Source organism: Cornus florida, unplaced genomic scaffold (genome assembly GCF_030987335.1).
Source record: "Cornus florida cultivar Cherokee Brave unplaced genomic scaffold, ASM3098733v1 CherokeeBrave_3.0.0_Hap2_Chr09, whole genome shotgun sequence".
Lineage (NCBI taxonomy): Eukaryota > Viridiplantae > Streptophyta > Magnoliopsida > Cornales > Cornaceae > Cornus > Cornus florida.
In genome coordinates, this window is record NW_026775579.1 from 12,823,076 (window position 1) to 12,895,164 (window position 72,089).

A 72,089-nucleotide genomic window follows, 5' to 3' on the forward strand; every position below is an offset into this window, starting at 1 on the left:
TCCACTCTCAGCCACCATGTAACCATGCATGCAACACACCATGCAATCACCATGCATGCCACCATCTTACTCTCGGCATCTCCAACACAAACCCACCACACCAACCCAAACCAAACCATCTCTGCCAATTTCTAGAGCACTCGAAGCCAAGCTTCGAGTGCTCGCCATTGCCCGAGCTCTCTCACCCAAGCCAACCGAGCTCACTGCCCCATTCTAGAGCACTCGAAGTCCAACTTCGAGTGCTCGAACCAAGCCCCCCCCCCCCCCTCTTTTAAAAACCAACTCACCCCAACCACAAACCAACCCCCACCCCACCACCTTCCCCCTCTCGGCTGCAAGCCACACCAAGCCCTCACTCTCCTTCCCCAACTCTTCCACCACCCTAGGACACAAACCCCACACCACCTTAACCCACCATCACCACCACCCCCCCACCTAGGATAGAGTCATTCTTGCTCTAGGATACACTCTCACTCAAGGTATGCCTCTGCTATCTTTTCTTTTCACTTTCTTAGTTAAGTTGTTGTGATCATATTGAGGAGTATGGGAAATACCTTTAAGGAGATTTTGTTGTGCTGTTGATGTTGCTCTATGCTAGAGCCTTGTTTGTGCACAAAATTTTTGGGTTTTGATCCTCCATCCCACTCTTCTTCACATTCTCTCTTTTATGGTGCACGCCAGGTGCTCGCTGAAATTCCTCAACCAAGTCCACCTCTCTAAATGTCTCATGCCGGTCCTTCTCGCCCTCCTCGACCCTCTTCGGGTGCCCGTGCTATCAATCGTGAGCGACCACGTGATCCTTGGGATCGCAAACACCTCAACTACGAACTCTCATTTCCGCTCACGGATGCCTTTGACATTCTACCCACTACTTCGTGGGCTGTCGCCGAATTGACTAACCGGCGTCTGCAACACATTTGCGCGCCCCTTGCCAGGGTTGCCTACCCCCGTGTTTTGGAACTTGCCGGGATTTTTTAAGAAGACGACGTTGAAACTTTGAACAAAAGTTTCTGAGGCAAGATTCTATCCTTACTCTTTCCTTTAGGCTTCATACTCTTTGCACTCTTAAATGATTTCAGGATTAATGAAGATTAAACCAAACTAAAATGATATCTGTTTTGCTATGAAACTGGTAGTGACAGTAGTGTTGTATGCTTGTTCAACCTAGACTAAGCATGTTTGTGGATGCATTGTGGTTCTGTGGTTCACGTTTTTCCTTACCACTGCTAGTATAAATTATTGGAAGGATGGGTCTAGATGATAGCTATCTTAACTTCTGTAATAACAACTGTTGGAACTTAAATACTAGGAGGATTTGAGTTTAACACTAGATCGGTTTTGTGGAACACTATAATTTGGGCATGTCTACATACATACTGTGAATATTGTTTTGATGCTTACATTATCACAGTTAGTATCAACTGTGGAGGTTAGGATTTTGTGATACATACCCTACATATCTGTATGTCATTTGTAAGGTGTTAAATGGAAGTTTTAATTAATTCTGTCTTTATATCAGACTAAAGGGAACAACTTAAATTGGGCATGTATATGTTGTTGTTGTGACCCTTTTTATCAATGCTTATTTTATCACTGCTAACATTGAATGTTGGATGTTGGAATTTAGTTGATATATACTTGATTTATTGGTATTATTGACTACTGGAGGATTGGAAATTAGGCACCGGTATGGGACGGTGGCATACTAAGGATGGGTTTGGTTTTTAAAACAATACCATTACCCACCTACTTGGAATAAGGATGGGATTAACTAAAAGTTAAGTCCCGTGGATTTGTATTGTCATGGCAACTACTTGTTGAGCGGCAATACCAGGGATTTTGGATGGATTTTATATATGTACTGTTATGGTGCCTCGGTATGAGCTTGAGCCTCAGGACCGATGGCTAGGGAACGTATATGCATCGGGATGTGTAGCTGGCTACGATGGTTGGAGGTGTACCCTGTTTAGGTATAGGTACATATGCCCACTTCGTGTGCGTTTTAGCATGTTACCTCTATTCAGGTTGAGACTGGCCTGTAGTCCAGTGAGAGTCCTTTAGTGTGACTATATATATATTTACGGACTATCGGCTATTGTTGAATTGTTTAGAATGTACATGCGTATCGGGCCTCTGTTTGGATTATAGTAGTATAGAACTTGCGCGTGGGCCTGACCCACTTCTATTTTTTCAGGTACACAACAGTTCCAGGCTTAGACGTGTTCATGCTGAGCAGAGGTCTCTATTCACTCTTCCGACGATGTAAGGCTCTCTCTATAGTTTTATTTCTGGACGTTTATTACAGTTGTTCTATCTTCCGTTTGGATGTTTAATAGGGGTCCACTAGAGATGGATTCCCAAGTTGTAAACTGATGGAGTTTTGGAGTTTGGGTTTGATGGATTTTAATAATTATAATATTTTGCGGATTCTATTTTTAGTTCCTTCCAGTTTTAATTTCATTTCTTAATTTATTTTGTATTCCGTGTTCATTATAAAATATTAATTGTTTGATATTCCCTCGGGTTTGGGCCTGGGCCTGATCAAGCCGTGTCTCAGATCCAAGGGGTATCACAATTAGGGTGATATCCCACCGACCCAAAGGATCAGGACGGCTTCCTTCAGGGTTACTGAATCATCTCCCCCTGCCCAGTTCTTCATTCCTGAAGGCGAGTCGGACAGAACCTCTGGTCCAATTCCTTCCGTTCTTCCATGGCGACCTTTGCTCAGCCGTGAAGATGGACCAACCATTGGCCCCACTGACTCAATATACAAGGACCCCCTCACCTCATTTGCTTTCTATAAGGGTTTCTGGACCCCCAAAGACCTTGAAATCCAGAACAAGCTATCCTTTGGTGAGATGTTCCAACGGTTCCTGACCGCTACTATGGAGGTGACTCTTCTTCTACTGAAATGTGTTCCTTTTCAGTTATGATTCCTTAGTAATTAGTCTGACCTGAATTTCTTTTTCTTCATGCAGACTCTGTTCGGGATGTTCACCTTTCAAAAAACAATTGAAACTCTGAACAAAAAACTTAAGTCTCTCTCTGTGGGCCTTAAAAGGTCTGTTGAAGCAGAGACTCTTCTTGAGGCTAGAGTTGCTGAGCTGGAGTCTAAGCTTAGGGACTCAGAGAAGGGAGTTGCTGACCTAAAGGCAGAGAGAGATGGTCTGGCAAACGAGAGGGATTCCCTCAGAGCTGAACGGGATTCCCTGAAGACCGAACGGGATTCTCTTCATGATGAGGTTGACATCTTAAAAACTGAGAAGAGTGTAGCTCTGACAGAAAGGGACTCTCTCAAAGCCGAAAAGGGAGACCTTCAGCGGTCATTCATTGCTGAATGCTTGGCGTTCGGCTTGAAGTGCCAGCTGCCACTAACTTGCTGAATGCCTGGCGCTCGGCTTGAACGCCTCTTGCCACTTGGCTTTTTTTTTTATTTTTATTTTTATTTTTGAGCAAGTGTTTGGCATTTGGCTTGAAGTGCCAGCTGCCACTAACTTGCTGAATGCCTGGCGCTCGGCTTGAACGCCTCTTGCCACTTGGCTTTTTTTTTTATTTTTATTTTTGAGTAAGTGTTTGGAATTCGGCTTGAAGTGCCAACTGCCACTAACTTGCTGAATGCCTGGCGCTCGGCTTGAACGCCTCTTGCCACTTGGCTTTTTTTTTTATTTTTAAACAAGTGTTTGGCGTTCGGCTTGAAGTGCCAGCTACCACTAACTTGCTGAATGCCTGGCGCTCGGCTTGAACGCCTCTTGCCACTTGGTTTTTTTTTTTTTTTTTTTTCAAAGCAAGTGTTTGGCATTCGGCTTGAAGTGCCAGCTGCCACTAACTTACTGAATGCCTGGCACTCGGCTTGAACGCCTCTTGCCACTTGGCTTCTTTTTATTTTTATTTTCGAGCAAGTGTTTGGCGTTCGGCTTGAAGTGCCAGCTACCACTAACTTGCTGAATGCCTGGCGCTCGACTTGAACGCCTCTTGCCACTTGGCTTTTTTTTTTATTTTTAAGCAAGTGCTTGGCATTTGGCTTGAAGTGCCAGCTGCCACTAACTTGCTGAACGGGAAGAGTGTAAATTTTTAACAAAGAAGAGACTTTTTATAAAGCATGGAAATTTCATACACTTGCAAGCATGCAATTTAGAATGTACAATATGCTTGAAATTAAACTCTGCTTTTACTGGTAGTACCTTTTCAGAGACGTAGCATTCCATGGCTTATTGACTACCCTTCCTATCATAGTTTCTAGGACGTATGCCCCCTTCACTATGACTTCTGCTATTCTGTACGGACCTTTACATGGGGAGAACATCTTTTTGACTATTCCCACCTTCCTTTTCAGAACCAGATCGCCAAGAGCGAAACCCCTGTGCCTCACCTTCTTGTTATGGCTATTCACAAGCGTCTGTTGATAAGAGGCAAGCCTCACTGCAGCCGCATCCCTTTTTTCTTCCAACAAATCAAGATTGAACCTCAGCATTCTATCATTCTGCTCTTGATCCCACGCCAAGCTACTTACAGTTGGAACCAAATGCTCGACTGGTATCACCGCCTCGGTACCATAGGCCATAGCGAATGGGCTCTCTCCAGTTGGCCGTCTTGAGGTTGTTCTGTAAGCCCACAAGACGTTCAGTAGCTCATCTAACCATTTGCCTTTTTCATTCTCCAGCTTTTTCTTAATACAAGCAAATATTGTCCTGTTTGTGATTTCGGCTTGACCATTAGCCTGGGGATGACTGACTGCTGCTAACTTCTGATTGATTCTATATTCCTCCAGCAGCTCTCTCACTTGCTTGCTATCGAGGTTGGTTCCATTGTCGATCACGATTGACCTTGGTACGCCAAAACGACAGATAATATTATTCCAGATGAAGCGTCTTACTTGAGTTTGGGTGACACTAGGGTACAGCTCTGCTTCTACCCATTTGGTGAAGTAATCAGTAGCTAGCAGAGCGTACTTATTCTGCGATCTTGCAGTCGGCAAAGGGCCAACCACGTCTATCCCCCACTGCGCGAAAGGCCATGGGGTGGCCATTACGTGTATGTCTTCAGGTGGTTGATGTATCAATGACCCGAACCTCTGGCATTTATCGCATCTTCTAGAGAATTCTTCTGCATCTCGTGCCATGTTTGGCCAGGAGTACCCTTATGTCATTGCTTTGTGTGCTAAAGATCTTCCTCCGGAGTGATTTCCGCATACTCCCTCGTGAATGGTTCGCATAATCTATCTAGCTTCTGCAGGGGTAGCACACTTCAAATATCGACCCGAGAAGGAGCGTCTATATAACTGATCGTGCACAATGGCATACTTTGCTGCGCTGGACCTAATTCTTCTTGCCTCGTCCTTACGCTCGGGGAGTGTACCATTACGTATGTAAGCCATGATTGGATCAATCCAGCTCGGCTCATATGGTATAACATTAACATGTTGAGTGCTCGGATTAGGCAGTTCTTTAAAAATGGAAGGTTGGATCAGTATGTCGACCGGGATGACCCTAGCTAAAGTATCTCCAAAACTGGATGCACTACAAGCCAAGAGGTCGGCATCTTCGTTATACTCTCTCGGCAATTGGATAAACCTGATCTGATCAAAGGTTTTTGCCTCACGCAGAACCGCAGTTCAGTATGCTTCCATGGTCTCATCCTTGGCCCCATAGTCCCCATTGACTTGTCGAATGACTAGTTGTGAATCATTATAAGCCATCAGATTCTTGATCTTCAATTCTTTAGCCAACTTCAGCCCAGCTATCAACGCTTAATATTCTGCCTCATTGTTGGTCGCGTTAAACTCCAGTCTTATCGCTTGGCTCAGCGTAGTTCCTTCTGGTGTTTGCAATTGAATTCCAATCCCGGCCCCCATTTGATTCGAGGAGTCGTCCACGAAAAGCTTCCACCAGGAATAATTATAATCCTCCACCGTATCTTCAGCATTACAGTCAAGTAGGAAATCCACCACCACTTGACCTTTGATTGCCGTCCTGGGCTCATACGCGATATCAAATGAACTCAATTCAATGGCCCACTTGGTCACTCTCCCCGACAGGTCTGGTTTGTGCAGGATCATTCTCAAAGGGAAAGTTGTTAAAACGACGATTGGATGAGATTCAAAATAATGTCTAAGCTTCCTTTTTGCGTTAACTAGCGACAAGATCATTCGTTCGGCCCTAGAGTACCTTCTCTCCGGTTCAGACATTGTCTTACTAACATAAAACACCGGAAACTGCTTGCCCTCTTTACAACGGATCAGAACGGCACTGGTTGCTATACTGGACACCCCGAGATATAGAAAGAGTTTCTTATTCGGTTCTAGAGCAGACAGAACCGGAGGATTACGCATGTACTCCTTCAGGCTGGTTAGCGCCTGCCGTTGCTCATCCCCCCAGGTTTGTCTTCCGTGCCCTCGAATTGTATCAAAGAAAGGTTTACAACGGTCCGAAAGCTTGGAAATAAATCGGCTCAGTGTGGCTATCCGGCCTATGAGTGCCTGCACCTCTTTAATTGTCTTTGGCTCTGCATTCCTGATCAAGGCTTCTGCCTGTGCTGGGCTGACCTCAATTCCTCTATGATTGACCACATGTCCCAAGAATTGACTGGAGCTTACACCGAATGAGCATTTGGCCGGATTAAGCTTCATCCCATACTGGCGCAACACATCGAACACATCTTGCAGGTGTGCTAAATGATCGCTCTTCTTCTTACTCTTAACCACCATATCATCAATATAAGCCTCGACAGTGCTGCCCATTTGGCCCTTAAAAATCTTGCTGATCAGCCTCTGATAAGTAGCTCCAGCGTTTTTTAATCCGAATGGCATGACTTTATAGCAATAAGTCCCTTGTTCAGTAATAAATGAAGTTTTCTCTTCATCAACTGGGTCCATAGGAATTTGATTATAACCGAAATAAGCATCCAGGAAAGTTAACCACTCATATCTTGTGGTGGCATCTACCATTTGATCAATCCTGGGCAATGGGAAACTATCCTTTGGGCAGGCTTTATTTAGGTTAATGAAGTCGATACACACTCTCTATTTCCCATTCTTCATCTGCACTACAACAACGTTAGAGAGCCAGGCCGGGTACTGAACTTCTCTGACGAATCTGACTTCAAGCAGCCGATCAACCTCCTCAGCTATAATCTGATTTCGTTCTGGAGCAAATCTTCTTTACTTCTACTTCACTAGCTTTGCATTCGGATCCACATTGAGGGAATGGCAGGATACAGCAGGATTTATCCCTGGCATATCTGAATGGCTCCATGCGAATACATCCGCATTCCAAATCAAGAAATTAGTCAACTCTAGTCTTTCTTCTTCAGTGAGTCTGGTTCCCACCCTTGTTGCTCGGTCTGGTTTCTCATGATCAATCGTCACTTCATGAAGGGGTTCTGTGGTCAGAACTGGTGGCTCCTCCACCCCATCCTTGTTGGGAGGAGGGTTCTGTAATTGCTATTTTGGACTGGCTGAACGGATGGGATTTTTTCCTTTTCCAGCAGATTTTAAAGTTACTGAATAACATTCTTTAGCCGCAACCTGGTCCCCGTGTATATCTATCACCTTGGTCCCATCCAGACCCAAACATCGCATCACTTGATGTAAGGTTGACGGAACGCCCTGAATTCTGTGAATCCATCCTCTGCCCATCAAGAGGTTGTATGATGGATGAATTTCCACTACCAAAAAACTTTCAGTCAAAACCCGCTCAGCGGCTTGTACTGTCAATTCCACTATTCCAATGGGTTCCACTCGCTTCCCATCAAATCCGAGCAACGGATTTCCTGTAGGTTTGAGTTTTTTGGGTTCGATCTCCAGTCGGTCGAACGTCACCCTGGGCATGACATTCGCACTACTTCCTGGATCAATCAGGACTCTCCGAACCAGGCATTCTGCAATCGTCAGACTGACGACTAGTGGATCTTCATGAGGAATCTGAACGCGTAGCAGGTCCGTTTTATCAAACTTTATCGATATGGACGCGTTCTGCTGGTGCAAAGCATGCACACTACCAATTCTTCTTTTCAGCTGGGCCTGGCGTAACCTCATTCTGAGTAACTCCTCTGACTCCGTCGTTTGTTCAGGCCGACCATGAATTGCGTTTATAATCCGGACGGGCTGAGAGTTGTGTTGGTTCGGCCCCTGGTTCCGCTTGATTTGTTCAGTTGGGCGTTTATGCTCTTGCGCCGGACCTTGAACATAGCTTACAAATTCCCCCTTTGCGATTAACATCTCTACCTGCCTCCTTAGGTTCCTGCATTCGTTAGTCTGATGCCCAAAATCACTATGGAAAGTACAATGTTTAGTCTGATCCCTCTGTTTAAGAGGTTGCCTGATTGGCAGAGGAGGACGGAACTTATCTTTGTTCTCCTGGTATAGCCTTGCTAAGGTAACTCTGAGTGGAGTGACTGATTCCTCCTCCCTAGGCCTTTTCTCCGCCTTCCATGAGTGGTGACGTTGCGGTTGAGCTTGTTTTTGCCGGATCTTGGTTTTGGACTTCTCCTCCGTCGAAATAATTGACGTCTTCCTTGAATTAGCTGCTTCTTCCTCCTCAAGGCGAACAAAACCGTCAGCTCTCTCGTTCAGCTCGTCCATTGTCCTTGGCGTATTAACCACCAAGCTGGTGTGGAACGGCGTCCCCCGGTTCATTGCGAGTTTAAATGCTTGGACTGCTGTTGACGGGTGACACTCCATTACCATGCTTTTAAACGAGGTTGAACCGGGTGAGAAAAGCTTGGAGCCACTCATCCTCATGCTACTTTATTGTGAAAAGGCTCGATACATCCTTAGCCGGATGCTTATTCCCGTAATACTGGCTTATGAACTTATCGCATAAGTCTTGGAAACTGGCGATTGAGCCTTGAGCCAGATTCTTGAACCAATTGAGAGCTGGTCCAGCCAAGCTTGTAGGGAAACACTTGCACATCAAAGGATCATTATTAGTATTCAAAGCCATTTTCAACTGAATATGGTATATGTGATCGACCGGATCGGTTTTTCTGTCAAAGAGAATGAAGAGCGACATGGAAAACTTCTTCGGATTCGGCGCGTTCATAATTTCATCAGTGAACGGCGATGCGACCGTCCTTGCTGAGGAACGCAATGCTTCATTTTCTCTTGAAAACCGTGACGAAAATCCTCGATCGGCAGATCTCCTTTCTGAGCTATGGTAATCAACTGTCGCTAATGAAGGTCGGTATGGCGGATCGAACGACCTATCCTCTGTAAATTCACTCCGCCATGGTGACGCAATCCTATGTTCATATGCCGGTGCTTCCTCCCTCATAATCCGTTTGTGATGCTGTTCCAGACGAACAGATCCTTCCCGATCCTCTACTTGGCCGATATTCGGAGGCAGATTACCGATTATACCTTCATTACGACGTAGACCACCACGATTGACGTCTTCTGGATCACCTTGACGATCAGCTTCGGACGGTAAAGCTCCCTCTCCTTCAGGAGGCGGCCTCGAAATTGCAGGAGCCTCACGATGCTCTATTCCAGCTCGTAGCTCTGCATTTTCTTTCCTCAAAGCATCGATCATGTTCATTAGCTCATCGAGCTTTGTCTGCTGGCCGTTCTCCAAAGAATTCGGGTTCGCCTCTCCGATCATCATTCCAGATCAGAGCAAAGTCATCAACTGCAGGCTTCTTGATCAAATCGGAGTTCTACTAACGCGCGCACACCAGATCTGAACTTACACTTGCCGAATTCAGTCCACTACTGGCCGGATTCAGTAATCACAACAGATCACAACCGCGCAGTTCGCCGGATCAAGCACGGATCTGATCTGCTTGGATCGGACGCCAATTTTCCGAAATCAACCGGAACCTGGACTCGTTAAGACAAATCGTATTATTACCAATGTTGATTCAGCTTTCGCAGATTAATCGTCTTCCTCGCAGAATGCGTTGAATCGATCCGATCTGGAATGATATCAATCAATCCTTCCCGTTCTTTCCCACAGACGGCGCTAATTGAAAGTACAAAGAATTTTTCCCTAATCGTAGAGAGAGAAACTTTACACTCCCAATGATTTTCCAACCCCTTTTCCCTCTCAATCCCCTCTATTTATAGACGGTTATAACCACCACTGAGCTGGACCTATCTTGTTCTCTTTTGGCTGGACTCGACTTCCCTCATTTTAACATGGGCTTCTGAAATGACTTTATGGACCTGGGCCTATACGGCGCGAACTTGCTCCATCCCGTTCGTCCACACCCGACCCATCCTATGCAATGTGGATCACACCAAACCTGGGTCATTTTGGTGTCCTCAGTCCCATTTTGATATCTAAGGCCTTTTTTTTCCTTTTTTTTTCTTTTTTTGACAAAAATTACCACTAAAGAATAATTAAATGGATTGATGATTCTATTCATCTTTTTATTAAGTTATGGTCATTTTAGAGCTATTATCTTTAATTTTAGTCACTTAACTCTAATAAATACTGAAACACTGAAATTATTTACACCTTTTATTGTTTTTATTTTTCTTAAAATAGAAGAGTAATAGAATTCTAATTTTAATCTTTTATTATAAATTGCAAATCTTTCCTTTTGAAAAACTACTATTTTAAATTTCTTTTTTAGTCAAATCTTTTCTATTCCCATTCATGTCGTCCACCACAGGTTATTATTATTTTTTTTTCCTTTGTCTATAAAAACTAAGAAAAATTTTAAAATAAATGGAGCATATTTTTTTTTTTTTTCCAAACTATGAAAAATTTAAAAATATAGAGCTTCTATCACATATGTAGACACTAAAATTTTATGAACTTTTGTTTTAACAAATTGACCCATCAAATATGGATCTCATGTTTAATTAAATTATTTAATTGGCCCAAACTAGGTCCACTTAAATTATTTAATTAGCCCAGCTTAGATGATTTAATAAAAAGATAATTATTCTTAATAAAATATATTTAGAATACTTATTTTTATGGATAATTATCATAATATAACGAGTCCGGCCAGTTATGATTATGTCCTTATCAGGAAATGACACATATCATTATCCTCTTAATCCAATAAGCCTATAAATAGAAGGAAGGAGGAAGGAAGAAGAAGGGGTACAGAAATTGAGAATTCTAGAAATTCATAATTCCATAGAGAAATAAAGAAATCCTGCCAATATTCATCCCCAACACCTAAACCCGGTGATCAACAACAAGCACATCAAATTGTACCATTCTTCATCAAAATTTCACGGTGATTCAAGATCAAGCTCGTGTAGCCCTTGAATACCAACAAAGGAGATCGAATAAGATGACTTTATTATTTGTAAAGAATATTTCAGAGGATTGTATTCCTTTTATTTATCATAAATCAATAAAAATTTATTTTTGTCACTTATTTTATTCTTTATTCTTTACTATGAAATTTGTGTGTGTAAAATTCTGGCATACCCGGTGGAACATCCTTTGCTTCTTATCTCTTTCTCCTTCCATCAAGTTTTTGCTCTATCAAATTCTATGACTCCCCCCTAAGGATCAGACAGACAAGAAAGCCCAAAAGAACATCACTATTGCAAAGGTCAACGTCAAAGCCACCATGAAAAGTGGCATGAAGGCCAAGAACGCATCAAGTGATGGAAGTACCATGGCAGGCCCTATGACACGTAGCAAGTCCCAGGTAATCGCATTATCCAAACATTGGCACAACTTAGTGAAAACCAATCCTACGAAGCTAGCAAACATGAAAACTCAACACATTAACACCCTTGTTGTCTATCCAGAAGGTCAAGAACCCTAGCGTTGTTATAGAGAAGGTCTCGCCACCAGATTCACCTCATTCCATCTCTGATGCTCACTCTAGTGTCGGTTCACCCCTAGAGTCACCATGTCAGACTTCGGAGCAATCGATCACTTCAAGGAACGTTGACTCTCAAGGCCTATCATACTCAGATGTGGCCGCTGCTATAATGACTAGAGCTGCCACGGTGGATGATCAACTAACAACAATGGCACGTGCAATTGACAACCTCACAAAGACTGTTGAAGAAAAGGACTTGCAAATCGTTACACTGATGAACATATTGGAAGTTCAGACCTTCGATGAATCACCACCACCGTCTAGGAATCCTACAACTTCTGCACCACCACTGTCCGGGAATCCTACATCTTCCACAGCAGCACCATCTGGGAATCCTAATTCTATGGCACAAGGTACTCGCATGTAAAACCCCAAACAGACGCCCATGACAGAAAAGGCGGCTGATCAAACCAAGCATGCTTTTTTATTATCTGTCGAACAATTACCAGATATGATAATGAATACAATTCGAGCCAATACGGAGGCATTTCACAGAGCACTCTCATGTAGTCAAAGCCCTATACAAAGAGAATCGACAGTGTGAGGATGCCTGTAGGATACTAACCTCCGAAAATTCAGCAATTTGACGGAAAAGACAACCCCAAGCAACACATTGCCCATTTTGTCGAGACTTACAACAACATTGGAACTAATGGGGACTTACTAGTTAAACAATTTGCTACTCCCTTAACGGAAACGGGTTTGAGTGATACATCGACCTGAAGTCAGAATCAATTGATAGTTGGGATCAAATGGAACGAGAATTCTTGAACAGGTTCTATAGCACTCGTCGTACTGTTAGTATGATAGAATTGACTAACATGAAACAATGGAAGGATGAGTTCGTAATCGACTACATTAATCGGTGGCGAGCACTCAATCTTGACTGTAATAGACGATGTCAGAAATTTATGATGTGGAGATATGTACGTAGGGAATGCATTGGGTCCTTCTTTACATTCTCTAAAGTATAAAACCTTGCCAAAAAAAAAACAAAGAAAAAAGAAAAAAACTTATTAGTAAATGAGGGAAAGGTATATATATCCTACAAGTTCTAGCTTGGAACAGAGGACAAAAGACGCAATAACCGCCGAATGGAGAGGGAGGCGACGAAGGGCGTTATCTTCAGTGCCGATCACGTGAACCTCCCTCAAGCCGGAGTCACCACGTGTCACTCCAAACTTCCACTGACATCAGATATCCACATCTCATTTTATACTCTCTCTCATAGTATTACTGTGTATATATATATATATACATAGTCACAGACCTGGTATGTCTATCCACTTGTTCTGCGGGCATCGTCAGCATCCCAAGGTTTGTTTCAGTCCTCGAACCGAGTGACTAATCCTTTCTATATTATATAAGTCAATCATCAGCAAGAACAAAACCCTAACCCTAGAATAATTGTGTACAAACAGGATTGATAGGAATTGAACAGAGGTTTCGAGATGGATCACGCAGCGGACGCTCACAGAACCGATTTGATGACCATCACTCGCTATGTGCTCAATGAGCAGTCCAAACATCCTGAGTCTCGCGGTGATTTCTCCATCTTGCTCAGTCACATTGTTCTTGGTTGCAAGTTCGTTTGCTCTGCTGTTAACAAGGTTCGTTTTTGTCCTCAAATCATTGAATTTTTTTTTTTTTTGAATTAATTGAAATTTTACATGGTGTTTCATTTGGTTAATAAAGAGATTTAGATATTCTCTAGGCAATTACTATACATAACTTAATTGGCATGGTGAAATGAATAAAATTAAAGCAGGCAAATAAATCAATTGTTATTATTTTTTTTTTTTTCCAGTTGTCTGCAAAATCAAATGTTTTAAAAATATGTTTGTTTGTAGAAGAAAATTAAGTACAAATTTGTCGAATTTGGGGATTAAATATGCTGCGTACTTTTCAAGATAGTGTGCAATGTGGGAAATGGAGAAAAAATAGAGAGAAGAAACCACAACGATGACCACATTATTTAGGTGGTTCCATGTTCAAAACTACATCAGAGGAAAAAGCAATAATATATAAATCCACTAATAACACTTGGACATTACACCATTCATGAATTTAATCATCTGTGATATTACACCTTTAAGTCTTTAGACTTTAACCATCTATGAGATGATATGATAAGAAACTACCAATATCTATCTTGGAACTTGCCATGAATCCACAATCCCTTGCTATGTTGCAACTCCTCTTTACTTCTATGATTGCGTGCTGAATCGATAATTAATTGAGCTGCTCAAAAACTAATGAGCTCTGGGTTTCTCTTTGAATTTTTGCTACATTAAGAGAGGAAGAAAGTGTTTGGGAGTAGGCTAGTCTCTCAGGACCTTTTTCTCACCTGAAGGGTTATATAGCTGCAGTTTTTATAAGAGCTTTTTCTGCTACTTTGCTACATCAATAGTAAAATATAATATTTTGGTTTCTTTCAATGTGAAACAACCAAATGTGATGATTTTGCTGTTGCTAACCCCAAATATCCCCACCTTGATATTAAAAATCACTAGTGTCACACCACTCTATCAGCTTCCTATTAGACCAGCATGAATCACCTATCTGAAAGCTTGTGAAGCTGATTCTCTTGTTGGAAGGCCCATTATTAGTGTTCAATTTCCAGTTGATAGAAGACCCAAAAATAAAGGAGGACAGCATTTTATGCAAAATTCTCCCAAAAAGTGCTAATAAATAATTAGGAGAAAAAAAATTTACGTGGTTTGGCACTAATTTTTATGTGCATGGGCAACTGGACAAGATGGAAGAAACTACAATAGCAGAGGTTATGAACCCACTTCCCTATGGGTTCATTTGGTTAGTGTGAAGTAGGTAGAAAGGAAAAGAAACGGAAAAGAAAATTAATTTTTGGGAGTTTGGTTATCTGGAAAGGGAAAATTTTTGGGAAAATAGGATTCCTGCATCGATAAATTTTTCCAAAATATTTCCCTGCATAAAACACAAGAAAGTTTACTTTCTCGCACAAACTGTCATTTTATTTCCAAATTTCCTATTATGCCCGGTTGTTTCCCCATTTTTTTTTTTCACATAACAAATGTAGTGTGCTTATTAAATTCAGACTTAGAAAATATTCCAACAACTATTAGATATTGGGACACATAATTTGATTATATCCAAGGTCGTTACCTAAAATTTTTGGAAATAAATTAAGGGTTGAATAGTAGAATATTAAATAATATAACTTTTAATTTTTATCAATATCTCAATAGAAATATGAGAAGAGATTAATTTGAGTCATCATATTATTTATATCACATAATAATTTCACATGGATGGAAATCAATATAATATTTATTTTTTACTATCTATACAGCTTTGAACTGAATAGAGTTTTATGCTGTGTGATTTTTGCAAAGAAAAATTTGCATAGAAGTGGTTCATATTCATAAAAAATATGAAAGGGGACTGACAAATTATGCATGAACCATAAAATTATTATACATGAATTATAAAATATGTTACTTTTGCATGACAATTTTTACCCTAGAGTTGCCATTTAATGTTTCTTCGAGGGGGCTTAAAAAAAGATATATTTAATAATTCAATAAAATATAAGTATGTTATCATAAATGAACTATATTCTACATATAAATATAAATAATTATTATTGAAAACACAAAATAAAAAAATCTGGCAACTAAAATGCAGTCCTCCTTAGTTTTTCTAATTTAAATATGAATATAAATAATAATAATAATAATTATTAATAATCCATTATTTTATGATAAAACATGAGTATGTTATGATAAATGAATTATATTCTACATATAAATATAAATAATTATTATTGAAAACAGAAAATAAAAAGAATCTGACAACTAAAATGCAGTCCTCCTTAGTTTGTCTAATTTAAATATGAATATAAATAATTCATTATTTTACTAAATAATTGCTAAAAATTAATATAAATAATTGGGTATAAAGATGATTCATCCAACACAAAATTAATTTATTTTTTAATATTTGAAATTATAAGGGTAGTTTTGGTAAGTAAATCATTTTCTTTTTCCTTTCATGTTATCCAAACTAATAAAATAATATTTTCTCACAACTTTCTTGAAAATTTTTCTTGCTAATCAAATGCATGCAGGAAACTTGATTTTCCTTTTTTTCACTTCACTTTCTTTCACTTTCACTTTTCATCATAAATTTCCGTCTAACCAAATGGACCGTATTAGAAAAGTCGTACTATTCACACTCTCACAATATCTTTATGAATGAGCGTGTAAACTTGGAAAAACACACAATTCACCTATCTCAATTCTTACAAATACCACATTCTCACAATATTCTTGAATCCAAGAACACTATGAAAGCCCCCAATCAAGATGTCATAATGAGAAGCTTCTTGCAGAGATTCTCACATGGTTTAGAGAAACTCCTATCTTGTTCTGAGAATACACACTCTTTGAATCAAGTGTTTTAGAGACTGCTCATTCTTGCATCCAAGTCCAATTAATTGGACCACAGCCATTTAGTAGAAGACCATTTCCCATTTATTCAGTCAACAAACCACATGTTGAAGGATGCTTCTTCATTAAGAAGGAAGTGAGTAGCCTACTTTAAATTGGGGGGAAAAAATTGATGTGTTTTTATTTATTTATTTATTTTTTATCGCAACTTCAACAAAAGGGTCATTGGAGATTGTTGGGTTGGGTGGGGGGCGGAGGGTGGAGTTGGGTGGGTGAGTGGTGGTGAAGAATACTTTAACGAAAGAACGAAAGGGTCTGAAGATCTGTTATGTCACTGCAATATCTGGATCGAAAAATCCTTCACTATTCATTGTTCAGTATTTCAATTCAATAAGTCTTTTTCTAAATTATTTGGGTTTCTTACCTTTCTGCTTTTTATAGAGGATAATACCATTGCTCTTTCTTTGGTTCTTATTTGCAAGTGTACTAGTGCAGGCGGGTCTTGCTAAACTCATTGGACTAGCTGGTGAAACCAATGTCCAGGCATGTTTTTTATCAGTCTCTGTATCACTATTTATTATAATATGCTCCATCAGTCTCTTTATCACTATTCATTATAATATGCTCCTTTACCATATTATATTCTACTACAGTTCTTTCATGGAATTTGTTTGATGTTTTTTGTCTGTTTTGATATTAGGGCGAAGAGCAAAAGAAGTTGGATGTGCTGTCAAATGAAGTTTTTATCAAGGCTTTGGTCAGCAGCGGCCGAACAGTAGGTTACTGTAGAATTTTTAATATATGTTAGTGGAAAAATTATGATTTTCTCTTAAACATGTGAATCTTCTGCTAGTGCATACTGGTCTCCGAAGAAGATGAAGAAGCAACATTTGTGGAGCCGTCTAAGCGCGGAAGGTATCTTCTGATGGTCTCTTTTGTTGAGCAATTCTTCATCCATACTCTGTTTTGTGCTGTTCATCAATATATTTGTGATGATTTGTTGTGATAGTACAGGTATTGTGTTGTTTTTGATCCGTTGGATGGATCTTCTAATATCGACTGTGGAGTTTCCATTGGAACTGTATGACTTCTCTTTCAAAATATGTTATTGCTATATGATTGTTGTGATGGGCACTTGGACCAATAGAGATTATTGTTAAAGATAACTTGATTTGCAGTGATCAATTGGATATCTTCTCTTTCATCTAGATTTTTGGGATCTATATGGTGAAAGATGATCACGAGCCAACTTTAGATGATGTGTTGCAACGTGGGAAGAATATGTTAGCAGCCGGCTATTGCATGTATGGAAGCTCCTGCACGGTAAAAGAATTATCTTCGTTGTGTATTTGATACTTTATTGTAGTTCAGTCACTCAATCCAGCAATTTCTTTTGTATTGACTTCGGCGGTTCCACACTCAAGTTGATGTGTATGTTTTAGACTGCTATACCTGTTAAAACGAAGCCTTTTGCTAATGGATCAGTTCATGAAAGTTTTTTTAGTCTGCATCCTGAAATTGCACGTTTGTGATGTTATATTCACTTGTGCATGTAATGTTTCTGCAGCTTGTGTTAAGCACCGGAAGTGGCGTTAATGGATTTACCCTAGATCCATCTCTTGGAGAGTTTATACTAACCCATCCAGATATTAAGGTAAATTCGATAGTTTACTTTTTAATGTATTGCATTGGCAAGCTGTCTATTATAGATGCTACGATGGTTGCTAAATTCGTTAATCATTCTGCTAAATTATTCCAAGAAATCTGGTTGTTACAGGTTTCAAAGAGCCAAATACCTTGATTTCCTGGAATAAAATATCCATTGTATCTTTTTTTTTTTTTTTTCCTAAATGAAGGATTTTATAAATAGAAACAATATAGTACATGGAAATAAAGTGAGGGCATAACCCCACAGTACAAAACTTCCCTAACAGGAGAAGAAGAAAACAAAGCTAAGAAAAGTAAAAAGATTACAAGATGTCCTGAAGGCATACCCCCATAACATCAAGAACCTCCCAAATAACACACTTAGCAATTTCCATAGCATCTCTACAATTTCCATTGTGCATTCTCTCATTTCTTTCCCTCCAAATAAAGTAGAGCACAGCAGTAAACAGAATTCGAGCCACTTCGTTCTTCTTCCCTTGAAATCTTTGATTAAACACTGTCACCATATCTTGTACCTCATGCATCCTTTGTAGATTCCATCCCATAATCTCAGAAATATTAATCCATATATTCCAGGTAAAATCACAGCTGCAAAACAAACGATCCATAGTCTCCACATTTCTAAAGCACATATAGCATCTAGAGACAATAGAAAAACCTTTCTTAGCAAAAAAGAATGAGTCATCATAGCTTCCTGTAAAACCAAAATTGAGTGTGTAGACCATCTAGGCCTCCCCCAACTCCAGCATAAATCATACCAAAAAACTTCAGGTCTGGATCTTCTACAAACCTCCCAAGCTGCTTTGAAGCAAAAATTGGACTGCCATGTTAATTAGTCTTCTCCCCCAAAAATCCTTTGATTATGAAACACTTGTCTCAGATCTTGTGAAGTATTACTCAGCTGCTCTTCATTCCATTGACCATCAACAATAAAATCACTCAAAAGACTCTGTCTATTCCTGCTAAGAGACCCCAGCAATCTGCAGTTAAACAAGTCCCCAAGACATTTTCCCTCACACCATGGATCCAGAAATACTTTAATCTTATGTCCATTTCCAATTCTATATCTACAATTCTGTTTTATAGTGTCTCTAATAGCCACCATACTCTTCCAGATTGAAGAAGAAGACACCTTAGGAGTAACATTCCAAAAAGAAGACTGTCTCAAATAATTTCTCTTATACCAAGCCACCCAAAGTCTGTCTTTTGACAGCAAGAAATCCCAGGTAAGACTGCATTTAGCAGCCTTATCAATATCCATCAATCTACGCAGCCCCAGCCCACCTTCCTGTTTTGGAGCAGCAAGCTTATTCCAACTCAAACCATGTATCTTCTTTCTATCTTCAACATGCCCCCAGATATAGTTTCTCATTCTCCTCTCAATCACATTAATAATCACAGCAGGAAGAGAGTAAACCGATGTCCAATACTGCACCAATGGAAGAATTACAGCTCGACACAATTCCACTCTACCAGCCATTGAGATATGAAGACCATTCCATCGAGTTGTAAGAGAAATAACCTTCTCAACCAATTTATTGCAGTCCCTACTTCGAACCATCTTATCAGAAATAGGAAGCCCAAGATAAGTAAAGGGAAGTTTACCAACCTTTCAACCAAGAGTTCTTATGATACCAGCCCTCCTCCTCACTGAATTAGTAAGAAAAACCTCAGATTTCTCCTTACTAACTGCAAGACCTGAAGAGTTTTCAAACTGAACCATTAAATTTTTCAAAGTAAGCACTGAAGCCATATTGGCTCTCACTACTATCAACAAATCATCAGCAAAAAACTGATGAGTAATAGGTAATCCAGTTTTAATAGCAGCGTCAGTGGGAACAACCTTAACACATTGAACCGCAGATTCCATTAACCCAGAAAAATACTCAGTAACAAGCGTAAAAAGAAGTAGAGATAATGGGCAGCCTTGTGTTAAACCCTTCTCAGGTTGAAAATATCCACAAGGAGATCCATTCACAATGATAGAGAACCACACTGAGGATAAGCATACCTTAATCCATTCGATCCATTGATTACCAAACCCATACAAATGCAACAGCTGCAATAAAAAACCCCATTGGACAGTATCATAAGCCTTCTTAAGATCAATCTTCCAAGCCAACACAGGTTTTACATTTTTTGCACCAAAGCCTCTCATCAATTCATGAGCCATAATGATATTATCCTGAATTTTCCTATCTTGAATAAAAGCTGTCTGTTCTCTTCCAACAATTTTCCCCAAAACCTTTGCCAATCTATTAGATAGGATTTTTGCAATGACCTTATAGAAGGTATTACACAAGGAGATAGGTCTGAAATCACCAACCTGAAAAGCATCCACTTTCTTCTTAATTAAAGTAATAAAAGTACTGTTGATACCTCTTCCCATCTCTGGATGATTGAAAAAATACAGAACTGCATCAATAAACTCCTCTCCAACAATGCCCCAGTACTGCTGAAAAAATCTTGAAGAAAATCCATCTGGACCAGGAGCTCTATCAGGACCCATCGCAAAGACACTGGCTTTAACTTCCTCCCTTGATACAACCTCCTCCAACCTCTCTATCTCCTCTGTTACAAGCCTGTGTCTAATATATTTTGCCTCTGGAGAGCATGTTGCAGGCTGATAATTAGCATAAGCAGACTTGAAGTAATCAACAAATTTCTTTTTAATCATATTAGTATCAGTAATAGCATCACCTTCTTCATGAATCATTGTTACATTACTACCTTCTCTATGCTGTTTAATTTTCTGGAAAAAATACTTGGAGCATCGATCTTGTTCTTTTACCCATCGAATTCTAGATTTCTGATTCAGCAATAAAGCCTCCTTTGATATAGCAGCCTCTAGATTCATCCTCCCTTCCTCTTCTTGCTTAATAATCTCCTCATAGAAAGGATCTTCATTCAGAATTAGTTGAGTATCAGCAAGAGTCTTCCTACAAGCAATGACCTGTTCATACACTGACCCAAACTTATCTTTATTCCACTGTTTTACAGCATGTTTAACCATTTTCAACTTATACAGCATCTTCTTAATTGGATCCCCACTAGCTATCATACTCCATACATCAGCAATAAGATCCTTTACTGCATTTTCCTTATTCCATACTGCCAGAAATCTAAATGGTTTAGGACCATCAGCAATCTTCACTGGAAAATTAATATACATACCCCAATGATCAGAGGTCATAGGAGGCGTCAAACCAATTTGAGAATTAGGATAAGCCTGCTCCCATTCTTCATTCATCAACCCTCTATCTAATCTTGCATAAATTCTTCTATTTAGAAATCTCTTATTACACCAGGTATATATCCCATTTGACACAGGAATATCAGTTAGACAAAGAGAATCAATGGTTTGATAAAATTCAGCAAAGACTCTAGGAGGATGATATCTACCACCCAATTTCTCAGAATTGTATCTCACTATATTCCAATCTCCCATTTATAAATTGCGTACTATCCACCAAATCCTTCCACAACACTGTTCTCTCCCTTGCTGTATTTTTGGCATAAACAAAAGTTACAAAGAATCTTTGATTAGTCCCTCTAACCTCAACAAGTAATAGCAGCATCTGAACTAGACTCAATCACAGTAACATCCAATCTATTTGGATCCCAACCACACCAAATACGACCCCTTGGATCAGCATTGTAATTATTCACCCAATTCCAATTCCAAGTCCTTCTGATTCTGTTCGTTAACCTCTGAAACTTATTACATTGAACTCTCGTTTCAACCAAACCACATAAATATAAAGAGGAACTACTCAACCAAGCTTTAACTTCTTCTTGCATAGCTTTCCTGTTGAGCCCTCTAACTTTCCATAAACCGATCATTAAACAGTTGGATTTGGTGGACAAACCCCACCTGCAACCATTGCTCTAGTGATTCTACCATTTGTATCCACCTCATATTCTTTTTCTTCTTTTTCTTCGGATTCTTTGATGATACACTCCCTTCAAGAGATTTCGGAGGCGACGTATTAGTTGATTTTTCCCCCCTTGTACCATCCAAATGGACTACCTGGACTTCATTGACAGACTCTTCTTGTACTGTCCCTTCACCACCAGCTTGAATAACGTCTTCCTTCAAATCAGCTGTACCCATCGCAGCCTTAGATAGTAATTCAGGCACCAAGTTCTCTGTAATCCCTACAACTTCCTTCTGAACAGCAGACTCATCTCTGTCACAAACTTCTTCGAGCACCTGGAATGCATTCGTAACGATGACCGGATTTTGAGATACTGGGATACAATTCTACCTCCAGATTTCCTCTGAACCGTGTAACCCTCTTCCAACTCCTCCTGGGGTTTCTCACTTATAATTAAACTTTGCTCCACATTCACCTCCTTACCTTTATCAGATCTCTTAACCACCCACTGTTCCTTTTGTTTTTTGGCTTTGGGTTTGTTCAATGGACACATATTCTCAGAGTGGTCCATTTTTTCGCACAACGTACAGACTTGAGGTTTCCATTCATACTCAATTTGAACCTTGAATTGCATTGCATGTAGTCGGGTTTGAATGATTTCAGGGAATGCACCATCCACCTCCATTTCTGCCAATACCCTTACATACAATCCTCTTTCACGACTGAGAGTAATAGCATCCATATATAGAGGCTTCGCAATATTTGAAACAACTTCGACACAGATATCCCACTTCGTGCATGCACCGGAAGATCATAAACCCTCATCCATATTGGTACCGTTGAAAGTGTATCCCGTTCTAGTTGAGTAGTCTTATGCCATTTTTTGATGATAATTGCACAACCTTGAAACGTATGAAATCTCGATGACACCTGAATCAAATCCTCCTCTGAAGGAAATCGTACCTGAAAGAAACCATCCTTCATGGACACCACCACAACATCTTTATTCCAATGCTTCAGCACAAAGGCTTTAAAATATGGGAAATATGGTTTGCTTCCCAAAACATAACACACAATAGAATTCTCCCAATATTTCAATTCCTCCGCTATATCTTCATCATCAATATCAATGACTTCTTTATTACGACTATCACTATAATATGTCAATGGTGTAAAGCTCTCTGATGAAGAATTCATCAGTAATGAACTCCATGAGGGCCGATTAGTGGAGGACTCAACCAAAGGTGGGACGCTACCCACAATAGAGGAGGGCTGACCCTCCTCCATGGCGTTTTCTTCCCCTACAACCCTAGGAAACCCTAGATCACGTATCGCCTATTACAGAGAGAAAAAGGGCAAAAAATAATTAAAAAATAATGTAACATGCAAGTTAAAATAATAATAAAAAAAATATCCGTTGTATCTGCCATCATCTATACCCATAGGTTCAAAACCTCAATATATTTGTATAGATATTTTTTTATATCACCTTTTTGTGATTGCCAATTATTGCAAATTTTCCAAAAGGTACCCTGAATTATTGATATATTGATAATCTTTGGAATCTAGACATTTCCATTTTATGAACATATAAAATCTTTCAGCACGTATTTTTTTAGTTGAATTGCATTTGCATTGATGTAACGTTGCCCTTACTATCTTTATTGCCCTTCATATTTTCCCACCAAAATCTGCACCTTGAGGTGAAGTATCTTTCCACTGGTTTTCCTTGGTTTCAAAGTGATTATGGGTGTCATAAGATGAGATACACTAAGCGTTTCATTTTGCATTTATTTTGTGTTGCATATATTGTGTTGTGACATATTTTGTTTTTGTATTCACTTTTTGAGTGGCCTGATTTAATTATTCTATACCCCTTTGCACAGATTCCAAAGAAAGGAAAGATCTATTCAGTCAATGAAGGAAATGCAAAGAACTGGGATGGTCCAACAGCAAAGTATGAATAAACTCAATATAATCTTTTGTTGTCTGTCAAGTATGTGGTCTTGACATTCTTAAAATTCTAGGTATGTGGAAAGATGCAAGTTCCCCAAAGATGGTTCATCACCAAAATCTCTAAGATATATTGGAAGGTACCTGAATTTTCAACTTATAATCTAATTGCCAGGTGCTTGAATTTTTTTGGTAGTAAGTAGTTGTGTTTGACCTCGAGCTGGCTTGCTTATCTGCCGCTATTGAATGACATCCCGAACATAGTATGAAATTAAGAGCAGAGGGGGACTTGAAAATTTAGGGCCTACTTGGTTCACTAGTCTAAAAATAGTTTTCATCTTAAGAGAACTGAAAAATAGAACATAGTTTGAAATTTTGTCTTGCTAACAGTTTTCTGATAAATGAGTTAAAAAACCTGTCATTTTAGATAGCTGTCTTTTGCCATCCTCTAAAAACTGTTTCCTGTCCGAGTTCTTCAAAACTTTTTTCCGTGAATGGGACTAAATGAGCCCTTTGTCCTCATATCTGCATGCTATTACTGAACATTACTGAACTGATGATTTTCATTATTTATTCCCTCGCTTAATTAATTTGATCTGTTTATGATGTATGTAATATTCTTGGAATTCGGACATCAAGGTGCCTAATTAATTTGTGATCTATTCAGTACCTCTATTATTTTTCTTGTTTCATCAACTTAAGGAGATGCCTGTCCCATCAAAACTAAATTGTATGAGAATTATTGGAAAAGTCTTTTCCGCTGACCGTGTTTTTCCCTTTCTTGTTATCATGTTAATGTTATATACCAAAAGTAAGAAGAGAAAGTGAGAAATGAGTTGCCTCCAGGTTCACAATAGAAAGTGAGAAATAAATATACATCTTGTGCATGTGATGCTGGTCAAAAGCTGTATGCAGTGGCTACAAAAAATTTGTACTCCATATCTTTCAAGGGGAAAAATTGAAATTCATGTCAAAGAGGCCAGATAAGGACTGGCATTGGGGTATAAAACTCCAAACTAAACCCGACTTTATAAACAGAATAGAAAATCAATAATATGGACTTGTTGTCATTGACAATATCAGGGGCGAACCGAAAACAATCCATATGCACATACTGACATACATGTGTAAAAATAAATAAATAATATTGTGATAACATTTAAATGTATGGTTATAAAAAGATAAGAAAACATATCTTTTGGGTTGTTGGTGTTGGAATCCTGATGCAAATTCGATCTTCTGAAGATGGGTTCTATATGGATTAACCGGGAAGACCTAGGATATCTCAACTAGTAAAACACTCATTGAAACCTTTAAGCTGGGATTGTGTGATGATGCAGTTTCGAGTATAAAACCAGCCATTGTGCAAATAATGTCAATAGTTAGGTCTGTACTAGGCCACCATTACCGACACTGTCGATTAATTAGCATAAACGTTACACTCGCCATAAGTATTGTATACATTTTATTAGGAGACTTTTTGGCTATTGTTACGCTCACCATAAGTTTGAAATAAAAAAATTTAGGAGACTTTTTGGCTATTGATTGAATATTGGATGCATTATAATTTTATACCTCTTTTTTTATTCTTCTGCTTGGTGTACAGCATGGTAGCTGATGTCCATCGCACATTACTTTATGGGGGTATCTTCTTGTATCCTGCTGATAAGAAAAACCCAAATGGAAAACTGCGGTATGTCTCTTGCAAATATACAAAAGATTCATAGAAACTCTTGAAGTTACACATTACAGAAAAAATTCATTTCTGACGTTTCTTTGTTATTCCTATGGGATAGAGTTCTCTATGAAGTTTTCCCAATGTCATTCTTGATGGAACAAGCTGGAGGTCAAGCATTTACCGGCAAGCAGCGGGTATTGACTTTTTGGCGAACTTTTTGGTTATTGAATAGACAGAGATTATTTGCTAGTCTTAATTGGCCGTGCCATTTCAGTTTCACAAACCTCTCTCTTTGCCTAATATTAGTGAAGCTAAACTGATTTTACCATCTAGCCCTGGTACAAATAAGGCTATCACAAGTTCTTCCTCTCCGGGATAGTAAAAACGGAAAAAAAAAAAAAAAAATGTCCCAAAATTCTTTGAGCTTTTTGGAGAATCCGACTCTTTATGGTAGTGAGTTTTTAATACGTTTTTATTGTATTGATAAGAATGAATTTCCAAATTTATCCTAATTAAAAGACAAAGGAGTACTCCGTAATTAATGCACCAGTTTAATCAAGTCAATGTCAAAAGGATAGTTTGGGTTTTAGGACATCCCAAAATAGAAAGATGACGAAGAATTTTGGGGCTGAGGGAGTATTGCACGAGTTTGAGGCACTTTTATGTGGCTTAAGTTGACAAATGTGTACACATGTTGTATATTATGAGTAATTAAATCAATCATCTTTGCAGGCACTTGACTTGGATCCGAAGAAGATACACGAAAGATCCCCAATATTTCTGGGCAGTTATGATGATGTCGAGGAGATCAAGGCGCTCTACGCTGCTGAAGAGAAGAGTGGGTGAACCTTATTTACGCCTTGGTGTTGTGCAGGTGCTATACCTAATTACTGACTATTTATTCACAAAGCAAAGCCTTCCTTTAAGGTTTACTTGTAATGACATGCACAATATATTGATAAAATTGCATGTTTGGTGAGTTCTCCACTTGAATTGTAGCCAAGTTTATAATACTTTGTGCATTATATTTCTATTATATTATATTATATTAATAAATAAATAATACAAATGATACGAAAGTTACTCTATTCTTTCATTTCTTAGGCTTCATTCGAATAAATTAGAGAAAAAAGAAATGAAATGATAACATTAGTTATGAGAGAAAACAAAAGAAAAAAAATGATACTAATAAATTTTATTCATGTTTGGATAAATTATGAAGGAAAAGAAATGAAATGAAATGAAATGAAATGAAATGAAAGTATTCTCACTTGGTAAAGGTGAAGGAGAGATTTTATTTATTTATTTATTTTTATTATTTTTTATTTTTTTAAAAAAAAAGAAAAAAGAAAAAAAGAAACCCAAACACATTTCACACTATCATTTCATTTCATTTCATATTTATCCAAATCATTCAATTTTTTATTGGCCCCACAATACACACACCATTTAAGTCAGGAGTGCGATTCGAAAGTGAGACTTCAAGAACATACTTCCCAGATCCCTGTCAATGCCGTTATGCTCCTGGAGGCTCCAAATCATTCAATTTAATGGGAGCCTTAATGTGCAAACATAATCTCTATTTTGTATTTGTGTTTTGTCATCCAATAATAATAATAATAATAATAATAATAATAATACTCCATTTGTCTCAAAATAAGTATCATACTTTCCTTTTTTGTTTGTCCCAAATATATTTCACATCTTTCCATATATGTCATTTGAGTTTTAAATTTCAAACTTGAATATTCAAAACTTAAAAAGGTAATTTAGTAACTTTTTAGGGAGATAATGCATGTGACACATGTTCCCTTACTCCCCAAAAGCAATACTTAAATTAGGACGGAGGGAGTGATAAAGTAAAAGGAAAAGGAAAAAAAATATTAAAATGGCACGTCATGTCGGCGGCTTACTGCTTTACTCCTTTTTTTTTTTCATAAATTCACAGCTTTACTATTGTTCCAAAATATACTATACTTTTTAGGATAAAGTGCACTAAACTCCCCTAAGTTTTCTTCTTTCCCAGGGAAACTCCCTGAACTTTAAGGAATGCACTAAGCAAAAATTCAAATTATGTCACTTGGCCGTCTATAATTAACGTTGAAAGGAGGCACGTGACTCATGTGCTTTGGTCAAAATTTAGAATACCATATATATTCTTATCACAGTTAAAGACCGTTATATTGACCATATTATTTATATGAGAAATGATACATTTGCCGACCTAATCCTCCGAGTTATCCTTCGAATCCTAGGTGGCCAGGCCAAGTCAGCAACAAAAAAACACTGTTTTCTCTCTCTCATTCCCTCTCCACGATTCCCCCTCTGTTTCTACCATCGCTGGCTTTCTCCACCAGTATAGGGAGATAGAGCATGAGAAAGAGATCAAATTCCAATCATCATCCAACCAAGAATCTCATCTTTGAGTTGCTTGGAGGCGCCGCCGGAAACTTCGCCGCATCAAATAACTGTTCCCGACGACGACACCGCACAACAAATCCGACCCAGTTTTGCCTGATCTGAAGCTTTAACCCAAGATCACAACGTCGGTCCCAAGTGATCACCTTTTCCTTTGTCGTTGACTTCACGGGCCAAGCCGTCGCCAGATCGGAGCTCCCTCTAGAAGAAGTCGATGGAGACGGATGATGGCCTGATCGAGTTCCTCCACCATCTGCTCATTGCCACCGCCACCGCCACCGCCGGCTATTCGCTGCCATCGCCGGGCTGAACCAGCTCGTCGCCCATTGCGAGCCCATCCTCACCACTGTCCAAGCTGTCCATCTGAGCCGTCGTAAGCTCGCCGCTCCACAGCCGAACCACCCCTCCTCGATCGTGGCGGCTTATCCCCAGAAACTGACCCACTCGCCGACGATCAGCCCCAAACTGGTTTTTCCGGCGAAGAGCTCTCACCGATCTCATGCACTCTTTGACTTGGTTCTTTCGAGTTCAAGACTGTCACAGCCAGACCATCTCCACCTCGGCGTGCACAAGCCGCAGTTGCCAAAGCCGGACGTGTCTCGCCGGCCGCCGAACCATTCTGCCGCTTGAGAGGGGAATCGTGGAGAGAGAAAGAGCTATGATTTTTTTGTGTCGCCGGCGAAGCATCCCGCCTGGCTTGAGATGAGAGCTTGAGGGGGAATCGTGGAGAGAGAAAGAGCTGCAATTTTTTTGGTCTGACGTGGCCTAGCCACCTAGGATTCGGAGGATAACTCGGAGGATTAAGTCGGCAAATGTATCATTTCTCTATATATATTCATCTTATATATACATTCGAACCAGAAAACTCTCAAATTAGAAACAAAGATGTAAGCACCAAATTCTAAGTAGGGCTCCTCAGTGATAAGATTAGGGCTAATTTATGCGTCTTAACGGAGTTGAAGGATTTATTTAGAAAAGGAAAGTTGAAATTTTGGGTGTGTTGTGATTTGCCTCTTCGGTATTTTTTATGCAAGGTTGTTATTGAGAGTTTACGAAGAATCTACTTACCCAGGAAAAAAGAAAGAAAGAAGTGGTTGTGTTTTTGATCGCATATATACATATATATACACAAATACATACCATATTCTTTTAACTTCCTTTTTCAAAATCAAACCTTTTGTTTCTTTCTCTACAAAACCCAATTGTAATCACACACATAAAAAGAATTAATACACAAAATATACATCATACATAATGACGGGTTTCCGATTATGTATTAATTCAGAATCTTCAATGCTGGGAAAGCTCTGGGCCAAATTCGAAGAAATAAAGTAGCAAGAAAAACAAGGAGAGGAGCAACCCCTCGTCGCCACCTCCACCGCGGTCTATAAGCAACAAGTCAATCCGAATTCCTACCCTAGTCCACTACAACACTACTCTATTCCGTGCCAAGGACGCCGAGTGTGAATTAAATATTTTATAAAAGGATTTCCGAAAGATTGTATTAGCAAACTACGGACGAAAATAGCTCTGATGAAGATGATGAAGTCGTGGGCTGAGGCAGTGGTTGTTGATGGCAAGATCTATGCTTGGCAGTGATTGAGGATGAGGAAGGTCTAATGGGTGAGGTTTTCGACCTGAGCAAAAATGCTTAAGGTTTCTTTTACACTTGATTATAATTGGGATGGGAGTTGTTTGGCGCCAGATATTGCTAGGACATGTTTGGCTCCAGAAATTGTTGTTGGGTTATTGTTTGGCGCCCTCTTGATATACCCGAAGGATAGGTGGCTAGGTGTCCATTCTTTATTGGTTCTAGAGATTACATTGCCACATTAGCATCTTAACAAGAAAAAACAACTAAAACGATGTCGTATAAGTAAGGGCTAAATGGTAATTTCATTTATTTGTTAATGGGTGGATGACGGTTCTTAGGGAATTTTACTTACTTTAAGGGGGTTTCTTACAATTGAGTCATACTTGAGGGGGTTTAGTGCACTTTACCCTACTTTTTATGGTGGTACATTGTTCAATGATATTGTCAGTCAACAATTTAAAAAGTTCCGTAAGATTATTTATAGAATATATTTATTGAATTATGCTTTTGTGGCTTGCGTAGTAGTTACATCTGCTATCATCCACAAGGTACTTAAGGCACAACTTACTGATCAGTTGTGCATTGATAGAGTTACAGAGTTAGCTTCTGGGGATGTTTCATTTTATTCTGTTGGGACAGATGGAGGCTTTAGGTACAAGGGACGTTTAATAGTACATTCTCTTGATGATTTGAGGAAGGATGTGAATACTGAGGTTTACAAATCTGAGTTCTCTATTCATCTAGGTGGAGATAAAATGTATCAAGACATGAAGCAACAATGGGTAGGTATGAAGAGGGATATAGCTATTTTTGTCTCCAAGTGTAGTTCTTGCCAGCTGGTTAAGATTGACCATCAGAGACCGCCGGGCTCCTTGCAGCCACTTCCTATACTGAAGTGGAAATGGGAGAGTATTTTCATGGACTTTGTCGAGGGATTGCCTAATTCGAATAGGAATCACAATTCCATTTGGGCCATTGTTGATAGATTGACCAAGTCCGCTCATTTCTTGCCTATTCGCACAGATTTCACATCAGAACAGTTGGCGAGGCTTTACATTGTAGAAAATTTGAAGCTATATGGCATACCTTTGTCTATCGTATCAGATAGAGATTCGAGCTTTGTATCAAAATTTTGGGAGAGTTTCTAGCAGGCTTTGGATACAGAGTTACATCTTAGCATTGCTTATCATCCTTAAATAGATGAATATACCGAAAGAGTCAACAAGATTATAGAGGATATGCTTAGAGCATGTGTCCTTGATTTTAAGGGTAATTGGGAGGATTACTTGCCACTTGCAGAGTTTTCTTATAACAATAGTTACCAGAAGACTATTGGTATGGCACATTTTGAGGCATTGTATGGTAGACCGTGTAGATCTCCTGTTTGTTGGTTGGAGGTTGGTGAGAGCAGATTTTTGGGTCCTGAGTTCATTAAGGATACCTCTGAGAAGATCGCTCTTATTTGAGATCGTATACGCACTGCTTAGAGTAGGAAGAAGAGTTATGCTGACCGTAGTACTCATTCACTAGAGTTTCATGTTGGGGATCAAATTTTGCTTAATGTTTTTCCCATGAAGGGAGTAATGCGCTTTGGAAAGAAGGGGAAGTTGTCGCCACATTTCGTAGGACCATTTATGATTACGGATCATGTGGGAGTTGTAGTTTATCGATTAGCACTTCCGGACCATTTACATCATGTCCACAATGTTTTCCATGTTTCTATGTTGCGGAATTTTTTGCGAGATAAGGATCGTTACCAGCATATAGATGTTGGTCAGATAGAGTTGCAACTAGATGCGACATATATAGAGCCACCTTGTTGCATTCTTGATTGTAGGAATTAGGTGCTTCGCACCATAGTTATTCCTCTTGTGCTTGTTCAGTGGAGCCATCATAATGAGGACAAATCCACTTGGGAATGGGAAAATGAAATCCGTTCAAAATTTCCAGAATTATTTAAATAAGGTATGCAGTGAATTCCGAAGACGGAATTCCTTGTTAGGGGAGGAGAATGTAATACCCCTAATTTTCAGAGCATTTAATTTATTATTTTAATTGTTTTATTTGACTAATTGTTCTTATTAAATGATTACGTGGCTATTTGATTTAAATTGATTAATTAGATTATGTTAAATTATTTAATGTGTTTTACTTGTCATTATTTGTTTATGTGCAATTTGCTTGTTTAATTAATGGGTTTATTTTATTTTAATTTACTCATGGTTTAGGCTTGGAGTTACTTGACCCAAAGAAATGGGTTTGGGCTAGTTGGAGTAGGCCTACATAGTTATCTAGAATTACGGCCCATGGGAAGGTGTATATATGTATGTTAATATATATATATATATGCATATATTGTGTGGATATTGATTTGGTAAAATAATATGTATGGGATTATTATTATTATTATTATTTTAGATAAACTTAGGTTAGGATTTGTGTGTTAGTATATATATATATATATATATATATATATATATATGTAGTTGTCAGAAGAAGAGGTTTTTACATATATTTGAGTTATAAAGAGACAGAGATCTAGAAAGAGAGAGGGAAGAGGAAGAAAAGGTGACCGGAGATAGCTTTGAAGTTGCCGGAATTTGTGAAGAAAACCGAAGAGTTTATATAGTTGATTTTCAATTCAAAAATCATAAGGCAAGTTCTTTATCTATTTCTTCCCCTTTGAATCTATAGTCTCTCATCACATGCTAGACTTTTAGGATTAAATCAGAGAATTAAATGGATCAATTAATTACTATGCATGAATTGAATTGAAGGATTTTATGTTTATATGTATTTATTCTTCAACTTGATGGATTCTTTGATTTGATGCATAAAACTTTGTTTAAATTGTTTTATCTTGTGTATTTTCGTTGTCTAAATCATTGGTGATCATATAGGACATAGAAATCATGTTTTAGGTCCCGAATGATGGATTTATAGGCCTATAATAGATCTGCCAAAACTGCTCTACGACTTTGTGCTCGAGAACAAAGGGTTTTGCGCGAGTACAACGCTGTTCCGACTCATAGTGCTCGTGCTCTAGGGGTTATGCTTGAGCACATATAGTTATGCTCGAGCTCTAGCAACCTGTTTTCTCTAAAAGTGTTCCGAACATGTTTATAAGTATTGGGAATAGTACATAAATCTAAAATATAAAATTTAGTAATAGACCCTCGTGTCTTGATGTTGGATGGAAAGGATGGAATTAATTAAATAAATATGATTTAATATTTCATAGTATTTAATTTGTGTAATTAAATGTAATTGTGATGACTACGTCATCCTTTTCTTTTTCCCGACATTTTTTTTTCTTTTCTTTCCCTTTTTGTTGCCTTAGGGTTTTTAGAACCTAAGGTAGGGTTTTGGTGTCCGGGATTGGCTCCTGACACTCCATGCATCCATGTTAGTGCATTTCATCCTCATGGTATGATTCATTTATATAATAATACATGCTTTTTCATTTTCATGGGGTATATGTGCTAACTTTCGTTGGGAAATTTTTTTATTTTTGGGGTCTTTTGTACGATTATCTTTTAGAGATATTTTGTTTCGGGGCATTAGTGTGATTAACTTTTCAAATATTTATAGGGGGGACTTTTGTACAATTTTTGAAAAGTTATACAAGGTGCCTTGGAATGATTGGGCCAAGTGTTGGCACTTGACTGGGATCTGTGGGGGAGTTAGATGATGATAAGTAGAGGGCTAAGATGAGAGTGTATGTGTGTGTGAGGTAGTGTAAGAAAACATAGTAGAGATATATCTCATTTTCTTATAACTTTTTTTTTTTTTATAGGAACTTCATCTTCTCCAATTCCTTTCTCTCTTTAAACCTCCATGGATCCTTAACTTTGAGCTTAGATTTCACCATCTTTCTCTCACCTTTTGCTCACACCAAAGGAGGAAGAAAGTTTGCTTGCATCTTGGACTACAAAGCTCTTGTCTTGGATTTCTCATTGCCTATCTTTTCCTTGGATTCTAGAGAGGCTTTCTCTAGTGAGGTAGAGGGTGTAGTATGATTGTAACCTAGGAGTTTTCCTTGAGTTTTGAGGCTTATCATGAGCTATATGTATGTTGTGTGAGTTGTAGGAAGATTCATTGAGATTTGCTTTTTGACTTAAGTTATTATATTGTTCAAATTCATAGTTATACGTCTTGAAAGCTTTTTGTTTATCTAGAAAGATGATGGCTTCATGTTGGCTTCCTTGATGTATAATTATTATTACCTTGTTGTTGCTCCTACCATTATAACTTGCTAGAGATTGGTATAATGCTTGTGTGGTTGTGTAGCTAAGGTATTAGAGACCTTGAAGTGCTAGCATGAAACTAATCCTTTACTTGATTTCTCAATGTTAGTATATGCACTTGTATAATTTGCTTGATATCATGATATGCTTAGCCTTGAAGACTTGGGGCATGAAATCCTTGATCCTTACATCTTATGTGTGCATGGAAGGTGAAACTTGTGCATTTGCAATGTGGCTATATTGTGGAAATAATTGTTGATTTTGGGAGAAACTTGGGACATTGTTACGTTGACATGGCTACGGTTTGGCTCTAGTGCGGGAGATATGAGGTTTCCCTAATTATAGTTCCCCAAGGGTTGGTAACCTGGAAAAGCTGTTTTGTCTTGATTGTGATGTTCATAACCGATGTTTGTGGCCACTTGGGTAGTTTTTTGTGGTTTAGTAGCCTAAAAGAACTAATTTGTCTTGGTTGTGACTTTTATAACCGAATGTTTAAGAGTCCAAGATATCCCTAATTTGTGATTTCTTATTATATTTCCAAATTGATAATCTTATGTATTTGTGGCTTGGGGTTTTGATATTTGACATTCTAATCTTGTTAAAGTGTACTTTTATAATGTGGACTTCATTTACAATGCTTCAATGCTAGTTTTAGGATGATCCCTTAGTTTCACCCTTGAACAAGACGCATAGGGGGCATGTTCCACATATTTGTATCTTATGTTATTTTTGTGAGGCCAATGAAACCTTAGGTTATCCTCATAATGCACTTTCCTATGGAGTAAATCAAATTACTCACCTTAGTTGATTAAATGTTTTTTTAGGTAAGGAGGTACTTTTCTTGGATGCTCATCATCCTTAGCTCGGATCTTCTTTTGTGTCTTGGACATATTTTGTTTCATACTCATATGCAAGTGTTTAGCGTATTGTATTCATCTTTTGGGATCATGGATGTGTAACGTAATTAGAAACTTTTCTTAGCTTCCTTTTGATGGGAGGAAATGGATTTAGAACTTACTTCTAAGTGAGTTCCGTAGTCATTTCCACCCTAGTTCTCTTTTTGTATGACTTTGAAATCCATGTAATGAGGCTAAGGGCCATTTCCTTTTAAATGCATATTAATGTACGTTTTGTATCCAATCTATAATTATGGTGTTTTTATACCATCCTATGCTTTATTCCACTTTGTATGGACCTTAGAGGCATTAGGGTTCAATTTGGAGCAAAGGGGATCAAGATACAAAAATTCCATTCTTACAATTTGGCCTAAATCACTATTCACCAGAATATTAGCAAGCTGGCTACTGGTCGCCCAATCTGGCGAGTGCGCATCAAGTACATGTGGGAGTGTCCCCAGGGTGCTGGGCGACTGGTCATCCAAACTGGCGATTGGTCGCATCCCCTATTCATAGCACCCTCTTTTTTTTTTATTTTTTTTTATTTTTATTTTTTTTCAACCGTTTTGTAACGACCATATCTCTTTCATCCCAAATCCAAATTAGATGATTCTTGAGCCTAAGTTTATTGATTTTTTGTTGGCTATCCAATGGTACACACCTTAGTATCTAGTGTTTCTATTTAATGACCATTGTACCCCTAGCTTCAGATTACGTCTGTTTTGACACTTAAACCTACTTGTGTACCCATGTGTGTCATCTATGCCTTGCATTGATCTATATGAGTGTCTTGAGTTCTTTTAATTGATTTTAGCAAACCATTTGACCCTTTTGACCTTAGCTTTCTAGTGTGGTCTCGATCGAGTGGTCAAAATAGTGTAAGAAGTGTAAGTGTGTGAAGTGGCCACCACATTTAAAAATTAATAAAAACCACTTAACACTATACTATGTAGTATGAGTGAAAATGGATCGTCCCAAGGGATTTTCAAGGTATTACAGCATCAAAGTTGGACTAGTAGGTCGAATGATCAAAGTGAGTGATTTGTTGGTTGAATTATATTATAATTTAATTAAAAACAATGTAATGTAAAACAAGCTAAAGTAAATGAGGTGTAGAGAATGAGAGAGGGGTCTTGGGACATAGAGTTCACCATTAAGCTTCACATCACTAAACATCTAATATTTGTTAAATTAGGGGGGGATTAAATGTTGCAAAACAAATGTGTGTGTGATGTTTCTGTTTTTCGCCATTTTTCATTTTTTCGGAATTTTCTGTTTTTGCAAGGGTATTTTCGTCTTTTCTCGTTTTGCATGCCGAACACCGTGGGTAGGACTGCAAGTTGGGCTAGCCCAATTCAGCCCAGTCCTAACCCAACCTTAACCCAAATCGGGTTGGGTTGGGCTAGCCCGAATTGTACCTAACATGGGTTATGGTCAAAACCTAGCCCGAACATTTTCGGGCGGGTTGGGTCGGGTTGACGAGTTGAGTTATGCCAGCCCGAATTGTACCTAACATGGGTTATGGTCAAAACCTAGCCCGAACATTTTCGGGCGGGTTGGGTCGGGTTGACGAGTTGAGTTATTCTTTTTTTCTTTTTTAAGATTTTTTTTTCAAAAATTTATATATATTTGATATATATATATATATATTATATTTGATTATATTATTACTTAAAAACGAAATATTTTTAGGGCAAATCATTTCAGCCTCCCCAATCGCCTCCATCTTTATACTCATTCTCAACTCTGAACTTGCCCTCTCTCTCTCTGTAACTGCAAACTACAAGAATCAGAAGTTCAAAACCTATTTTAGTTTATCTATATCAAAAGACCAAAACCCATATCGGCATATCATTTCAGATTGTTCAAAAAATCAAAACCCATATCTTTCAGTTTCCATTGTCCACTGTTCCAGTTCGGGTTCGCCGTTCATAAGCTTCAGCCCCTGTCTCTCAACTCTCAAGCTTGCCCGCCTCTCTCTCTGCAATTGCTAACTTGTATGTGTGGGTTTTGTTTTAATTTTTTTTTTTCTAAATCAACTAATCAAGATCTGTAATTCTTGTTTTGCAAACTAAAATCAAGTGTCATCTTGATTTGTTAGGGTTTTGAAGTCGCCATGTCAATAATACCACAAGAGCTCTACCCAAGTCAAGACGACCTCCTCTACGAAGAAGAGCTCCTCCAAAATCCCTTTAGGTTGAAGCTATGGTGGCGTTACCTAATTGCTCGAACTGACGTAAATTCCAAGAAACGTCACACAATCTACGAGCGAGCCCTCAAAGCCCTCCCTGGAAGCTACAAGCTCTAGTACACTTATCTACACGAATGGTAGCAGAGGGGATGGAGGCGGCAGAGGGACGACGGCAGAGAGAGAAAGAGAAAGAACAGAGATGAGAGAGTTGGAGAAAAAAAATATATATTTTGGGTTCGGGTTGGGTTCGAGTTGAGCCCGAGCCCAACCCGAATATGTCTGGATCTTGACAAAACCCAACCCGAATATTTGTGAATTTAAAGCCTAATTTCAAATTTCCTGGGTTGGGTTGGGTTGGGTAAGCCCGCCTAAGTTATAGCTTTAACGGTTGGGTGTGCCGAGTGTGTCTAAGAGTTTGTTTAGGCATTCCATTTAGTTCAGGACTCTTGAAAATGCACCGGTTGCCATTTCGGCATTTTTTTGTTTTTCGGGCCGAAAAGTCCCAGGTGGGACCCGCTATCGGAAATGTAGCGTACGGAGGTTTTGTTTGGGCCATTTGCATTTCATTCATTTATTTAATGTGTTTTATTTGGTTATTATATAGTTGGTGTGCATATATGTGTGTGGTGGGAATTAAAAGTTAAAAAGGTAGATTTTTTTCTTAGTGGTGGGACCCACCACCACTTATTATTGAATTAGTGGTTAAGAGGCCATCATTTTGGCCTCCCATTTTCTCTCTCCCTGACTATATCTCTCTCTCCCTCTTTCTTTTGCTTTTTCTTTTTCTTTTCTTATAAGTTTCAAGCTTTGATTCCTCTCCAACCATTTGGAGTTTGTTGGTGCCGTTTGCGGTAAATCGGAGAGCTCGGCGGGATCTACGCATTGATGTAAGCAATTTCTTATTTGGCCAACCATAGGAATTTCAAAATTAGGGCTTGGTAATTGGGGATTTTCATCTAGCTTTGAGAAAGGGGTTTCTAGTGTACAACTTCTTACACTTTAGTGAATTATTCTTCATGAATTGTGGTCTAGCATGCTAGATTGTGTTGATTTTCTTTTAAAATGATTAAATTGTTGTAAACAAAGTATGTGACTATGTGTTTTACTTGATATTACATGAAATAACATGTTGTATTTTTTGAAATTCTTGTAAAGCATGCTAAGTGGTTTAGACTTGAATGTTTCCTTGGATCTAGAATGTCAGTAGATGTCTTGAACTAAATGTATGACTATGAGTGTTAGCATAACATAAAATGACATGATGTATTCATGCATAAGCATTGGGAAGGAAATGGGAAACATGGTTTTGAAAGAAATGAAATGGGTTTTTGGAAAAGGTTTTGATGAAAAAGTTTGCGAAAACCCAGCCTCCTAGGAGTTGCCTAGGGACCGCGACATTAGTGTGGCCTATAGGGGACTAGGGAGATCGCCTTAGCGTGGTTGAGTTACCAAGGCCCTAAATGATGCCATGGAGTTGCCATGGGTCAGGGACAGTTAGCCAATCCTCCTCTTGTGCTGCCATGGAGTTGCAATGGGATGGGTTGTACTAACGGTTTGAAAGTGATAACGGAAACGGTTTTGGAAAATAGGGAGCGACATTGCATCCCATTGCACGGCATAGTTCATTTATGACTTGGATTGTTGATTTTATTGCTAAGTTTACCCCCGGCATGGCATGATCCTGCTTTCTTATTTTCCTTTCATTGTGCGGATTCACGGGGTCTCAAGAGGTGTGCCTTAGGCACCTCCTATTGAGCTTATGCTCACCCCTTCTTATTAACATTTTTCAGGTCACGAAAAGAAGGTGGAGGATGACAATCCGCAACATGCATGAAGGGACTAGAAGTGTGTTTTTTTGCAATCATTTTGTATACTTGAGCCCATTTTTGTATAGCACCATGACAGGAATGTATTAAGTTTGTTAAGCATGGACTTGTAATATAACTTTGAGCCTTGACTCCATTTTGTGTAAATTGGACTAATTGTAAAGACTATGTACAATTCTTATCTGAATGGAGAAAATGGTGTTGCTTCGTATCATATTGTTGATGTAGAAAGTTATTTGTGATGCATTGGGACAAGTTTTAGATTAGTTTCAAACTTTTGCATAGACTATTGTACACTTTTACAATTCACAGCAGTCCAGCAGTTGAATCATACCTCGCATGACCATTTCGGCTGACCGAAATGGGTATTTTAGTCATCCAAAACTTCGAGTAACCTCACTTACTATTTGAGCCATAACTGGCTGACTAGAATGGCCATTTTGGTTGACCAGTACAGGAGCTATTTTGGCCGGCCGAAGCTCCACTTCAGTCGACCGGTTTGCTGCTGGTTGTAGTAGTTTGTTCCTCCTCTTGTATGATTAATCCTTGAGCCTTGGAATGTTGTTCAAAACCTTTTTGAAGCATATTTAAGGCACAATGATGATGTATAGACACTAGACATGACGAAGTTTGGCTTAGGTGACCTCGGGTTCGGGTAAGGACCCAGTTAGCGGTTCGAACCTACAGGTTCGAGTCGTTACAGTGTGTGTGCTACCAATTTAATCAACAAGTGTGGATGGCAATAACAAGTGTAACTTGTCAACCTAGGCTAAGGTGTAGTACAAATTATCAAGCTAAAGCCATTAATCCATTCAATAAACCAAAAATTGGAGCACACAAAAATCTAGAGAAATGCACTATTTGCATCATATGCATGGATCATCAAACAACAAGCATGGATTGTCTACGTATCTAGAAAATTAGAGCAACTACACTACAATTATACTAATGACAAGGAAATTAAACTAATTAAGCTAAGGAGGTAGCACAATCCATCAAGAAATAAGCATAATCCATCAAATAAATCACAAAAGTAGTCAATTAAGCACCATGCATTGACCAACACTAGATCCATAATTTTAATACATATAGACATACATCAAATGTAAAGAATCAAGTGTAAGCACATAACCATCCATTCCATCACACATAGACATATGAATAGAATTGAAAGATTAATTGGAAGCATTAAACAAAACAAATCATGTAGAAACAAGAATTATATAAACATGAGATCAATATAATATTTACAACATAAATCCCCACTAATTATAAAATACTAAAATTTAGGAGGCAAGCTTAGGGCTATCTCTAGCCCCAAGAAAATGATCTAGCCACTCATGGTTGTTGTCATCCAACCCTCAAGGGCCCTCTTCATGGTTAAATTCATCTTCCTCCTCCTGGTGTTGTTGATAGAAACCCTAGAAAATGGAGAGAGAATCCTCCCAAATTGTGTCTAGTCTCTCGTTAATCTTTAGCCAAAAGTATCCAACTAACTAACCTCCTTTACTAAAAATAGCCAAATCCCTCGTATAGGTAGCTCAAATGACACCCCAAATGGTCAGAACTTGTGCACTAGGACCTCTGAATGATTGCACCACGAGCACACCTTCAATTGGGCTTGAAATCTGTTTTGCACGATTTTTGAGGCAGTTCGATCGATCGCGCTGCTACTTTAATCGATAGAAGCATGGCGACGCATTTATTTGGATAAGGATAAAGGCTGAGATATTTATTGGGAAAAGGATAAAAGTGGTAATGAGGATAAGATCAAAGGTCGATCGAAAAAAAGGTTGGATCGATCGAAGAGAAAATTTTCCTGAGGATAAGGACAAAAGCTCGATCCATCAAGACAGGGTTGGAACGATTATAGCGTGATCGATCACAGCATAGTTTGATCGATCGTACAAAGACAATTTTCACCATTTTGCTTCCACTTTGATTAGTCTCTCCACTAGAAATTGGATTGCTTCCTCCAATACTCTAATTCAGTTGATTTGGCTTGTTTTGGGGCTAAGTACTTGAAAAGGAGAAAAACATAAAATTATACTAAAGCGGGGAAATAAGATAGAATAAGATCCTAGGATACTCAAGATTAAAGGTTTAAATGCGCACTTTTTAGTGCTTATCACTTTCACATTTTGGATTAGGTATTGGGTCCGGTTTCACCATTTCTCATTGATGCACCAGATCACAGGATTTGGTGTGTCATAGCTTGGTATTGGAGCTTCCAGGTTCGAAAACCATGGACGATGGGTTTTCATACTTTATTGACTTGGCATTTGCGTGTTTATTTGCTAAAGTGTTTTAAAATTTTGTTATGTGGCTTAACATGATTAAGTACTTATATGCTTTCCCATGTGGGGTTTTTTCGGTGCATTCATTTGGTGGGCTGTATTGGGTCGTGAGCACTTGAATTGATTAATGACTTACATCTATATTAATTAATTTTCTTAGTGCTTATTTGTCTTTAACTTAGACAGGTTAGTAGGATTTGAGAGAGGCATATGGGCTTTTCAATTTTTAGTCATGTTGTATTGTTAGGTGCATTTTATAAAGTAGCATGTTAGTTGCCTTATTTATGTGCTATGTGCGTAAGCTATTTGTCTAGCATGATTCAATTTTAATGTAATGAGCATGACATATGGTGTATGCTAGGATTGGACTTATATATACATGATTGTTGTTGCATACTTGGCATAACATGTGATTAGTTATAGAATGCATGAGTTGAGGTTTAGGTGCATGGTGAGTTAGGTACTTGGTGTGATGACAGATGTGTTTAGTTGTTGCTTAGGCACTTTTCCTTGAGGTTTGGTTGTGATCATTGGCATGGTTTTATGGTAATGTAGGTGGTTGTTGACCTAGCATTGGCTTTAGGTTAGGTGGAGAGACACCTTCTGTTTAGGCTTTTGTGAGGTGAGTCGTTAGTTATAGCCTTAGTGCTTTATGGATTGTTTACGAGACTGATGGTTTTGGACTCTCGGTATTGAGAGAGGTTTTGTAGGTTTTGGGCTATTATGAGGTGTGGGCTTCTTAGGCTCCCTTGTTTGTTTGGACTAATTCATCTGTAATTGTGGTTTTTGAGGGCGGGTATGTTTGTGGGCGGGTGTATGGCACTGGCATGCAACCGTACTGGCTAACTACTTGCACAATTCGGATGGAATCGGTGTTGGCTTTTCTTTTGATAGGTGTAGTCCCTTTGATCGATAACGATGACAATATGAGTTTTGAGGTTGTTAGAGGCGTGAAGTCTCTTGAGTTTTGTTTCTAGCGTCCTGTGTTGAGATGGTGATTGATGGTTGTTTTTAGGTCAGTCGTAGTGATTGATTTAATTTTTTGATGGTATGGCTAGGGTTGCCATTTCTTTTAAGTTCTTTGTGACGACGCTTTTAGGGTTGAGTCGATTGGTTGATGTTTCAGGTAGTGAGAGCATTGCATTGCTAGTATCACTTGTAGTGTCACCTTGAGGTTTAAAGATGGATTGTTTAGGTTTTACCATTGTGGTAAGGACTCACGTTTGTTTTGAAACATGTTGTTTATATGTTGATCCTTGGAGTTGGATCATGGTTTGCACTGATCTTCCTTTTTACTTAGACACACTAGGACACGTCCTTAGGGTTCATTTCTTGCATTCTTTTCTGCAGTTTCATTTACTACTTTGTTAATAGTACTATTTGTGATATCATGATGTATGATGTACATGAATGTGGAAGTATATCCACATTTATTTATTTTATTGCCTATGTGAGTAGGTAAAATTATCTTTATGGTGTTGCATTCCTTAGTTATATGCATTGTATTACTATGCTAGTGTAATGATCATTTCATTTTTGTATGATATATGGTATCTATGGGTTTCACAGCATGGATAGAGTATCATGTTTATTTTGTTTACGCATGGTATGCGTATGGGGTTTCGTTATCAGTTGTCCACTTCCCTAAGGTGGGGAGAATGTTTCATTTTTCATGTTTGTCTTATTGACACTTGTGGAAGAACAAGGATTTCTCCTTTTTCTTTTGTATTGTGCATGGTTGTGGGTTTGTTGATCCGTGAGGATCACCATTTTTGTCTTGAGTCCTTGGTGAGGGATTTAATTGGGATTTTGGTCGGTTTACTTCTATGTAGGAAGTGAAGTCTTTGATCTCGTATCTTTTTTTGAGGTGGGGTTGGTGTAGTCTTTGTACGGACTGGTGGGTTTCATTTCGTATATTCCCTAGGGGTTTTTTGGTCATGGTCATTGATGGATTCGTTGTGCACAGAGTGTGTGGTGTCTGATGAGAGGTCATTTTATAGCGACTTGTGTCCATATCATTGAGGATTCATTTGATTTATTGAGTGAGCATGACATTTCTTTAAGGTTGTCTTTTGGAGACTTGTTTTGGTTTTTGGAGTCTTGGATGTGATTGATTCTGAGGAGGTGTTTCGAAGGATTGCATTTGGATGCAGTTGTTCATGGAGTCTTTTTGTTCTAGCTGTGGCTAGATTTGGGTTGAAGGATTGTGATCTCGGTAGTTATTTTATGGAATGATGATAAGGATTGATATGAGTAAAAAGGTATTTTAAGGTATTTTGTTTTAGCTTGGTGTTGTTAAGTATAGTTTTAATAGATTCAAATTGTGATTGTTGTCCAGGTAGAGGTTTAGTATTCTGATTTTGTCGAGGAATTTGTGATGGAGATTTTTATCGAGGTTTTGACATGATAGTCATGATTGAGGTATTTGTTAAACCATTTCTCTTAGTTCAATTCTGTTCGGATAGATTGTTAGGTCAAGGGTCAGATTGTTTCTTTTGGGAAGTAATTGCGGGAGTATGATATTGAGCATCGTGACGATGCGACTTGAATAGTTTCTTTTTGGAGATAGATGTATACTCTGGGATTAAGGCTTTTTATTGAAGATGTGGTGATAACAGACAGTCGTGTGCAGACTAAAAGATTTATAATTCTGATGGTTTAGTAGGATTTGATCCGACTGATTTGCAGACCTTGTTTTCGAGACTTGTGTTGTGTACTTCTTTATACCTTTGGGTGTTTAGATGATCTTTTGACCATAATTTTGATTAACGATCAGCCTTCTAAGATATTTTGGAGTTAATACGTTTGTGAGACAGATTGTTTTTAGTATTGATGATAGGTTTTGAGGTCATGTGGTAGTATGACTTGGTTTTCACTAGGGTTGGTTAGGAGACTAGGGTATATTAGGATTTGAGGTGATGAGTGATGATTGGGGGCTTCTATCTTGGGTTGTGTGCATCTTTAGGATTGTGTCCGGTGTTTGAGTTTTGGTGTACTGTGTGGCCATGCCGCAATCATTTCTTGGAGAGTATGTGTGTCAGGAACACTAGGTGCAAATGATACTGGGGGTGTGTGGTTCCTTTCAAGTTTTAGGGGTTGAGGATGTTGCATGTTGTGTGGGATACATTGAGATGTACTCTGTAATTATCATGGGTTAGCCTTCTATTTTGTCAAGGCTGGATTTTGGGGACAAAATCCCTTTAAGGTACGGAGGTTGTGATGACCGTGTCATCTTTTTTCTTTTTTCCCAGCATTTTTTTTTTTTTTTCCTTTTATTTCCATTCTTGTTGCCTTAGGGTTTTGAGAACCCAAGGTAGGGTTTTAGTGTCCAGGATTGGCTCTCGACACTCCATGCATCCATGTTAGTGCATTTCATCCTCATGGTATGATTCATTTATATAATATTACATGCCTGTTCATTTTCATTTTCATAAGGCTATACGTGCTAACTTTCTTTGGGGACATTTTCATTTTTGGGGTCTTTTGTGCGATTATCTTTTGGAGATATTTTGATTTGGGGCATTAGTGCGATTAACTTTTAGATATTTCTAGGGGGACTTTTGTGAATTTTGGGAAAGTTGTGCAAGGTGTCTTGGAATGATTGGGCCATGTGTTGGAACTTGATTGGGGCATGTACGGGAGTTAGATGATTTCAAGTGGAGGGCTAAGAAGACTGTGTGTGTGTGAGAGGTAGTGTAAGACAATATTGTAGAGATATATCTCATTGTCTTAAAACTTTTTCATAGGAACTTCATCTTCTCCAATTCCTTTCTCTCTCTAAACCTCCATGGATGTTTAACTTAGAGCTTAGATTTCACCATCTTCCTCTCACCTTTTGCTCACACCAAATGAGGAAGAAAGCTTGTTTGCATCTTGGACTACAAAGCTCTTATCTTGGATTTCTCATTGCTCATCTTTTTCTTGGATTCTATAGAGGCTTTCTCTAGTAAGGTAGGGGGTGTAGTATGATTGTAACCTAGGAGTTTTCCTTGAGTTTTGAGGCTTATCATGAGCTATATGAATGTTATGTGAGTTGTAGGAAGATTCATTGAGATTTGCTTTGTAACTTAAGTTATTATATTGTTAAAATGCAAAGTTGTATGTCTTGAAAGCTTTTTGTTTATCTAGAAAGATGATGGTTTAATGTTGGCTTCCTTGATGTATAATTATTATTACCTTGTTGTTGTTCCTACCATTATAACTTGCTAGAGATTGGTATAATGCTTGTGTGGTTGTGTAGCTAAGGTATTAGAGACCTTGAAGTGCTAACATCAAACTAATCCTTTACTTGATTTCTTAATGTTAGTATATGCACTTGTATAATTTTCTTGATATCATGCCATGCTTAGCCTTGAAGACTTAGGAAATGGAATGCTTGATCCTTACATCTTATGTGTGCATGGAAGGTGAAACTTGTGCATTTATGGTGTGGCTATATTATGGAAATAATTGTAGATTTTGGGAGAAACTTGGGACATTGTTACATTGACATGGCTAAGGTTCGGCTCTAGTTCGGGAGATACGAGGTTTCTCCAATTATAATGGCCACGTGGGTAGTTCCCCGAGGGTTAGTAGCCCGGAAGAACTGATTTGTCTTAGTTGTGATGTTCATAACCAGATATTTGTGGCCACTTGGGTAGTTCCCTGCGGGTTAGTAGCCTAAAGAACTAATTTATAATGGTTATGACGTTCATTACCAGATGTTCGAGAGTCCAAGATATCCCTAATTTGTGATTTCTTATTATATTTCCAAATTGATAATCTTATGTATTTGTGGCTTTGGGTTTTGATATTGGATGTTCCAATCTTGTTAAAGTGTACTTTTATAATGTGGACTTCATTTACAATGCTTCAATGATAGTTTTAGGATGATCCCTTAACTTTAACCTTGAACTAGACACATATGAGGTATGTTCCACTTTATGTTATTTTTGTGAGGCCAATGAAACCTTAGTTTATCCTCATAACGCACTTTCTTACGGAGTAATTCAAATTACTCACCCTAGTTGATTAAATGTTTTTTAGGTAAAGAAGTACTTTTTTTTCGATGCTCATCGTCCTTAGCTTGGATCTACTTTTGTTTCTTGGATGTCTTTTTTTTTTATACTCACATGCAAGTATTTAGCAAGTTGTATTCATTTTTTGGGATCATGGATGTGTAATGTAATTAGAGGCGTTGCCTAGCTTCTTTTTGATGGGAGGAAATGGATTTAGAACTTACTTCTAAGTGAGTTCCATAGTCATTTCCACCCTAGTTCTCTTTTTTATGACTTTGCAATCCATGTAATGAGGCCAAGGGCCATTTCCTTTAAAATACATGTTAATGTACTTTTTGTTTAACCAATGTATAATTATGGTATCTTATGATATTTAGGGTGTTTTTATACCATCCTATGCTTTATTTTACTTTGTATGGACCTTAGAGGCATTAGGGTTCAATTTGGAGCAAAGGGGGTTAAGATACAAAAACTGCATTTTTAGCATTTTGGCCTAAATCACTATTCACCTGAATGTTGGCAAGTTGGCTACCGGTCGCCATTTGTCTTGGCGTGCTAGAGAATGTACATCTGGTGCACATGGGAGTGTCTCCAGGGTGCTGGGTGACTGGCCACATCCCTTATTCATAGCACCCTCTTTTTTATTATTATTTTTATTTATTTATTTTGCCTTGACCAATTTCTTCAACCGTTTTGTAACGACCATATCTTTTTCATCCCAAATCCAAATGAGATGGTTCTTGAGCCTAAGTTTATTTATTTTTCGTTGGCTATGCAATGGTATACACCTTAGCATCCATTTTATTGTGAAATGACCATTTTAGCCCTAGCTTCACATTACGTCCGTTTTGACATTTAAACTTACTTGTGTACCCATGTGTGTCATCCATGGCTAGCATTGATCAATATGAGTGGCTTGAGTTCTTGTAGTTGATTTTACCAAACCATTTGACCCTTTTACCTTTTTTACCTTAGCTTTCGCATTTCGAACTCGAAATCGGGTTGGGTTTCAACCTTTCTTATTGATGCACCGGATCACGAGATTTGGTAGCGTAAGAGTAATTGTTGGAATCAATATTATAATCATTGTTGTTGATATACTTATGATTTACGAGCATGATATATGGCTATAATTATTTATTTTACGATGATTAGTTATTAGTAAATGGTATTATGATTTTAATCATGCCGTTATTATATTTATGGTTCTAGATTTGAACTAATATGGTTTATTATTATTATGCTATTGTTATATATAGCTATAATGAGATTTATTCCTGTATGTGATATGATCATTGAGATAACTAATAAGCTAGGCTCCTTGATATTTTACATCATTGTTAGATATGGTTTTGTTATATTGATGTGTAGGTGGGCTGGCTAATAAGTCATTACACTCTACTTATGCCATTATTAGATATGGATTTATTATTGATGATGTATGTGTATATATATATATATATATATATATATATATATGTGAGCCGTGATAAGAGCTTGAGGTCTCGGGATTAATAGTTAGGACTGAGGCATATATTGCCAGTTTAGATGGGTAGCTGGATATAAGAGATGTGTGTACCCTGGAAGAAGGGGACTTTGGACCATCTCGTGTGCAATTTTTCTATGAGATACCCACTATACGATTGAGACTGCCCTATTGTCCAGTGAAAGTCTTAGTGTGTATATATGTATATATCAACTATGTAGATATAGCATGAGTTTAGCTACGGATGTATTGATTATCGGTTCTCTGATCAGGTCGTAGTAGTAGGAACTTGTTTGTGGGTTTATCCCACTTTATATTTTTCAGGTTCTCAATAGTATCAGTCTTAGAGTTGTTGTTCAGATCAGAGAACGTTCATCTTCACTCTTCTGTATCATCGATGTAGGACATTATCTCAGATTTCTGTTATCTCTTAAACTTTGAAGTTATTTATTGTGATGGCCCAAATTTCAAAGAACCTAGTGTGTCAGCGAATAACTCGAAAACTGACCTGATAACGAGTCCAAAATGTGGAAGCAACGAAAAGAGAAGAGGTCTCTAGAGATGGACACCACCTCTAAGACAACAAAATGACCTTCTCAGAAGTCACAGAACTCAAAAAGGAAACAAAAGCGGAAGCTAAGTTTAAAACAGACCAAATATGGAACTAGGGGTAAAATGGTCACTATATCTTAAGAGAAGGAAATTTGACTCCCAGCAAGTTAAATGAGATCAAAATAACCCAATAATATCCTTTAGTAACCTCATATGAAGTCCTAAGGTCATTGGAAGTGAAATCCCATGAAAACCCTATTCCGATTCGAACAAAATCCCAACACTATGATTATATCTCTTAGAAGGAATTGAACCTGAAAATGGGATTGGTACCATTGGAAATCTAACGAAAAATCGATAAATTTAGGTTTAAGAATCACCCAATTTGGACTTAAAATGAGTGAGATATGCAAGTACAAAATTTGGATAAAAGGCTGCCAAGAAAGCACCTTGTGCCCATGTACGATTGATCGTAATTGGGTTATGATCGATCGTAAATGACGAAAATAGTACCCAGGTGTGATAGATCATAAATGGGTTACGATCGATCGTAAATGGCTGGGCTGCAAGCTGTGATTTTTCAAAAATATTGGAATGGGACTTTTTGGAAAAAGTTTGTGAAGCGACTGCCTCCCCCCCCCCCCCCTACATTGGTTCTAAGATCACCTATGGTCCAAACCAAGAATAAAAAGTCAAGTGAAATGACGAAAATGCCCCTGAGTGCATGGTATTTCAAAGAGATAATATCATGATACTAAATAACATAATTTGTAAACATTGAAGTGCTTGGCCCATGGCCTCATTACATACATGATAAGTTAACATAAAAATAAAGTATTATGGTACATATTACACACACAAAAGGAAGCAAGGCATGCTTCTAATTACATTACACATTGTCAACATCAAAAGATAAGTAAATTATGTTAACACTTGCATACTATAAATGATGACCAAATGAAACACAAGCCGAGCTATGGATGTTGTACATCCAAGAAGAGTGTCTCCTTGCCTAAAAAACAATAATCAATTAGGATGAGCAATCGAATTACTCAGTAGGATGAAGTTTTAATAGTTTTGCAAATGTAATATAAATGAATACACGTGGATCATGCCCCCTAACGTCTAAGTTTGAGGTGAAGCTAAGGGATCATTCTAAAGCTACATTTGAAACATTTTAAACACAATCCACAATAAGCAACACAATTAAATAATAGGAATATATTGCACAAAAAAAAAAAAAAAAAAAAAAAAAAAACTACTACCACAACGCTAGAAGGATAACAAAGTTTACATCACTCCAAGAATTATAACTCAACCCAAACATAGACTTTGCTATGATGTAACTCACATATGTGACTCCATGATGCAATGTGATGTTATGCCGGATATCTTTTATAATTAAACAACAAGTCCATTTCCACACCCCACTAGCCCAGTGTTAATAGGGAAATTCAGCCCTTGGACTCGATGTCCACTTCTCAAGTTTGGATAGATTCTATCCTTCAATCATGTTATGGATGTTGTACACACACAACTTATAACCTCATGAACTTTATAAACAAAATGATGACTACTATGCTTCTAAGACCAAAGTGGCACACACACACCATGATTTACTCACATGGATAATATATTAATAAGTTCACAATACTAAAACAATGTAGATTACGCAATAATCATTCAATCAAGTCTTGAATTTGTACATACTTAAACTAACATTATGTTATTAACATAAATGATTTAATCATGCTAGTATTATAAGCCTTAAACATGTAACCACACAATCCATACTCAAGTCTTCAAAACTACAATGGCCTTTGCAATGACAAGTTCACAATGTGAATGAAACTATACTACTACAACATTGTGAACATAGGAAATCCATTCATGCTAATATAAAGTGAGTTTCAATTCCTTAATCACACAATAACATAATATCAATTTCACAACTAATTCATTGGAAAGAATCATGTAAAAAGTCTATAGTTACACTATAATAAAGCACTAGATTTTAATTCTCCACCGAATGAAATAGCATCCATACAAGAAGTAAATCACATACAAGCCTTGAATAATATGAAACCCTAGATTAGTTACATAAAAATTTCATCTATATGCAACCCTAGAATTTAAATAACATGCATACAATGTATATTAACCTTAAATAATACATTAAAACACTAACATAAAACACCCCCTACCTCACTAGAGAATTGTATCTCTAAAAGCCAAGGGAAAATGGAAGCAAAGTGGAAATCCAAAACAAGGTGTGATAGAGGAAGGTGAGGGGAAGCTTTTGTCTTTCAAGTGCAAGACCAAAAACTTAGTGGAAGAGGGTTAGAAAAAAGCTTTCAAGGCTTGGGTTTCTAATCTCCAATGGTGGATAGGTGAGAACAAGGTGGAAGACAACCAAAAATCTCTAACTTTTCCACTAACTCATTGTCTTGTAAAGCATAAAAACTATACTAACACTACCTCTCACACACACACACATCACATCCCTTCACTTGTTATAATCCTAGGCCTTCTAACAAGATTGAATCTCCACACTACACTTGTCACAATTCTATTCTTCCAAGTGTGTCCAACCAAAAGTTAACAAATGATCCAAGGAAAAGGTGACACTTGTCACACTTTTCAAAAATTGCAAAAAGGTTCCTCTTCTAAATATCTCACAAAAATAATTACAAAAAGGTCCCTAAGCTAAAATAGCTCAAAAAGTTAATTGCATAAATAACCCCGAAAAATGAAAATGTTTCTAAAGAAACTGCACATTCATACCACTAGAAAATGAAATTAAACAAGCATACTTTTCTACACAATTAATTTAGGTATTAACAATAAATTAAAGTAAAGTGAATGCATGCGATGTTTTCCAAACTCAAAACCCTAAGGCAACAAGAAAGGAAATAAATAAAAATAATAATAATAAAAAAAATGAATGTTGAAAAAAAAAAGGACAAAGATGACTGACACGGGTCGCTTGCATATGCTAAACCTATTTGTGTTTGTGGCCAAGTTTAAATTTATAAAAGCCATTACCACTACTAACTACTAACGTAGTAAGAGCAAGTAGGGATTGTCCCAATGGATTTGCAAGTGACGAGCCGCTTTCTATGTGTTTAGAAAATGAACTTTGTAATGTGAGAGGTCGCTTCGTAAGGTCAAAATATGATTGTGGTTTAGGAGCCTTTCTAGTCAAATTTACATTTATAAAAACCAGTACTACAACTAATGAAGTATAGCGAGTACGGATCGTCCATAGAGATTATATGTGTTGGAATTTAATTTCGACTCTAATGTATCAATTGATTGCAAAAGAGAGAGATTGGTTGATTAAACTAAGATGCAAGGAAATTAAAATGCAATTAAAATAAACAAAGTTGAGTTATGGATTTAAGAGATGAGAAGTGAGGTTTTGGGGTGCATTAGAATAGCCACCAAGCTCGTTCACCAAACCACACACTTTCAACTAATTTGGGAAAAACATTTTTCTAAACAAAATGCGACTATCAATTAAAATATTAAGCATGGATCATCAAATTCAATAATGAATTGCCTACCTAATTGACAATTAAACTAAGTGTAGAACAACCCATCAATCTTAAGTATGACCCATCAAACTAGTCACAATTATAACATATATCAATCTAGAGAATCATGGAATTTGTAATAATAAGCCATAGAATATCAAATCAAGTAAAGATTGTCTTCCTACTTGCAAGCATGAATTAAATTATAGAACAACCCATCAAGCATAAGCATAATCCATCAAATTAATTGACAAATCCATCTAATAAAAGCCATGTTTAGCCATCACTAGATTCTCAATCAACCACACATAGACATGCAATTAATATAGAAAAACTAGTATAGAGATTAATTCCTAAATAATCATACATAAGATAACATATAATCACATAGAGAATCAATGGAAATAATTAATCCATATAAATCAAAGGAGAACCCAAGATTTATTAAATTCACAAGGCTAAAACACTAATCACAAGATATTATTCCCTAAAAAGTATAAAAGATATAGAGGTTTTGATTACAAACTTAGGGCTCATCCATGCCCTAAGGAGAAGTCTAGCCAATCATGGAGGAGGTGGGTGTGATCTTGGAACCCTTAAGGGTAATCCCCAAACATGGCTCCATCTTCTTCCTTTTCTTCTTTGTTGAATTCTAGAGAAAGAGAGTGTGTAGATTTTGAGATGTGTTCTTGGTGCCTCCACTCTTCTATCTTCTTCTAACTCTAATCTTTAACTTTTCTAGAGAGATAAACTAGCTATTAGAATGAAATAAAATTGAAAACAAAAGATATATTACAAAATGGTTCAATTCCCTTTAAATATAAAGTCCTTAGAGTAGGGAACAAGTTAAAAAATAAGCCTTTAAAATATCTAATCCCACGGCTATGTGGTAGGTAAAATTCGGGCGTGCGGAAATTAAACAGCTCACTACCAGCGTATTTTCGATCCATCGAAGAAATCTTCGATCGATTAAAAAATTCTCGATCCATCTAAAAATTTAGCATTTTTGACCTTGTTTTGGATTTTTTTGGAATCTTCTCGGAACTTTTGCTTGACTCCAAAAAGGCTGTAATGGACCATTTTTAGCCCGTTTGAACCTTATTGGCCTAAAATAGACAAAAACACAAATAAGTACTAAAATGAGAAAATAAAGATAGATGAATAGACTAAAATTCCCTAGTTTATGTGCTAAAATGGGTCACATTTGAGCACTCATCACACCCCCAAACTTAGATATTGCTAGTTCCTAGCAATGAACTACAAGGAAAAGAAAGAAATAAACAACTAAGTAACTATGCACTAGAAAGTGTTGGTCCTAAGGTCCCTTAAGCACTATTTGCCTGTTTAATGTCAAAAACCTGTTTATCAGTGGCTTCAAAGGGGTTATGTTCCTTCATTATTGTTTGAAATAAGGTAAAAAGAGAGTATGGCCATTTCATTTTTAGTGACATTCCCTATTCATTGGCCTCAGTGTGTGTATCACAGTGTAATTATCTCTTTTAGTTGAATTTGCTGAGTTAATTGAGGTTTAGTTCTTGTAAAGCTGCTACAGGTGTTCTCAGGGGCATTATTACCTTTTCTCAGTTGTATTACACATATATACGTATGCTCAGGTAACTGCATTGTACTGGAGTGTCTTGATTGAACCTGCATTGTGAGGAATATAGTCTCAGGACTTTCACATTACTGAGAAGAGTTAAATCTATTATAAGGGCATTTTGGTCCTTTCCAGCTAAGCTCAAGAATGTGACACGTCTCAGTGGTCCTAGAGGGCTGGTATATGCAAGAATATTACATTAGGATGTTGGTATCTCCTAGGATCAAATTTGGTCTATTGGTTAAGCAAGATACTGTCTCTTTATCTACTTCAGAAGCTGAATAAATAGCTGCTTCTTAGGCTGGTTCACAACTTCTTTGGATGAACACTACTTTTGCAGATCTTGGTCTTTAATTTTTAGGTCCTCCTAAGCTTTACTGTGATAATCAAAGTGTAATTGTAATTAATAAGAATCCTACATTTCACTGGAAGAACAAACATATTGATATCAAGTATCATTTTCTCAGAGACAAAGTTCAAAAAGGTCTTCTTGACATTACTTATTTACCTACTGAAGATCAACTTGTAGATATCATGACCAAACCTTTCTCCCTTAGAGATTTTCGACCCTTAGAGATCTTCTCAGGGTTATTCAACCACCTTTCTAAGCTTACCATTGTTGGTCCTTCTCACTTTTTGTCCTTTAATGACAAAAATGGGGAGAGAAGACTGAAATAAGGGTAGTTTTTCAGCTATTCCTTTTATTTGGTGTTGTTTTTTACTATGCTTGTTGTGTTCACCATCACTATGGTTGAATTTGTTTCATTGAGATCTTATTTCATGTTGGAGTTTTTGTTATTAAAGGCAAAAGGGGGAGATTGTTGGTCTTAAGGTCTCTTAAGCACTGTTTGCCTATTTAATGTCAAAAACCTGTTTATCAATGGCTTTAAAGGGGTTATATTCCTTCATTATTGTTTAAAATAAGGTACAAGTACAGTATGTTTATTTCCTTTTCAATGATATTCCCTATTCATTGGCCTCAGTGTGTGTATCATAGTGTAATTATCTGTTTTAGCTGAATTTGCTGAGTTAATTGAGGTTCAGTTCTTGTAAAGCTGCTACAGGTGTTCTCAGGGGCAGTATTGTCTTTTCTCAGTTGTATTACACATATATATGTATGCTCAGGTAGCTGCATTGTACTGGAGTGTCTTAATTGAACCTGCATTGTGAGGAATACAGTTTCAGGACTTTCACATTGCTGAGAAGAGTTAAATCTGTTACAAGGGCATTTTGGTCCTTTCCAGCTAAGCTCAAGAATGTGACACGTCTCAGTGGTCCTAGAGGGCTGGTATATGCAAGAATATTACATTTCTTGGAGGATAAGTTTGGAAAAAATTGCAATTTACAGCAATGTATTGTGTGTGTAGGAATTCTGGTATGCAAGGTGTTAAAATAGCTGAGGTGGCTTGCTGAGATTGGTTCTCTCCTTTGAAAATATCTGAACTATGCTCTATCAATCATTGGCTAAAGCTGACAGGTATATACTCTTCGTGTATAAAGCCTTGTGCATTCAGCATTACTATAAATATGCTGTTATAGTAAGTTTAGGGTTTGAAGCCTTTTGAGATTTGTGAAAAAGTGAGCTGCAGCTAGTATTCTCTCGAGAGCACTGAATGAACTTGTTTTTTTTTTTTTTAAGTGTTTTAATGATGATTCATGCCAGAAAAACTCATTGATTTGAGCCTTGTTAGTGCAATAGCTGAGGAGATGTTGCTGCTGTCATTTTTACTGATGCAAGGGCTGGACTAAGTAGTGAATTTGGGTTCCAAGGTGCTGTGGTCTATTTTGAGGGTTGACACAGGTATAATTCATCTTTTTACACTTGCTTAGTGTTAAGTTTTTGTTGAAAACATGCTGAAATTGAATTTGGACAATGACGTCACTTGATAAGCGCCGAATATTGCATATTCAAGCGCCCTTAGTTGCATTAGTTAAGTCCATTATTTGATTATTTTATGTAGATTATCTTCATTTGCATGTTTTATTTATTTTCAGGTTTGTTTGCCAAAAAGGAATAAAAATGATGTTTTGATGAGTTCTTGAATATCAAAGTGTGCAATGCTGAAGTTTACAGCCTGGCAACATGGGAGTTCAACTTTGCTCATCATTTTTGACCCAACAAACTTGAGAACTGGACTTCCATTAAAACATGGCATACTTAGAGCTTTGAATTAGCCTTCCAAATCATCAAACGCTTCGTCATTTGGAGTTCGGAGCAGAAAGTTATGGCCTTTTTACCAAAGTAGCTCAGAGCAGAACAAGTAGAAGAATGCAATCTGTTGTATCTTCGAGTGCTCGAAAGGACCTTCGAGCACTCGAAATTTGGGCAGAATCACTTCGAACATCTTCGAGTGCTTGAAGCCTCTTCTTTAAGCGCTCGATGGAACATGCAGTCCCACTTGTGCCTTGATTCCCTCAACTTCGGATTTCCCTCTTTTATGAGTTGGTTGGAGATGTCTTTTGGGGGGAGTTGAGCCTCATTTTGAGGGGGTTTGGTAGGCTTATTGTCTACAAAAAGAGGGGGGAACCAAGAGATTAGATCATCACATATATCTTGCAAGATTTTTGGAGAGAGAAAAGGGAGAAGAGGATAGAGTTCTTATGGCTAGAAAGGTGGAGCTCCAAAATAGAGGGAGCTTTGAAGTTTCTTCCTTCTTTTAGGGCATCCATGGGTAACTAACTCCTCCTCTAGGGAGGTGACGGAACCCCTCATTGTAAGCATGTTCTAATTTTGATTCTATTGTGGGGAAAATAATGTACTCTTGTGGTGATTCCATAATCTAGAACTTTTACTTGATGTAATGAACTGATTTTGATTTAATGATCATGTTGAATCTACTTTCTTGTCTTAGAATGTATGTTTTCATGGTTGTATGGTTTACATTTTCATGGTGACAATGAAGATGAGATTTTTGGAATGGTTTTAATGGCATGTTGTAGAGAGATTTGATAGGCCATAGCTTAGGTTCTTTCTTTGATGGCTTATTCTTAATTCTTAGCTTCATGTGCTCTTATCATGTGATTGATGACTTGACAATTTCTAGCTTAGTGAACATGTCCAAAATTACACTTTAGTTTAGGTAGTTGAGCATGTAAAATCTTTGAAAAATTGTTCTTGTTTATTGATTTCATGAATCCTTTGAAGGTAATGTAGTAACCTTGAGTAACTACTTATCAAAGACATATATTTATGTTGTTTTCCCCCGAATGAATCATAGTCTAGCATGTTTATATTGTAGGTGGTGAAGTTGCTTCCCTAGCCCTCTCTATCTAGATCTCCTTCCTTTACATTCCTTGCAATTTACTATTTTATACATTCCTAAATTCATAATTTAAGTGACAACCCAACAAATCCTCTATAAACCCCCTTATTATTCTAAAAGATGATTCTAGACACTTAGGTTGCCATAGACTAGCAGTCCCAGTGGTTCGACTTACCCGACCAATAGCCTTATTTTACAGTGATTTGTGCTATTGCAAAACGGGTTGATTTATAATTGATAATCGATCCATCGATCAATTTTTGGCGCCGTTGCCAGGGACTGCAAACGGTTTAGCAACCGAAGTTCTAGGGTTAACTTTGGTTTGATTGTTAATATTGTGATTTGTGAATATTTCTTGTGCGGTTTTGACCATTTTGATGTTGAAAGTTGTTTGTGAGATTCTGGGGACTTGATGCTCGCCGGGGGCACCCTAGCAAATTCGTAAGTCTAGAGGACTCCAGGTAAGTCTCTTGACCTTCTAGTTTCGAAATTGTGAATATCTCGCATGTGTTTAACTTAGTGTTATTTAGTTGTGAAGCCCTTGTTGAGTCTATTGTCTTGTTTATTTTCCATTGCAAAGCTTCGGTCATTGTCATGGCCATTTAATTTCTGTCTTGATAATTGAGGAGAAAGGGAACATCGTATGTGGAGTTGATGATGATGAATTGTTGTGTTGATTGCATTATGTGTTGTTGATGTTTGGCCGTAGATCACTTTCCTTACCAACTCTTGACTCGCCAGTTGACATAAATTCACTTGAAAGAACTCTTAGACGAAACCTTAGGGAATCTTCTAGCATAAGAGAACTTGAAACTGAATTTAACACAATGGCTGAAAATGTAAGAAATGTCGGAAAATGAGGGAATTAATAATGATAGGGCCGAAATTCCAAATGTAAAGCCAATGACTCTCAGAGACCATTTCATCCCTACCACATATGCTTCACCCTCATGCATAGTGATGCCAAACATCGATGCGGCTCAATATGAGATTAAATCAAGTACCATTCAAATGCTTCCATCCTTCCATGGCTTTGATAATGAAGATCCATATAAACATCTTGATGAGTTCCTTGAGATCTGTTCGACCATCAGGTTGCGAGGTTTCCCTGAAAATGCACTCCATTTGCATCTTTTCCCATTTTCCTTAAAAGATAGGGCAAAGTATTGGTTGAACTCCCTTGCTGCAAATTCCATTACTTCTTGGGCTCAATTGCAGCAAGAATTCCTAAAAAAGTATTATTCAGTGAGTAAAACCAATTTAATGAGGCGTTCCATTCTTAGCTTTTCGCAAAGCGAGGGGGAACAACTCCATGAGACTTGGGAGAGATTTCAAGATCTTCTTAGGAAATGTCCAGACCATCTAATCCCAAAGTGGCAGTTGGTGCAAGCCTTCTATGCTGGGTTAACCGACCCACATAGATTGATGGTTGACTCATCTTGTGGGGGGATGTTTGTAACGCCCCTAGACCGTAGTCCGGATTGTGAACACAACACACAAACAATCACAGTCTCAAAATCAATAATTATCCCTGTAACATGTCTCAACCACACATCCATCTATCTATTTCCCTTTACAAAAACAAGACTAAAAATAAATAGATAAAAAAACAAATATTACAACTTTAAAGTTTTAAAGAATATTTATTATGCTTGGGATATTCTAAGAAATATAATACAAAACATAGTCAAAAATGCGGAATGAAAACATGACAACACCAACCCGACTCTGTCTACAGCTGAGGAGGAACACCCTCCAAACCATCTGTGCCATGACCTGAAAAGATGTGAAGAATATAGGAATGAGCAACCACAGCTCAGCAGGATTTGCCTAAAGGGCACTCCTTAATACCTCCGTGAATCTAAACAAAGAATAGATAAAGGATAATGGGATCATATAAACTCAGGAAAGAAATAATGTCATGCCGGATAATAAAATGAAGTGCCATGCACTGCGGATGCTAATGCTAATGCCACTGACACTTCTCACTTCCCAAAATCCAATTTTCATCACAAAAAGTTAATGTAATCCGGCCAGAGCTGCTCCCTGTACCACGAGAAGAGAATTGATCATCTATCCCTGATCCAAGGCAACTCCTTGTAATCATTTGGGGCCTAGTGACACAATTACGCGTAGGCAACTCCTACGTCTTCTCTAGATTCCCATTAACTGCACAGACAAGGCAACTCCTTGTCTGGTTTTAAAATCATTGAATCAATCCCACTTTCTAAACTCACAGATACAAGGCGCCTCCCTGTTATCCGGTTTTCAAAATCATTTACTGAACTTTCACTTCCTTTTTCCATTCTAATCTTAAACCCATGACGATGCAAGATAAATGCACAATTGTGTCATGTTCTGAAGTTTCTAAACAGTAAACAGTTCACATGCAGCATGTTACTTTCATCTTTGAAAATCCATAACAAATTCAATTCTAATTCAAATTGAGTGATTCCAAAGCCAAATGAAAGCTTAAACAATGTGCTTTGAGAGTGTCAATTTGGTTTCACAAATTCCCTTCCCAATTGGAACAGTTTTGGCCCAAAAGTTCTAAATAAATCCTGCCCAGAAACTGATTTCCAGCCTGTAGCTTCCATCTTTGAAAATTCATAACAAATTCAATTCTCAGTCAAATTGAGTGATTCCAAAGCCAAATGAAAGCTTAAACAATGCAATTTTAGAGTGTCAATTTAGTTTCCCAAAATCCCTTCCCAATTAGAACAGTTTTGATCCACAATTTCGAAATAAAAATCTGTCAGACACTGATTTCCAGCCTGTAGCTTCCATCTTTGAAAAATCATAACAAATTCAATTTTCGTCCAAATTGAGTGAATCCAAAGGCCACTGAAAGATAAAAGACTATATTTTTAATATAAAATTTTATTTCATCAAAATACCATACCATTTAAAGCAGGTTTGATGAGAAAAACTCGGACAGAAACTGCCCCAACACAGAATTTCCAGCAAGAACACTCTAACTTTAAAAATTCATAATAAATTCATTTCTCAACCAATTTAAGTGAAACCAATTCTCAATGAAAGCTAATTAATTATATTATCATAAAATCAAATCATGTCTAAAAGATCAATTACGAATTTACATCAATTTGAGCAAAACAGTTGCATGTAATTCAGCCTAACAGTTTCAGCAGCACAGAATTTCAGTTTTGTTTGCATGCACTTTGCAACTCAAAAATTGAAAGAGATTAACTCACTAAAGGCAAAGGAATTGAGGGTTAGACAATCCTACCTCAATGAAGCTTCAAAACCCTTGCAAGAACGATGAAAAAGCCCCCCAAGGACTGAATCAAAGCTACCCAAAATGATATAGATGGAAGAACGCTTCTTTCTTTTTCAACCAAAAACCCTATTCTTTTGAAACAGACTTTGACAACTCCATAGTTGGAAAATGCTCATAACTTCAACACCAAAAAGGAAGTCCATGATCTCTAGGTCACTTTTTATTCACAAACCCTCCCCAAATTCTCAACACAAGTACCTCAATTTTGCAAGCAAAAGAGATGACTATGGTGAAGAAAATAAAAGTGACGAAATGTTACTTTTGCAGAATATTTCTATATCTATCACCTTGTAATAATCATTCCTATGATGCAATAAGGCTTAGTGTACACATAGGTGTCAAGTACACATATTGTCAAAAGGTGGACTAAGTGCAATGACGAAAAAGCCCTTCCATTATTTCTAATTACCAATTATGCCATTTGCATAATAAAAGTCTACTTTGCCCTTTGTAAAATAATCAAATGCCAACTAGGCTATTTGCATAATAAAATTCCATAATACCCTCCACCAATTTCTAAATACCAACTATGTCCTTTGCATAGCAAAAGGTCCACAATACCCCTCACAAAATAAATAAATGTCATTTACACAATAAAAGTCAATAATGTCCCTCATAAAATAATTAAATGACATTTAAATAAAATAACCACATTTGCAATTAATCATAATCCCGACAATGAAATAAAAATGCATAAATGCCAATATGTCCAGAAAATGATAAAATTGCAGTTGCTCACAATGTTCATGTTTAAAAATGCGGATGAGGCAAGGACCTTGAGAATTTGAGTGAAAACTCGTTACATCATAATTCTCGTGGTGGTCCAATCTCAACTAATACCAAGAACACCAATCCTTGTTAGCCGAAGACCATTAGAGAAGAATCATCTCAAGTGGATACCATAGATCATAAATTCTATCAATTAATGGCACCACATCTCTCCCCCTCTTTGTCTCAAAATTCGGCAAGTACGGTTTGCGCATCATGCACTAGTCCTTTCAATCTCTCGGAAGATTGCCCCACACCGGAGCAATTTTCTAATCCAAATCAAGAGCAAACAAATGCCATGTTCTCGAGGTCCGGGAATAATCCATATTCCAATACTTACAATTCGGGATGGAGAGATCATTCGAATTTCTCGTGGAGGCAACAAGCCCCACAAAATTCACAATTCCAAAATCCGGGGCATCAAAATCAGCCCTTTTCTCAATTTCAAAATAGGCAATTTCCAACCTCATCGAGTTACCGCCCTCCGTATAATCCAAATGTCTCTAATCAACCTCCCATGTCCCCAAAGGATGAGATTATAGCTGCAAATAAACAAATGATGGAATCTCTAAATCAACAAATGATGGAATCCAACAAGCAACTCTTGTCATCTTTGTAGCCCACTCTCCAAATGGTTCATTCTCATACTCAGTCCATAGCTAAACTTGAGAATCAAATGGGTCAAATAGCTAACTCCATGGATCAATTGCTCCAAAAGGACAAGGGTAAGCTTCCCGCTCAACCATTTGAAAATCCTAGAGGGATGCATGTGATTGATGAAACCCCTCCTCCGAGTGGGCCAATTCATGAACAAGTCCAAGCAATCACCACCCTTAGGAGTGGTCGTGTTGTTGACAACAAGGTTGATGGAAACAAGGATGAGAAAAATTCTCCCTCGAAAAATCCAAATCTAAGTGCCAGCTCTTCTAATCCAAATCCTACTCATGAAAATCCCAAGCTTGTCACCCCAAATGTGGAAACTGCTTATGAGCCTAAAGCTCTGTTTCCTCGACGTCTCCAAGAGTCGACACATATTGGGAACAAGAATTGCAAAATTCAAGACATGTGGGAGGTTTTCAAGCAAGTAAAAATCAACTTGTCTCTCTTGGATGCTATCAAGCAAATCCCTCCCTATGTAAAATTTCTTAAGGATTTGTGCACTCAAAAGCGCACGTCCAAAAATCATTTGCCAAAGAAAGTAAGGTTAACTGAAAATGTGAGTGCCATCATTCAACACAGTGCTCCTCCAAAGTATAAGGATCCGGGCATCCCAACTATCTCGTGTGTCATTGGGGACAACAAGATAGAAAGGGCCCTCCTTGACTTAGGAGCTAGTGTAAATTTGATTCCATATTCAGTTTACTTACAGCTAGGGTTGGGAGATCTAAAGCCAACTTTCATGGTTTTGCAGCTTGCCAATAGATCAGTCAAGCACCCACGAGGCATTCTTGAGGATGTCATTATCAAAGTGGACAAATTCTACTTCCCGGTAGACTTTGTGGTTCTTGACACGGAACCGGTCCATGATCCAAAAAAGCATATTCCCATGATCCTTGTTCGGCCCTTCTTAGCCATGGCTAACGCTTCCATTAATTGCCGAACCGGGGTGATGGACATTACTTTTGGAAACATGCAAGTCAAACTTCATATCTTCCATGCAACTCAACATCCTTCCGATGAGGATGATTGTTTTCTTGTTGATGTCATCGATGAAATGGTTGAAGAATCTCTTCCCTTCATTCTAAGCAATGATCCTCTTGAAACTTGCATGTCTCACTTTGACTTCTCAAGCTTTGACATAGATCAATCCATCCAAGAAGTAAACTCCGTACTTGATATCAATGCTACCATGGATACTCCTCCTTGGAAAATTCTAAAAGAACCGCTTCCTCAACTTTCTTCTACTCCTCCGGTCCTTTTCTTGAAGTCTCCTCCACAACTTGAGCTAAAGCCGCTCCCGGCCCATCTCAAGTATGTGTTTCTTGGTGCGAATCAAACTTTTTCAGTCATCATTGCATCGGACCTTCAAAAGGACCAAGAAACTAGCCTTTTAGCAGTGCTACAAGAGCACAAAGAAGCTATTGGCTGGGCAGTGGCTAATTTGAAAGGAATTGACCCCTCTATTTGTATGCACCGTATTCATATGGAGGATCACGCAAAGCCTTCTAGAGAGGTGCAGCGTAGGTTGAATCCGAATATGAAGGAAGTGGTCATGAAAGAAGTGATCAAATTGCTAGATGAGCGAATCATCTACCCCACCTCTGATAGCAAGTGGGTAAGCCCCACGCAGGTTGTTCCAAAGAAATCCAGCCTCACCATTGTTAAAAACTCAGCGGGTGAGCTCATGCCTCAAAGAACCACCACCGGGTGGCATGTGTGCGTAGACTACCAGAAACTCAACTCTTCAACTAGGAAGGATCATTTTCCACTCCCATTCATTGATCAAATCCTAGAAAGGCTAGCCGGTCAGAACTATTATTGTTTTCTTGATGGTTATTTCGGCTATAACCAAGTGGCAATTGCCCCTCAAGATCAAGAGAAAACAACCTTCACATGTCCCTTTGGAACTTTTGCTTATCGGCGCATGCCTTTTGGGCTATGCAATGCTCCGGCTACGTTTCAAAGGTGCATGATGTCCATATTTTCTGATATGGTTAAAAAGTTCTTGGAAGTTTTCATGGACGGTTTTTCCGTCGTTGGCTCCTCCTTTGATTCATATCTCCACAATCTATCTCTTGTTCTCTAAAGATGTAAGGAGACAAATCTAATTCTAAGTTGGGAGAAAAGCCACTTCATGGTCCAAGAAGGCATTGTTCTAGGACATGTCATTTCTAAATGGGGAATTGAGGTAGACAAGGCAAAAGTTGAGTTAATCTCTAATCTTCTTCCTCCAAATTCCGTCGTCAAATCCATTCCTTCCTTGGCCATGCCGGATTCTATCGTCGCTTTATCAAAGATTTTAGCAAAATCTCTCGGCCCTTGTGCAATCTTCTCGCCTAGGATGCTCCATTCAATTTTGATGAAGCTTGCATGGAAGCTTTCATTAAACTTCACACTCTTCTCTCATCCGCCCCAATCATGAAACCGCCAAATTGGTCTCTTCCTTTTGAGATCATGTGTGATGCATCCGATTACGCATTAGGCGCGGTTTTGGGCCAGCATGTGGACAAGCTTCTGCGTGTCATCTATTATGTGAGCAAAACTCTCTTTGATGCTCAGTTAAATTACACCACCACTAAAAAAGAATTGCTAGTTGTGGTGTATGCCTTGGATAAATTCCGTTCCTATCTTCTTGGATCCAAGGTCATAGTCTTTTCGGATCATGCCGCTCTTAGGCATTTGCTCACCAAAAAAGAGACCAAACCCCGCCTGATTCGATGGATACTCTTACTTCAAGAGTTTGACATTGAAATCCGAGACAAAAAAGGGACCGACAATGTTGTCGCAAACCATCGCTCTCACTTACTCATTGAGAAATCTTCTAAATTTACTGCTGTCCGTGATTCCTTTCCGGATGAGCAACTTTTTCAGATTTCCCATTCCAGTCTCCCTTGGTATGCGGATATTGTCAACTATCTAGCGATAGGAAAAATTCCATCCAATTGGTCCAAATAAGAAAGAGACCGTTTCTTCTCCCAAATTAAGCATTTCTTTTGGGAAAATCCGGAACTATTCAAGTATTGCCCGGATCAAATCATCCGGAGATGCATTCCCGAAACTGAGACCGTAAGCATTCTAAATTTCTGTCATACTCTTGCTTGTGGCGGCCATTTCAGTGCCAAAAAGATAGCCTACAAAGTCCTTCAAAGCGGATTTTATTGGCTATCCTTGTTTCGGGATGCTTACAACTTCTGCAAATCATGTGAGCATTGCCAAAAGCTTGGATCCATGTCTAGAAGAGACATGATGCCCCTCACTCCCATCCTAATTATTAAAATTTTTGATGTGTGGGGGATCGACTTTATGGGACCATTTCCATCTTCTTATGGCTATGAGTACATCCTTGTAGCGGTGGATTATGTTTCCAAATGGGTTGAAGCCGAGGCTACCAGAACCGATGATCATAAAGTGGTGATCCAATTCATTCAATTAAACATCTTTAGTCATTTTGGTACACCCCGAGCAATCATTAGTGACGGTGGATCTCATTTTTGAAACCGTTACCTTAAATCTGTCCTCTCTAAGTACTCCATCCTCCACAAGGTTGCCACACCTTACCATTCTTAAACGAGTGGTCAAGTGGAAGTATCTAATCGGGAGATTAAGCACATCTTGGAAAAAACGGTTCGACCAGACCGCAAAGATTGGTCATTAAGACTAAACGATGCGCTCTGGGCTTACCAGACAGCTTACAAGACACCCATTGGAATGTCACCATATCGGCTTGTCTTTGGAAAAGCTTGCCATCTCCCAGTTGAACTAGAGCATCGTGCTTATTGGGCCATAAAAAGACTCAACTTTGATCTCAAACAAGCCGGCTCTACTCGCAAATTGCAGCTCAATGAGCTTGAGGAATTTCGCAATGATGCGTTGAAAGCACCAAAATCTATAAGGCAAAGACTAAAGCATTTCATGACAAACACATTGTCAGAAAGTCTTTTGTCCCTGGACAGAAAACTTGGCTTTTCAATTCTAGATTGAAACTCTTTCCCGGTAAACTCTGTTCACTGTGGGATGGTCCATATGTCATCACCGCTGTCTTTCCTCATGGTGTAGTTGAACTCCAAGATCCTACCAATGGATCTCTCTTCAAGGTTAACGGCTAACGGCTTAAGCCTTACATTGACGGCATAGTCCCAATCTGCAAAGTTGAGGAAGTCTTCTTGACGGACCCAATTTATGAGGACTAATGCGCCATGCAAAGCCTGGTTTGTCTAGCTATCGACTCTAAATTTAGCAATCAAGGGATTCTTTCTATTTCTATGCTTCCCTAATTTTCCATTGCTCGTGCTTTAAAATTTTCTGGGAAATGGTTAAGACAAGCCAAAATTTAATTTTTCTGGAACTTTTTTAAATTGTGTTCCCGCAATTCAGACTGGTTTTCTTAGACCTTCTTAGCTCTTGTCTTCATTCCCGGAAGTTTTTAGCTCTATCCAGCAATCTCATCGGACCTTCAGAATGGCACTCTTGTGCATGACATCCTATTTTCAATGCACCAGCTGCTTATGGTTCCCTGATTCCATCCGAGCATTTAAGTCCTACATTGGCACACTCTCTGACCTCATGGCCATCACCATGCAACAAGGATTTCAATCCAAGCACTCATAGGACTTAGAAAGATTGTTGCACTGCAGTTAAAGCATTAGAAAACATACTGCCAGGTTTTCGAGTACTCGAAACCTTCCTTCGAGCGCTCAAAGGTTACAAAATGCTCACTGTCCATTTTTCGAGCGCTTAAAACCCATCTTCAAGCACTCGTGTGTTGCATCCAAGCTCCACGACATTCCAAAAGCCACTCGAGCGCTCGAAAAGCGTTCTTCAAGCGCTCGAAAGACATTCTTCGAGTGCTCGCAGCTTCCCCAAAACCCACTGGCCCATCTTCGAGCGCTCTAAGACCATTCTTCAAGCGCTTGAGCCTTAAAACCAACCAACCAAAACATTCTGCCCGGTCTTTGAGCACTCGAAGACCATTCTTCGAGCGCTCGAACTGCCCCCTCCCCTTTTAAAATCCGACTTTCCCTCTCCCATTTTTTTTAGTTACCTCATCCACTTCCCCCATCACCCCCACAACCTCCCACCTCCACTCCCTCCATAACTCCCCTAACCTTCCCTCTACCTCCTTCCTGTGCCCATCTCCTATAAATACCCATCATCTCCATTCTTCCTTCTCATCTCATCCTTCATTCTCTCCATTCTCCTCTCAAGGTATGTGTCTCTCCTCTTCTCCTTTCATTTTTATTGTTCTTGAATTGAGGAATATGGGCATTGAATTTTTGAGGTTTAGGTGATGATTGTTGATGTTGCTCTAAGCTAGAGAGCATTTTTGTCTAAATTTTTTTGGGTTTTATCATCCATAGCTCTCTCTCTCACCTTCACTCTTTCTTTTTGCCCGCCAGGTGCTCGCTCAAATTCCCCATCCACGTCCGCCTCTCCAAATGTCTCCTGCCGGACCTTCTCGCCGTCCTAGGCCCTCTGCGGATGCCCCCGCTGTTAATCGTGAGCAACCTCGAGAACCTTGGCTCACAAAAAGCTCAACTATGAGCTTCTTTTTTCACTCCCGGATGTCTTTGCCACTCTTCCCACCACTTCTTGGGCTGTTATGGAATTAACTAACTGGCGCATTCAGCACATTTGCTAGCCCATTGCAAAGATTGCCTATCCCCATGTGGTGCGCCTCTTCTACCAAAATCTCACTTGTCCTGAAGGGCCGCCCATCTCTCTCACCACATCCATTGATGGTGTCCCTTATTCCTTTACCTTGGTTGACATTATGGAAGTCTTCGGCTATCCTCTAGAGTGGCCCGATGATATTGTAAATCGTGAGAATGTCCCTTTATATGAGGAGCCTGATAATTTAACTGTGGAGCAGGTTGTTACCGGCATTTGCAACGTGGATGATCCTCATCGACCCCGAAGCTATACATTAAAATCCACCTTCCCTGAGCGCGTGTGGTTCTTTGACGCCGTGTTTAAGCACAATATCTGCCCTTTAGTGCACATCACCGAGTGCCGAGGTCTGATGTTACAGGCTTTATATGCCCTGGACCAAGGCCAATAGATCTCTATTCCGGAGCTCATTTGGAGCCAATTTATGCAGTATTAGGACGACTGCCTTAACGCCCAGCATCAACGGGCTCACGCTTGGGCTTTGCCATTGCCTTTCTTCATCACCAAGCTTCTGAAGCACAAAGGCATGAAGAAAAGGGCAAAAAGATTCAAACTTTTACCATCCGACGTTGGAACAATGTTCTGGCCATTCTCGGCCCCATCAGCCCGCTGCTCCTCCATCTCCCTGCTCTCCATCTCCTCATTTTTTCGAGGATGATCCCATGGCTGAGGATGCTGACTGGGACGCGCGCCATGTTGACTCTCAGCAGGACCATGCTTTTCTGCGCGCTGGCATCGCCTGTATCCATGCTTGAATGGATCATTTTCAGCATACCTTGGTGGACTACACTAGGACAGTCTGAGAAGACTACTTGCGTGCGGAGGAAGACCGTCGTGTTGCAGCTGAGGACCATCACATAGCACAGGAAGAAAGGCGTGAAACCAAATCTCTCCTCAATGCTATCCTTGCCTATTTTCCCCCTGGCCTGTAGTTTATTCGCTGTTCGTGATCCGCCTTTTGTTCCCATGTTTATGTTTTTATTTTCTGTTGCTGTTCTAGCTTTTGAACTCGGGAATTTGTTTTTGTGATAGTTGATCTGGCTAGACATGATAGATTTTCAGTTCCTTTTGTACTCATGTCCGCCTGTTTTTGAATGAAAATTCCCTCTTTGCTTTTATTGTCTGTTCATTATTTTCTTTTACTGTTTCATTATTATTTTTGTCTTGTGTATTCCCATCTGTTTTTCTCAGTGTTCCCTTGCAGGTTGCATAATTCAAGTTTGGGGGCCTGTTTTTGTTGAACTTCACATGGGAGCTTTTTGTCACCTCGCCATGCACTGTCCTCCTTTTCTTGGTATTTTTGTTCTTGTTTTTCTCTTTAATTTTCAGTAGATGTTAGTTGTTGTCCCACATTGAGGGCAATGTGTTATTCAAGTTTGGGGGTGCAATATTACATTTTTGGTAGTACATTTTTGTAAAGCAATGATAGTGTAATTTGAAACTTGTTGGTAGTACATTTTTGTAAAGCAATGATAGTGTAATTTGAAACTTGTCGGAGATAAAGCTCGTGTTTAATACCTTGTGTATAGAAGCAATTGTTCAGTTTTGAAAATAAAGAAAATTTGAAATGATCAAGTGGATGCAATTTAGTCTGTATAAATGTTTCAATTAGATTCTCGTTGGATTTTATACTCTTTTATGCTTCATAATGCACAGATGCACACCGGAAACTTAGCTGCGAGGCATGCAACTTGATTGACCCTGATCTTGACCTAGTTAATCTGATCTGATGAACCTAATAGATGGATACCTTTGGCATGAAAAAAAGAAGAAGAAGAAGAAGAAGAAGAAGAAGAAGATAATGACCAGTTTGAGTTTGTAGCCTTTCCAACTTGAGTTATTAAGCCCAAGGAGTGTCTCTACACTTAGCACCCTAAAGCCATCTGGTTTGGGAGTTGTTGGCCTAACAGTTGCTACATGGGTTGGTTAGAAAGCTTAAAAGACTTAGACATTGCACAGTCATTCAAAAAAATAAAAATAAAAATAAACATGGTCCATTGGAGTTCGTAGCCTTGCCAATTCAAGCCATTAAGCCCTAGGAGTGTCTCTACACTCAACACCCTAAAGCCATCTAGTTTGGGAGTTGTTGTCCTAACGCTTGCTAAATGGATTGGTTAGAAAACTTAAAGGACTTCAGCATTGCACAACCATTTTATGTATCATTTTTGAGTTATAATAAATTGTCAGCAAGCAACAAAAGTTGTTTTGTAAATAAATTCATGCCTTAGTGACTTCATTTAAAGGGGAATTCAATTATTTAAAGACTTGTGTCTTGGAATTGGAAAAGAAAGTAAAAGCCGCATGTTGAGAATCTAATCTACTTTCACTGAAGTTAGAGTTGATTTCCATTCAAGAGATGACAATTGAGTTATTATATTCACTTGGATGCTGATGCATGTATGTTGAAACGTGTTTAGCAAACTTTTGTATCAATGATTCATATATGCATGGTAGTCTGTCTAATGACCCCATCTCCAGTCCTTTGTTTGTTTCAAGTTGTATTTGATCTATGTATGTATTTCATTGTACCATGGTTGATATTTTTGTGGTAGCATTCCCATGGTTGTGATTTCATTGAGTTTTTCATTTTGGTTTTGCTAAGGTAGAGAGACATACACTATTTTTGGGATTTCTTCCATTCTTCTAGGGTTTCCATCAAGAAGAAGAACATTTCTACCATGGAGATGGCCCTTGAGGGTTGGATAACTACATCAATGAGTGGCTAAACATTTTTTTGGGGTTAGAGTTAGCCCTAAACATGCCTTCTAGACCTTAATGCTTTGTATTTTGAGAGGATTTGTGTTCTAATGTTGTCTTGACACTTGATTTATATATAAATCTTGTTCTTACAATGATTTATGTTGATTAATACTTCCAATTGATCATTTCATTCTATCTATATGTCTATGTATGCTAGAGTAGATGTTCATGTGTTTATCTATTTGTTTTGTGATATTGATGTATGTCTATGTGTATTGATGCTATGAATCTAGCGGTTGTGAAGGCATAGTGCTTAAATAGAATACTCTTGTGATTTGTTTGATGGTTCATACTCATTTCTTGATGGATTGTGCATCTACCTTAGTTTAATTAGTTTAATTTCTATGTCCTTAGCTTAGATGTAGTGTAGTTGCTTTACTTTCTTAGATGTGAGGACAATCCATGCTTGTTGTTTGATGTTCTATACTTATGAATGCAAGTAGTACAATTCTCTAACTTGTTAGTTTGTTGATTGTGAGCTTAAAGGAAGGATTAATGGCTTAGTTTGATATATTGTGCTATTGACTAGGTTGTCTAGACAATGTATGCTCAATTAGTCAATCCATGCTTGTTGATTCAATCAATCACACCTCTTTGTATTGCAACACATGTTTCCCCTTATTCATTACATATTGAGTATTTAGAATGGTGATGTTTAGTGGTGACTCTAGATCCCAAGACCTCTCTCTCTTGTTCTCTACCATTTTATCTACTTCAATAGCTTAGTATTGAATTCATTTACATTGTAGTTTAATTAACCAAACAAATAATATTTTGATCACTCGACCTACTAATCCAACCTTGTTTCCATTTCAAGCACGCACCCAATCCCTTGGGACGATCCCTACTCATCCTAGCTATATTAGTAGTTAGAGTTAGTAATGGCATTTTATAAATTTAAATTTGGCCATACTTTTATTGCAACTTGTTGGTGTTAACACGACTACGGCAAGACCACGCCAACAATCACAAAATCAGGATGATGTGGACCATAAATGCAAGCAATATATCAATCTTTCAAAAAATTTACTTCTAAATGACATCCACAAAGCATACAAAGAGTATTGGACTCTCAAGTCAAGTAATTTTTAAATTTTAAGTATCATGGTCCTCAAAATCATCGCAAACATCGATCTCAAATCTCAATCATATAATTAAGTCTCAAACTTAAGTAGAATGCAACAAAGTCACCTTACCCCCAAACTAAAACCGCACATTGTCGTCAATGTGCAATGAGAACAATGGAAAAGATGGAAATAATATATCATGGTGGCAAAGACATGAAGCCCAGTAATGATCCATTGGGAAAAAATGCACCTCCAAACTTGGAATCACAACCTACTTGAATAGCCACACTACCAAACTCACATCAAATATCAAATGGGATAAGAATAATCAAATCATGCATTCTAAGGCAATATAGTACAATATGAAAGAGAGATATGAGATCAAGCCCAATAGAAAATATGAAAGTAGCATGACTACACATAAGGGCACAATGGTGAAAAGTTTTTATATTTTTCTTTTAATGAAAGCAAGTATAGACAAAATGCAAGAAAAATAAAGAATAAAATGTATGAAAAAAATACAAAAAGAAAAATAAAGAAGATAAAATGCAATGAAAGAATATGTACAATGCAAAAAGTAAGAAATGATCCAAAACCAAAATAATGAAAAATAAAAATTGTTACTTCTTCTTCTTCTTCTTTTTTTTTTTTTTTTTTTTTTTTTTTTTGCTTCGATCGATTAAAATTTACTTCAATCGATTGATCTGGGCCAGGATCGATTCGAAAACATGAACATTATTGCCCTGGGATAAAAAATTTTTGATGTAATTCCGATTGATCGACATTATTTTTGATCGATAAAAAAAGTCTTCGATTGATCGAACTGGACGCTGCCTAGGCACAAAATGCTGAATTTTAAAATTTTTTCAAAGGCAGAAATTTTTCTAAGGCCCCAAAATGCATGAATATGGTCTAAAAACTTGATTTTTGACAATGAAGTGCAATGAAACATATCTAGACGACGCAAGAAATAAAAATAAAAAGAAATGGGGAATGAATAGAGTTGTGAAACTCTACGAATACTAGTGTTTAACGTCTCTAGCAAGACATTGGTTCGACTCACTAATTGAACGTATCAAAAACTAGATATGAAACATCTTTATTAACCCTATTTTCTATTTTCTCATTTAATGCCTCACTTACAACAATATACATATTCTCTAAAAGAATGACCTGAAAAGAAATGAAAGAGATGATTTCGTTTATTTCATCCACAGTCTTGAAAATAAAATCAATCATGGCCGGCCTTGCCTCATTTTTGTGCTCTTGAAGTGTATTTAAAGAATCACTTCCTTTGTGAATTGGCAAAGCAATGTCTTTCAAAGACTCATTTGGAAAACACCTTATCTTCATCCTTTTTCTCTTCCTCAAAAATCCCATCTCCTCACCTTCCAAGTTAGTTAGGGAGTCCATTAAAGAGTTTATTTCATTTTTGGATCTTTTAAGGTCAAAACCGTAATTTTTATGCATTTCAAAAAGGCATGTTTCAAGAGGGTATTTAGAGATAATAGAAGGAAGGTTCTCTTCAACAAGTTCCTCCTCCTCTTCTCTTACCTCTATAATGGT

At 38.1% G+C, this 72,089-nt stretch overlaps 2 protein-coding genes and 1 long non-coding RNA gene across 3 annotated transcripts; 1 reads left to right on the plus strand and 2 right to left on the minus strand.

The window, feature by feature from the left end:
- Positions 1 to 7,162: 7,162 nt before the first annotated feature.
- LOC132272381 (uncharacterized) lies at positions 7,163 to 8,683 on the minus strand. The gene is made up of 3 exons (XM_059773540.1): positions 8,316 to 8,683; positions 7,547 to 8,237; positions 7,163 to 7,429 (listed from the first exon to the last, which is right to left on the minus strand). Exons 1-3 carry the CDS (start codon positions 8,681 to 8,683, stop codon positions 7,163 to 7,165), a joined length of 1,326 nt encoding a protein of 441 aa, XP_059629523.1.
- Positions 8,684 to 12,901: 4,218 nt separating this feature from the next.
- On the plus strand, positions 12,902 to 26,436 carry LOC132273545 (fructose-1,6-bisphosphatase, cytosolic). Its single transcript, XM_059774505.1, has 13 exons — positions 12,902 to 13,110; positions 13,215 to 13,403; positions 16,719 to 16,766; positions 16,924 to 16,998; positions 17,077 to 17,138; positions 17,238 to 17,304; positions 17,433 to 17,546; positions 17,791 to 17,877; positions 23,656 to 23,726; positions 23,797 to 23,862; positions 25,329 to 25,415; positions 25,519 to 25,594; positions 26,133 to 26,436. The coding sequence occupies exons 2-13, from the start codon at positions 13,245 to 13,247 to the stop codon at positions 26,244 to 26,246; spliced, it is 1,026 nt and encodes a 341-aa protein (XP_059630488.1). The 5' UTR covers positions 12,902 to 13,110; positions 13,215 to 13,244; the 3' UTR covers positions 26,247 to 26,436.
- A 31,436-nt stretch (positions 26,437 to 57,872) lies between these two features.
- On the minus strand, positions 57,873 to 59,896 carry LOC132272359 (uncharacterized). Its single transcript, XR_009470045.1, has 2 exons — positions 59,551 to 59,896; positions 57,873 to 58,076 (listed from the first exon to the last, which is right to left on the minus strand). It is a non-coding gene; the product is annotated as an uncharacterized LOC132272359 (long non-coding RNA).
- Between the last annotated feature and the right edge of the window lie 12,193 nt (positions 59,897 to 72,089).

What these genes read in the sequence shown, in the direction of transcription:
- LOC132272381 (XM_059773540.1), bottom strand. Translation starts at nt 8,683, where the DNA reads ATGGTAATGGAGTGTCACCCGTCAACAGCAGTCCAAGCATTTAAACTC. An exon ending in CGTCCTCCTCTGCCAATCAG is followed by an intron (nt 8,238 to 8,315) that starts GCAACCTCTTAA and finishes TAACGAATGCAG; the next exon opens with GAACCTAAGGAGGCAGGTAG. An exon ending in TGGGTCTGGATGGGACCAAG is followed by an intron (nt 7,430 to 7,546) that starts GTGATAGATATA and finishes TAGCAATTACAG; the next exon opens with AACCCTCCTCCCAACAAGGA.
- LOC132273545 (XM_059774505.1), top strand. Translation starts at nt 13,245, where the DNA reads ATGGATCACGCAGCGGACGCTCACAGAACCGATTTGATGACCATCACT. An exon ending in AACCCAAATGGAAAACTGCG is followed by an intron (nt 25,416 to 25,518) that starts GTATGTCTCTTG and finishes CCTATGGGATAG; the next exon opens with AGTTCTCTATGAAGTTTTCC. An exon ending in CATTTACCGGCAAGCAGCGG is followed by an intron (nt 25,595 to 26,132) that starts GTATTGACTTTT and finishes TCATCTTTGCAG; the next exon opens with GCACTTGACTTGGATCCGAA.